At 45.4% G+C, this 55042-nt stretch overlaps 3 protein-coding genes across 4 annotated transcripts in view; 2 read left to right on the forward strand and 1 right to left on the reverse strand.

Annotated features, from left to right (window-relative positions):
- Positions 1-8914: 8914 nt before the first annotated feature.
- On the forward strand, positions 8915-14553 carry Gdf3 (growth differentiation factor 3). The gene is made up of 2 exons (XM_038317845.1): positions 8915-9176; positions 13724-14553. Exons 1-2 carry the CDS (start codon positions 8915-8917, stop codon positions 14551-14553), a joined length of 1092 nt encoding a protein of 363 aa, XP_038173773.1.
- Positions 14554-20997: 6444 nt separating this feature from the next.
- Positions 20998-40371, forward strand: Apobec1 (apolipoprotein B mRNA editing enzyme catalytic subunit 1). 2 transcript variants are annotated; one of them, XM_038319979.1, is made up of 6 exons: positions 20998-21074; positions 25897-26068; positions 29210-29237; positions 35077-35474; positions 36246-36364; positions 40156-40371. In XM_038319979.1, the coding sequence occupies exons 2-6, from the start codon at positions 26053-26055 to the stop codon at positions 40279-40281; spliced, it is 687 nt and encodes a 228-aa protein (XP_038175907.1). In that variant the 5' UTR covers positions 20998-21074; positions 25897-26052; the 3' UTR covers positions 40282-40371. The 2 variants fall into 2 exon arrangements, with proteins under 2 accessions (XP_038175907.1, XP_038175908.1); XM_038319980.1 differs by lacking the exon at positions 20998-21074 and adding an exon at positions 22221-22281.
- Positions 40372-53233: 12862 nt separating this feature from the next.
- Positions 53234-55042, reverse strand: part of Aicda (activation induced cytidine deaminase) — a 24939-nt gene continuing 23130 nt past the window's right edge. The window contains exons 8-10 of the mRNA XM_042054519.1: positions 54510-54780; positions 53831-53946; positions 53234-53287 (exon numbers count right to left, since the gene is read on the reverse strand). Coding sequence (XP_041910453.1) covers positions 53234-53287; positions 53831-53946; positions 54510-54780 — 441 coding nt within the window. The remainder of the gene's footprint in view (positions 53288-53830; positions 53947-54509; positions 54781-55042) is intronic.

Genomic DNA, 55042 nt, shown 5'->3' on the forward strand with positions numbered 1-55042 from the left:
AGAAAAAAAAGAAGAAACTACTTCTAGGAACTAGAAAGATGGCTCAGTAATTGCTGGTGCAGAGGACAGGGTTCAGTTCCCAGGACCCACTTTGCTTAGCTCACAACTGTCTGTAACTCCAGTTCCAGGGGAACCAATGCCCTATTCTGGCCTCCTTGAGTATCCACACACATGTGTGCATGTAGACACACATATACATGAATGAAAAAAGAAAAAAAAAGGGCTGGAGAGATGGCTCAATGGTTAAGAGCACTGACTGCTCTTCCAGAGGACCCGGGTTCAATTCCCAGCACCCACATGGCTGCTCACAACTGTCTGAAGATCTAGTTCCAGGGGATCTGACACTTTCACATCAATGCACATAAAATCAAGTTAAAATAAACCATTAAAAAAAGAAAGAAAAGACACTTTTAGCTAGGCAAAGATTAAAGTACCTGCATTTCAGGGGCAGAGGCCAGCTGGATCACAGTGAGTCTGAGGCCAGCCAGAGTGCATAGTAAGTAAGACTTGTCTGGGGGGGGGGGGAGAGGGAGAGCTGGGAGTTAGTGGACAGCATCTTTAATCCCAGCACTCAGGAGGCAGAGGCAGGTGGACCTGGACCTCTGGAGGCCAGCCTGGTCTACAGAGCAAGTTCCAAGGACAGCCAAGGCTACACGAAGAAACCTTGTCTCAAACAAAACAACACAAACAGTGGTGGCTTGAGCAGATGTTTCTGCAGTTTAAGGCACAGGCTGCTATTCTGGAGGACTAAAGTTGGACTCCCAGCATCTACATGGTAGCTCACAACTTTCTGTAACTCCAGCTCCAAGCGGGTAGAAGTTCCCTCTTTCAGCATGTTGAGCACTGCACACCATGTAGTACACAGATATACTTGCAGACAAAACACCCATACACATAAAATAGTAATAAAATAAATGCCAGGCATGGTGGCAATGTCTTTAATCCCAGCATTGGGAGGCAGAAATGGGCAGATCTCTTGAGTCTGAGGCCAGCCAGAGCTACACAGAGTCCAAAAATACCAAAAAACAACTCAATAAGAGAGAGGGGGAGGGATGGAGAGGGAGGTATAGAGAGAGAAGGAAGGATACAGTTACTAGAGCAGGATTGGCTCCTGTATAGTAACAGTGTTTCTGGAGGCTTCCTAAGCCCCAAGAGATGAGTCCACCAAAGACCACTGGCCGCTGTGAAGCACACCATCAGTGATCTCAGCAACTCAGGAAGCCAAGGCAGGTGGATTGCTAAATTGAAGATCACGTTGATCTACACAGGGCTTTCCAGGCCTGTCTAGGCTCTGGAGCCAGAGGCGGTTCCAAAAAAGCCAAAACAAAAAACAAAAACAGAAAAAGCAAGCCTGAAAACATCACAATACACAATCCAGATCAATGGAGGATCAGCTAGGTAAATTATTGAACAGAACAGGAAATTGAGGTGAGGTAATTAAGTGCAGCAGCTGAGAAGGGAAAACTCGGCCTTAGAGCAAGCGCCTGCCTCACCTAAGCAAATGCCAACACCTGGGGTTTGATTCCCAGCACAAAGGGGAAAAAAATAAAACTACTGCAGTTTGAGGAGTAGTGGCACTTGCCTTTAATCTCGGCACTGGAGAGGCATCTGAGTTCGAGACCAGCCTGGTCTACAGAGCTAGTTCCAGGACAGGCTCCAAAGCTACAGAGAGAGAGAGAGAGAGAGAGAGAGATAGAGAGAGAGAGAGAGAGAGAGAGAGAGAGAGAGAGAGAGAGAGAGAGAGAGAGGAGGGGGGAGGGAGGGAGGGAAGGGGAGAAAGAGAGGGAGGGAGGGAGAGAGGGAGGGAGGGAGGAAAGAGAGAGGGAGAGGGAGGGAGGGAGAGAGGGAACTTTGTTGTTGACAAGGTGTCACAATGTAGACCAGGACAGCCTGAGACTCCTGTGTAAATCAGGCAGCCCCTGAGCCCACAGAGAGCTTCCTTCCTCTGGCTCCAGCACTGGGATTAAAGATGACATACTTATTATTATTGTTTTAATTAATTGATTAGCTTATGCACATTGGTGTTTTGCCTGAATGTATGTCTGTGTGAGGGTGTTGGATCCCCTGGAACTGGAGTTACAGACAGTTGTGAGCTGTCATGTGGGTGCTGGGAATTGAACCTGGATCCTCTGGGAGAGCAGTCAGTGCTCTTCACCATGGCGCTATCTCTCCAGTGCCTGATGTTTTTTTTTTTTTTTTTTTTTTTTTTTTTGAGACAAGGTTTCTCTGTAGCTTTGGTTCCTGTCCTGGAACTAGCTCTTGTAGACCAGGATGGCCTCGAACTCACAGAGATCTGCCTGCCTCTGCCTCCCAAGTGCTGGGATTAAAGGCGTGCGCCACCACCGCCCAGCATATTTTTCAAGTTAGTTCATAGAGCTGGAGAGAGAGGTTAGTGGGTAAAAGCATTTGCCACCACACCTCACCTAACACCTGAGATCAATCACTGGGTCACCCATGGTTGAGGATGGACACACAAACACAGACACATACACTCATGCGTGTTCTTGCACATGTACATATACACATGTACATATACGCATCATACAAAATGTAATTAATTTAGCTTACATGTTCTCTCTGTGTGAAAGAGTGGGGTTTTTTGTTTTTATTTTTCAATTTTTTCCATGATATTTATTTATTTTGGTTTTTCAAGACAGGGTTTCTCTGTAGCTTTGGAGCCTGTCCTGGAACTAGCTCTTGTAGACCAGGATGGCCTCGAACTCACAGAGATCCGCCTGCCTCTACCTCCTGAGTGCTGGGATTAAAGGCGTGCACCACCACTGCCCAGCCATGATATTTATTGAGCTCTACATTTTTCTCTGCTCCCCTCCCTGCCTCTCCCCTCCCCCCTTTAATCCTCCCCCAATGTTGTATGTGAGTGGCGGGCTGCTTCCTGCCACCCAGCTAGCTTTACCTGAAATAATTATACAGAAACTGTATTCTTTTAAACACTGCTTGGCCCATTAGCTCTAGCCTCTTACTGGCTAATTCTCACATCTTGATTAACCCATTTCTAATAATCAGTGTAGCACTACAAGGTGGTGGCTTCCTGGGAAAGATTCAGCATGTTGACCTGGTGGCTGGCTTCATGGCGACTGACCCAGAGAGGAGAGGCATGGCGATTGCCTCACTTCCCCTCTTCCCAGCATTCTGTTCTGTCTACTCCACCCACCTCTGTTCTGACCTATCAGGCCAAGCAGTTTATTAATTAACCAATGAAACAACAGATAGATAGAAACACTCCTACATCACCCCAAGGTCCCCATGCTCCCAATTTACTCAGGAGATCTTGTTTTTTTATACTTTCTACTTCCCATGTAGATTAGATCTATCTAAGTCTCTCCTAGTGTATGAATTGTTGTCAAAGTTCTCTGGGATTGTGGTTGTAGGCTGGCTTTCTTTGCTTTATGTTTAAAAACCACCTATGGGTGAGTTCAGGTGATAACTGACTTTCTGTGTCTAGGTTACCTCACTCAAAATAATGTTTTCTAGCTCCATCCATTTTCCTGCAAAATTCAAGATGTTGTTATTTTTTTTCTGCTGTGTGGTACTCCACTGTGTAAATGTACCACATTTTTTTCATCTATTCTTCAATTGAGGGGCATTTAGGTTGTTTCCAGGTTCTGGTTATGACAAACAATGCTACTATGAACATAGTTGAGCACATATCCTTGTGGCATGATTGAGCATCCTTTGGATATATACCCAATAGTGGTATTATTGGGTCTTGAGGAAGGTTGTTTCCTAATTTTCTGAGAAATCACCGCACTGACATCCAAAAGGGCTGTACCAGTTTACACTCCCACCAGCAATGCAGGAGTGTTCCCTTTTCCCCACAACCTCTCCAGCATAAGTTGTCATCAGTGTTTCTGATCTTGGCCATTCTTTCAGGTGTAAGATGGAATCTCAGAGTTGTTTTGATTTGCATTTCTCTGATGGTTCAGGATGTTGAACATTTCCTTAAGTGCCTTTCAGCCATTTTAGATTCCTCTGTTGAGAGTTCTCTGTTTAGGTCTGTGCTCCATTTTTTAAAATTGGATTATATGATCTTTTGGTGACCAATTTCTTGAGTTCTTTGTATAATTTGGAGATCAGACCTCTGTCTGATGTGGGGTTAGTGAAGATCTTTCCCATTCTGTAGGCTGTCGTTTTGTCTTGTTGACCATGTCCTTTGCTTTACAGAAGCTTTTCAGTTTCAGGAGGTCCCATTTATTAATTGTTTCTCTCAGTGTCTGTGCTGCTGGGGTTCTATTTAGGAAGTGGTTCCCTGTGCCAATGCGTTCAAGTGTACTTCCCACTTTCTCTTCTATAAGGTTCAGTGTGGCTGGCTATGTTGAGGTCTTTGATCCATTTGGACTTGAGTTTTGTGCATGGTGATAGATATGGGTCTATTTTCATTTTTCTACATGTTGATATCCAGTTATGCCAGCACCACTTGTTAAATATGCTTTCTTTTTTCCATTTAATATTTTTTGCTTCTTTATCAAATATTAGGTGTTCGAAGATGTGTGGATTGATATCTGGGTCTTCTATTCAGTTCCATTGGTCCTCCTGTCTGTTCTTGTGCCAATACCAGGCTGTTTTCAGTACTGTAGCTCTGTAGTAGAGTTTGAAGTCAGGGACTGTGATGCTTCCAGAAGTTCTTTTATTGTACAGGATTGTTTTGGCTATCCTGGGTTTTTTGCTTTTCCAAATGAAGTTGAGTACCGTTCTTTCGAGGTCTTTGAAGAATTTTGCTGGAATTTTGATGGGCAATGAGTTAGATTTTCAACAGGGTCTGAAGTCTTTCTAGTCATTTGTTGAGGGGTGGGGGGATCAAAGACAGAAATCCCCTGGGGTGACAGAGTGCTCTGATAATCCCAGGACCTGGAAGGCAGACAGAAAGCATCACCACAAGTCAGGAGCTAGCCTGGGCTACACCAAAAGTTCCAGGAAGGTGCCGGGAGATGGCTCAGTGTAGCACACCACGCCCATCTGTGCTCTATGCGCTACCATACAGTCCATGAACCAGGCAAGGGGCTGGAGATTGAAACACACAAAGACTCAAAGACAGAGATACAGGTCATCCTTGATGCCAGAATGCCCCCTTTATTGTGTCCAGGGGCAGCTTATATAGGGATAGCCACGCCCCATCCAAACCCAGCAGAAACCACTCCCCTGCCATCAGGAACTCCTGAGGGTCTCGTGCTCAGAGCAGCTGCAAGCATTACAAGTTGTTTACTGGAAATTCACAATCTGGGGGGTTCACAGCTCCCAACAGCTCAGGTTAAGAGCACTTGTTGCACAAGACCCCATTTGGTTCCCAGCACCCATATGGCAGCTCACAACCATATATAACTCCAGTTCTAGAGGATCCGATGCCTTCCTCTGACCTCCTTTGGTGAAAGGTACACAAACACACAAGCAGGCAAAATCACTTCCGTACATAAAATAAATCAAATAAGTTCCAGGTCAGCCAAAGCTACATAGTGAGAGCCTGTCTCAAACATACAAACAAAACAAAACAAAAAACAACAAAAAACCTCCAAACCAAACTAAAATAAAACAACTCCCCCCAACCCGGGACTTGCTAAGTGTGCAGAGGACAATCTTGAACTCGGGGTCACCTGCTTGTTTGCCTCCCGAATGTCTGGATAACAGGTGTGGGGGCAGCCGTACTCAGTCCTCCCACATCTGGGTCCACACTTCCCTTTCACCTTGTCAAGAATTCTGTGCTGCTCCGCACACAGCTCCTCTAGGCAAATGCTGGTTGTCTCTCTGAAATGCATGTGTGAGTTCGCTGCTCCCCTACCCCACCGCCACCCCTCCCACCACCCCGATGATTGACAGCGTCTGAGTCCTCACCAGCAGACTGGACTCAGCCCCTCAAAACATTCCCATGTCAAATGTACTGGTTTTTTTTTTTTTTAAAAGATTTATTTATTTATTATGTACACAGTGTTCAGCCTCCATGTATGCCTGCAGGCCAGAAGAGGGCGCCAGATCTCATTATAGATGGTTGTGAGCCACCATGTGGGTTGCTGGGAATTGAACTCAGGACCTCTGGAAGATCAGTCAGTGCTCTTAACCTCTGAGCCATCTCTCCAGCCCTGTACTGGTTTTCTTTTCAGTTGAGACAGTATTCAGTGAGAGGAAATACTTGATGGCGCACAGCTGAGTGAGGGAACTAGCATTTACCCGAAGACAGTAAGTCCTGATCAAGAGGGATGAAGTTATCTGATAATTTAGAAGGGAATGCAAGCTTTTTTACTGGGTAGATTGAGACTGGGCTGCCAAGAATTTCGTCTGAGCAGCTGGGATTACAGGTGTGTGTATCGCTATGCCTGGTTAAAAACATTTTTTAAAAGACTTATTTATACAATATCATGCCTGTAGGCCAGAAGAGGGCACCAGATCTCATTATAGGTGGTTGTGAGCTGCCACATGGTTGCTGGGAATTGAACTCAGGACCTCCGGAAGGGCAGTCAGTGCTCTTAACCATTGAGCTATCTCTCCAGCCCCCTAAAAACATTATTTAGTCAGGTGGTGGTGGTGCACACCCTGCCCCAAAAAACATTTTTCTTTTTTGGTCTTTCGAGACAGGGTTTCTCTGTAACTTTGGAGCCTGTCCTGGAACTAGCTCTTTTTTTTTTTTTAATATTTATTTATTTATCATGTATACAATATTCTGTCTGTGTGTATGCCTGAAGGCCAGAAGAGGGCACCAGACCTCATTACAGATGGTTGTGAGCCACCATGTGGTTGCTGGGAATTGAACTCAGAACCTTTGGAAGAGCAGGCAATGCTCTTAACCGCTGAGCCATCTCTCTAGCCTCTGGAACTAGCTCTTGTAGACCAGGCTGGTGGTCTCAAACTCACAGAGATCTGCCTGCGTCTGCCTCCCCAGTGCTGGGATTAAAGGCATATGCCATCACTGCCTAGCTAACATTTTTCTTTTCTTTTCTTTTTTCCTTTTCTTTTCTTTGTTTTTTAAAGGTTTTAATTTTTCAAAGATTTATTTATTTATTTATCTATTTATTTATTTATTTATTTATTTATTTATTATGTAGTCAGTGTTCTATCTGCATGCTTTCCTGCAGCCAGAAGAGGGCGCCAGATCTCATTGTAGATGAATGGGAATTACTAACATTTTCTTTTTTTTTCGAGACAGAGTTTCTCTGTAGCTTTGGAGCCTGTCTTGGAACTAGCTCTTGTAGACCAGGCTGGCCTCGAACTCACAGAGATCTGCCTGCCTCTGCCTCCCGAGTGCTGGGATTAAAGGTGTGCACTACCACTGCCTGGCCTAACATTTTTCTTAATGAGGAACTTTTTTTTGCAGTGTTGGGATTGAAAAGCAGGATCTCGAGTGTTAACTATTGAGCAACACTCCCAGCTAGTGTTGTATAATTAGACTATGTGCTATAAAATTAGAAAACTTTACTTTTAAGATCTATTTTTATTGTTTTAAATTAAGTACATGAGTGCAGACGCTTTGGCCAGAGGTGTCGGGACCCCTGGAACTGGAGTCACAGACAGTGGTGAGCCACCAGATATGGGTTCTAGGAATCAAACTTGGGTCCTCTGGAAGGATAGTAAGTGCTCCGAAGCCCGGAGCCACCTCTCCAGCCCAAACTCTGAGAATTGAAATGAACTGAGCCCAGCAGCACATTTATAGCTTAGCCACAGCTCTTCTGTGAGGTGGAGGCAGGAGGATTGCCTGAAGCCAGGATTTTATGACTCCCCTGAAAAAGATAATAAGGACCCCCCCCACACACACACACACACACATGCCCATCTCTCTGAGACAGGTCTCATGTAGCTCAGGATGGCCTCTAACTTCCTATATAGCTGAAGCCGGTCTTGTATTTTGACTTGTCTATCTCCACTTCCTGAGTATTGAGATTATAGGTCTGTAATTCCCCCTACAAGATCTCGTCTCTTTTTTAGGAAGGGAGGGAGGGAGGAAGGAAGGAAGGAAGGAAGGAAGGAAGGAAGGAAGGAAGGAAGGAAAGAAGGAATTATAGGGCTAGGGATGCAGTTTAATGGGCAGTTTAATACTGCTTGACCCTGTATTCCTTCCCCCCCACCCCCCAACAAACAGGGTTTGTGTAACAACTCTGACTGTCCTGGAACCCTCTTTGTAGTTTAGGCTGGCCTCGAACTCACAGAGATCTGTCTGCTTCTGCCTCCCCAGTGTTGGGATTAAAGGTGAGCGCCACCGCTACCTGACTGGTCCTGGATCCCATACCATGCATTTTATCAACTAAATTCTGGTGGCAGGAGCCTGTAACCCCAGCACTGGAAGTAATATGTAGGCTAGATCAGAAGCTCAAAATTGGGCCAGCAAGATGACTCAGTGGGTCAAGGTGCCTGCCACCAAGCCTGATAACCTGAGCTCGATTCCAGGGACCCCCATGCCCGAGAGTAACCCTTTGAGCCCACACCTATACTGCGGCGTACATACCCCACTCACGTGCGCAATAAACAAACAGGCAAACAAACAGATGTAATGTTAAAAGAGAAAAAAAATGGAAGGTCAGCCTAGGATACATGAGATCCCATGTCAAATATATACTAAATATATATATTTAGTAAAAACAAAACAATATAATAAGTTATTCTCTACCATGCTCCCTTGCGCGTCACAGACAAATTAATGTCTGTATGTTGAGTGAGTGTGTCTCCCTTCCCACCCACCCTGTTCATTGCTGACAGACCCCACTGGTACGATTTTACACCCCCCCACAGGAGGGTAGAGCGAGAGAGGGAGGGGGGGAATAGTAGCCACACGGTTGGTCTTTTCACATCCAATTGCCTCCTAGGAGGTGGGAAGAGAGCAATTCACACTTAATTACCTCCCAAGCTGACAAGCGCAGGGGAGGCTGGACCACAGAGCCGCGCTCCCCAGGGGTTGCACCGCACCACCCAGTCGGCCATGCAGCCTTCCCTGAGGCTTTCGACTCTCGGCTTCCTCCTGTTGTGTCTGGCACCGGGCCAGACATCCAAGTTTCAAGAACATGACTTTTTGCAGTTTCTGGACTTGGAGAAAACGTCTTCACCTCGCAGGTTCCAACCTGTGCCTCGCTTCTTAAGGAAGATCTTCCAGGCTCGAGAAGCCGGCGGGGCCTCGCAGGACTTATGCTACGTGAAGGAGCTGGGTGTCCCTGGGAACCTGCTTCGGCTTCTCCCAGACCAGGGTAAGGGACCCTAGTGTTTGTCAGGGAAAAATCTCAAGTGGGTGCTGTGGAGATAGAAAGAGGGGACAGAATGGGTACCTCGGCTGATAGGAGTCTGAGCTAGGATCTTCATATTCGGTCTCAGTTTTAAGATCAACCCAGGGGAAGGTGCGTGTTCTTGTCACCCGGGGCTTCTCCACGCTGCTCTAACCGCCGCTGAGCCCTTAGCAGAGTTTAACTCACTGTTGAGAGAGAGAGTGGTCTCAGATCAGTGAGGTCTGCAATCTGAGAGCTACTAGATCACACCTTGGGTGGGTCTGAATGCAAGGTAGGCCGACCCCCCACTTCTCCGTTCTCCCTCTCTCACCTCTCTCTAAAAATGTTTGTGCACGCCTCGCAGAGAGTCTGGCGGGGGTCAGATCCCGTGGAGCTGAAGTTTCAGGAGGTTGGGAGCCACCTGATAACGTGGTTGCTCTGAACCGAGTTCTGGTCCTCTAACCACTTAGCCATCTTTCTAGCCCTCTGTGTTACTTTCGTTGGATGCAAATGGTATTAATTAATTAATTACTTAATTAATTTTGAGGCAAGGTCTTTTTGTGTAGCTCTGATTGTCCTGGAACTTGCTATATAGACCTTAGCAAAATCCACCTGCCTCTGCTTCCCAAATACTGAGTGTTGGGATTAAAAGCCAGCAAGTCCCTTGATTTTTTAATTATTTATTTATTTGTTTATTTCTGGTTTCTTAAGGACAGGGTTTTTCAGCCCGGTGGTGGTGGCAAAAGCCTTAAATCCAGCACTCAGGAAACAGAGGCAGGCACATCTCTGAGTTTGAGGCCAGTCTTGTCTACTGGAGAGAGGTCTAGGTTAGTCAACACTATACAGAGAAACCCTGGGGGGGGGGTTCTCTGTGTAGCCATGGCCGTTCTGGAACTCTGTAGAGCAACGTGGCCTTAAACTCAGGAGATCTGCCTGCCTCTGCCTCCCCAGTGCTGGCATTAAAGGCATTCAATTTGATTTTTTAAAATTTTTTTTTTTTTAAGGGGGCTGGAGAGATGGCTCAGTGGTTAAGAGCATTGCCTGCTCTTCCAGAGGTCCTGAGTTCAATTCCCAGCAACCACATGGAGGCTCACAACCATCTGTAATGAGGTCTGCTGCCCTCTTCTGGCTAACTGTATACATAATAAATAAATAAATAAATATTAAAAAAATTTTTTTTTTTAAAAAACATAGACCAATGGTATTAATTTGAGCCACAATCACACTCTGTATGAAAGTCAGAGTGAGTACCATTTCCCAGTTTCTCAAACTGACCCCCTGAGGAATTACACTAGCCACCTGTTTTGAAAGTAGATTCTTCCCGGCCCAGGCTGTCCGCCCCCCCCCCCCTTCACTCCCCTACTTGATTCTTATTCAAAATAAGAGGTGGCTGGCTGAACCAGCACATTCCAGAGCCTCCACCTTGGCATTTACAAGCACAGCTTGCTTCCTTCCTAGTTACTGGTTTTTCTTTTCTTTCTTTTTTTTTTTGGGACACTACTTCGATTGGCAACAAACTATGCAGTCCAGGCTGTCCACAAACTTCAGCAATCCTCCTGCTTCAGCTTCCCAAGTGCTGAGATTATAGGAGTGACCCACCACTGAAGACCAAGGGTATAGTTAGTTACATGGCAGAGGAAGGGAAGACTTGGCTATGCGTTTGTCTCTGAAGCATTTAATGTATACCTACCGTGAGCTGAGCTGGCCTGGGAATGGCTTTGAGAATGTAGGTATCAAAAGTTACCCGGTTTAAGAGTTTTTAGAGCTGGGCAGTGGTGGTGATGCATACCTTTAATCCCAGTACTGTGGGAAGCAGAGGTGGGAGAAGCTCTGTGAGTTCGAGGCTGGCCTGGTCTACAGAGCTAGTTCAAGGACAACCAGAGCTACAAAGAGAAACCCTGTCTTAAAATTAGTTAAAAAGAAGTAAATCTCAAGGTTGGTCTGAAAGAGGGAACTGACAGGCTTCCCATCGATGAGGTTTGTCACGATGGAAGGGGAGCAAGGGAGGGAGCTGGAAGAGGAGGGAGAGCTTTCATTAGATGAAAACAAAACAATATATGGAAATTCTAAACCAGAGGGAGGGGAGGATTCCCGCTGTAGCCTCGAGAGGTCTGAGAGGCTCTGAGCATTGTTGAGACATTTCATTAAGTGGCTCAGCAGTAAAGAGCACTCACTGCTCTCTCAATTGTCTGTGTGACTTCAGTCCCAGGTGATCCAATGCCCTGGTCTGGCCTCTTGGGCACTGACGTATGTGGTGCACAGGCTTACATGAAGGCAGAACACTCTTTCTTATCCATAAGTTAGTCTTAAGTTAACAGTGAGGACGAGGGGGCTGGAAAGGTGGCCCACCCAGCACCCGCATCAGGCAGCTCACTATTGCCTGCGTTAACCCCAGAGTCAGGGACTCTGACACTTCTTGACCGCTGCAGGCACTTGCTCAAATTCAGTGCATGTACACATTTAAAAATAAAAAGTGAGAGCCGGGCGGTAGTTGTACACCCCTTTATTTTCAGCCCTGGGGAGGCAGAGGCAGGTGGATCTCTGTGGGTTCGAGGCTAGTGTGGTCTACAGGACAGTCAGAGCTGTTAGACGGAGAAACCCTGTCTCAAAGCAAACAAACAAACAAACAAAAACCCCATGAGAATGAGGCTAGTTGTGGTGGTATTTCCCTTCAGTCTTTGCACTCTCTGCAGGCAGGGGTGACTGGATCTTTTTTGAGTTCCAGGCTGGTCAGGAAAACATAAGACTTTGTCAAAAAATAAGAAATAAATAAAAATAAAGCAGAAGAAGAAAAGGAAAGAGAGAAAAGAAAGAAAAAAATATGGTGGCGCAGGTCTTTAATCTCAGCCTTCAGGAGGCAGTGGCAGTCTAGTCTCTGAGTTGAGGCAGAGGAGACACTTCCGAGAGCAGCCTTCATTTCCAGGCCAAATTCTTGGGTGGTCTGTGACTGTGGAATCTCTCTCTCTCTCTCTCTCTCTCTCTCTCTCTCTCTCTCTCTCTCTCTCCCTCCCTCCCTCCCCGCCCCATGCCTGGCTTCTTTCACCCAGACCTGTGTTTGTGGGATTTGGCCATGCTGTTGGAATTGGTAGTTTTTCCGTTCTGACTGCTGTGTAGTATTTCATACGATTACTGTGTGGCAGACACTTTACCTGCCCATGCTATGTGAGGGTTTGGATGAGTAAGTTACTGAGTTCACTGGAAGGGAGGGTGAGCTGGGAGCCACGGAGTGTGCCTGCATTCCTCTTAGCTTTCTATCAAACTAATCCAACAATAAAATGTACTTACATTATTTTCACACACATACACACACACACACACTCTCACACTCACACACACTCCACCACCACCACCACCACCCCTTTAGGATTCCACTTTGTATATCACGCTGGCCTGATTCTCTCTATGTAGCATAAGACAGCTTACAACATGAGGCAATCCTCCTGCCTCAGCGTCTTTTTTTTTCCCCCTTGATACTGGGTTTCTTTGTGTAGCAGCTCTCTTGAAATTAACTCTGCTGACCAGACTGGTCTCAAATTCACAGAAGTCTTCCTGCCTCTGCCTCCCCAGTGCTGGGATTAAATACGTGTGCTCCCATGGCCCAGCCTCTTCTCAGCCTCTTAACAACTGGGATATAGGGGTGAGCCGTCACACTTACTTCATTTCTATTTCTTTAATAGTGACCATGTATAGTTTCTATATTTCAAATACTTGCCTATTTATATATTGTTACTAGTTTTCCATTGAATTATATTTTTCATAATGATCTATTAGGCCTCTTAATCATTGGTAAGAGGATTCTGTGTGTGTGTGTGTGTGTGTGTGTATGTGTGTGTGTGTGTGTGTACTATGCATGGTGGTAAATGCCTTCAGTCCTGGCACACTGGAGACCGAGACAGGAGGATCATGAAGTCTAGACCAGCCTGGGAGACTACACTTGGGAGACTGTATTAAAGCAAAACAGAAACAAAAAGTGTGTGTGTGGTGGGGGGTGCTGGGCATATATAGCTCAGTTGGCACAGTGCTTGGCTTGCCTAGTATCCATGAAGTTCTAGGTTTGAGCCCCTGCACAGCATAAACCAGGTGTGTAAGAGTTTATCTGCAATCTTGGAACACTGAAAGTGGAGGCAGAAGGATCAGAAGTTCGAAGTCATCCTTGGCTATATAATGTTGGAGCTGGGGAGATAACTTAGCCGGGAAGAGATGACCTTATTTCTGAGCACAAGGACCTAGTTCAGCAGTCCGGTACTACGTGCCCACCTGTAATGCAGCATTCTGGGACAAGGCAAATCCCTGGGGCTCACTGGCAAGCCCGGCTAGCCAGATTGGTGAACTCTAGGTCAATGGGATCTTATCTAACAAGGTAGCCAGCTCCTGAGGAATGACACTGGACTTAAATGAAGATTGAGGAACCATCTTCCCAAGGGAGGGTTTGAATAGAACTCAGATCTATGCGCATGCTGACACTTATCTCAGAGGTGGGTCTGAAGTACAAAGGGTTATTGTGATTCTCATGTGTTCCTTTTTGCTTCTAGGTTTTTTCCTTAACACACAGGAACCCTCCCGAGATGTCTCTTGCCTACAGAAGTTCCTCTACTTTAACTTGTCTGCTATCAAAGAAAAGGGGAAGTTGACCATGGCCCGGTTGACTCTAGACTTGGGACCCAGGTCCTACTATAGCCTGGGCCCAGAAGTGGTGGTGGTGCTGTCTGTGGTTGAGGAGCGTGGTGTGTGGGGGCGACCCCACCCTAAACCAGGCAGGATGCTTGCCCTGCAGTCTGTCCCAGGCCCTCAAGGTCCACTGCACTTCAACCTGAAGGATGTGGTCAAGGATCGGAACGGCAACCGACTGAAGAGTTTGGGCTTATACTTAGAGATTCTGGCCAAAGAGGACAGCTACTCTGGGGAACATTTCCAGGTTGAGAACACCTGTCGCCGGCTGAGGGGTTCTCTTCATGCCTCCCTGCTGGTGGTGACCCTCAACCCTGACCATTGCCGCCCTTCTTCCAGAAAAAGGAGGGCAGCCATCCCTGTCCCCAAGGAGTCTTGTAAGAATCTCTGCCATCGTCACCAGCTGTTCGTCAGCTTCCAGGACTTGGGTTGGCACAACTGGGTCATTGCCCCCAAGGGGTTCATGGCAAATTACTGTCATGGAGATTGTCCCTTCTCAATGGCCATATATTTGAATAGTTCCAACTACGCTTTCATGCAGGCACTGATGCACACGGTTGACCCCAAGGTCCCCAAGGCCATCTGTATCCCCACCAAGCTGTCCCCCATTTCCATGCTCTATCAAGATAACGAAGAGAACGTCATTCTCCGACATTATGAAGACATGGTAGTTGACGAATGTGGGTGTGGGTAGAGGAAGAGGAAGGAATGGTCTTAGGGTAATTTCTTTAATAAAACTTCCATTCTGGCCTATAACCTTTTGAATATGACACGTCCATCATCACGTTTAATATCCCCATAAATACACATATTCGTGTACTTACCGAGAAGCCCTGGTAATCTTAGCTACTGTGTGCTCTAACGTGCTCATACACATAACATGCTAGACTTTTGTTCCAGGTCTTACAGTGTATCCTTTGCTGGCTTTGAACGCAGCAATCCTCCTGCCTCTACCTCTGGGATTACAGCTGTGTACCTTCAGGACCAAATATATTTTTTTTTAAGTCAAGGTCTCAATATTTTCTTCCTGCTTACCCTGAACTTACTATGTAGACTGGGTTGGCCTCAAGCTAACAGAAAGCTACCAGGATGTGTGGATCAGGCTGTCCTGTAGCTTACTATATAGACTAGGCTGTCCTGTAACTCAACAGAGATTCCTTAGTGCCTCTGCTTCCTTAGTGCTGTGATTAAAGGCGTGCTCCATACCACATTTAAATATGTAAACATTTAAGATTATAATCTAGAAAACTCACATGATTTTTAAAAATATTTTTTCATTTTTATTTATGAGTGTGAGCTTGTGTGAACCTAAGTGCACATGTAGGAGTTCCTGGTGGCCAGAAGAGGGTGTCAGATTCCTGGAAGTTATGGGTGATCAGGTGTGGCCATGTGGATTCTGGGGTCTGAAAGTGGATCCTCCAAGCAGTGAGTGCTCTTAACTGCTGAGCCTTTTCTTTAGCCCAAGATTTCTCATGTTATCTTAGATCTGAGATTACTTGCTCTCCTCATGGGTGGAGTCTTGGACTTCTGCTGTATTTTGTTTTCTTGAGACAGAGAATCACGGAGTTCAGGCATTCCTCAAGACCCTTCGTAGTCGAGGATGGTCTTGAACTTCTGACCCTCCAGATGCCACCTCTCCCATGCTGGATTGCCACCACACCCAGAGGTCCTTGCTTTGGTCTTGAGAGGTCTCATTCTGTAGTCTAAACTGGCCTCCAAGCTTCTGGACTGCCAGGTTTATAGACCTGACCCTCCATGCCTGGCTTTAGAATTTCTTTCCCTATCTTTTTTGAGACAAGAGTCTCATTTATCCAAAGTTAACTTAAAACTACCTGAGGTACCCCTAGTAAGGACGACCTTGAACTTCTAACAACCCTGTCTAAGCAGGTTGCAGCTAAGGGCATGTGCCACCATCCCCTGGCTTGTGTTTGTGTGGCTCTGGGGACCATGCCAGGCATGACTCTACCAACTGAGTAGAGTTTCAGTCCTCTTTTGGGGTTTTGGGGTTTGAGACAGTATTGCATATAATCTACTGACCTCGAACCCTTGATATCTTAGGCACTGGAGAGCTAGTATTACATATTCAGATCACCCTTGACTTTGATTTGTGTTGTTTGGGTTTTGTTTTGTTTTGAGACAGGATCTCTATAGGACTGTGCTGGTCTCCAACTCACAAGGGCTCCACCCCACCTCTGCCTCCCTGGTGCTGAAATTAAAGGCCACCACACCCTGCTGTCACCCCCCCCCCTCCGCCCCCAGGGAGAGGGTTTCCCTTTGTAGCTCTGGCTGTGCTGGAACCTTGTAGACCAGGCTAGCCTCGAACTCACTTGAGATCCTCCTGTCTCTACCTCCTGAGTGCTGCCCACTCTCTTGATACAGGGTCTTACTGTGTTGTGCTGGCTTGAATGGAACTCAGATGTGTAAACTAGACTGGCCTCAAACTTAGGGTGATCCTCCTACCTCTGCCTTCAGTGTGTGAGTGCAGGGGTAACAGACTTGCGCCACCAGGGAGAGCTCACTTATTTATTTGTTTGCAGTTGTGCCGGGATTCCAACAGACATGTGCCACCAGGGTTCACTTATTATTGCATTGTGTCCTAAGAACTGGGCAAATTTTTTTTAGTTGATCAAAATTACATATATATGTAGTGAGGAGCGAGCAGGAGCTGCGGGCAGGCCTGCTTTTCATCCTGCCCAGCTCCCGCATAACTAGCTTATGCCCTGAAATAACAACACACAAACTGTATTCATTTAAACACTGCCTGGCCCATTAGTTCCAGCCTCTTATTAGCTAATTCTCACATCTCTTGCTTTAACCCATATCTAATAATCTATGTAACACCACGAGTGGTGTCTTACTGGGAAAGATTCAGCATGTCTGACCTGGTGGCCTGCTTCATGGCGACTGTCCCACTGGGGAGAGACATGGCGATTGCTTGAGGCATCTGCCTCACTTCCTTCTTCCCAGCATTCTATTCTGTCTACTCCACCCACCTATGTTCTAACCTATTAGGCCAAGCAGTTTCTTTATTAATTAACCAATGAAATCAACTCAAACAGAAGACCCTCCCACATCATATATACACACAAACACATACACAAATACCACAAACACATACATACACAAACATGAACACACACAAATACCACAAACACACCACAAATATGTACATATGCACAAACAATACAAAAATACCACAAGTACACACACCCACACCATAAACTCGCGCACACTCAAACACCACAAACACACACGCAAAACTAAAACTAAAAGAAAAGATTGAGCAAGCCAATCAGCCCCGATCATTCCTCTGTGGTCTCTTCTTCAGCTTCTGCATGCAGGTTCCTCCCTCGAGTTCCTGCTCTGTCTTTGCTCAGTGAGGAATTGTCCCCTGGAACTGTAAGATGAAATAAACTCTACCCCAAGTCGTCATGGCTGGAGTGTTGGCCACAGCAACAGTAAAGTAAATGAGGACACCTTTCAATAAAAGCTGTTAAAAAGCAGGCTGGAGAGATGGCTCAGTAGTTATGAGTGACTGCGGCTAAATCCTGAGGACCAGAGTTCAGATCCCATCACCCACATAACAAGCTTGAGATCCTATACCCTCTTCAGGCCTCCACACAAGAGATGTGTGTGTGTGTGTGTGTGCGCGCGCGCGCGCATCCACCTACTTCCCTACCCCCCACTCACAGTCTTTTTTTTGTTTTGTTTTGGTTTTGGTTTTTCGAGACAGGGTTTCTCTATAGCTTTGGAGCCTGTCCTGGAACTAGCTCTTGTAGACCAGGCTGGCCTCGAACTCACAGAGATCCACCTGCCTCTTCCTCCTGAGTGCTGGAATTAAAGGCGTGTGCCACTACCGCCCAACTTTGTTTACTTATTTATTTATTATTATTTTTTGATACAGGGTCTCACATAGCCCAGGTTGACTTTACCCTCACCACGAAGCCCAAGGGTGACCTTGGCCCCTGCCTCCGTACCCCATTGCTTGCACCACCACGCCTGCCTGAGCTTTACTTCCTGGCCATTTTAGTTTCTACTTAAAACAGTGTCGAGCACTTCCTCTATTAGGAAGCACACATGGATGCTTCACTTCCGCGCAGAGAAACTGGAGTGTGTATCTTTTAAAAAAAATTATTTATTTATTATGTATACAATATTCTGTCTGTGTGTATGCCTGAAGGCCAGAAGAGGGCACCAGACCCCATTACAGATGGTTGTGAGCCACCAAGTGGTTGCTGGGAATTGAACTCAGGACCTTTGGAAGAGCAGGCAATGCTCTTAACCTGTGAGCCATCTCTCCAGCCCTGGAGTGTGTGTCCCTAAAAGTAGGACCCTGGTGAGTCAGCTATCAACAACTGTCTCTGTCAAGTCTGTGTTCTGTTGATTTCATCATTATTTTGTTTTGTTTTGTGGGTGGGGAGGAGACAGAAGTGATGTGAAATATTACACGTGACCAGATTCTCTCCTTGACTCCATTGGCTAGGCTTCCCCACCATCACTCCACGTAGCTGGTTTCCTGAGCTATAGTAACTCCCATGGGATCTCAGCGATGCTGAATTTCCCCACTTTGACATTCAGAGCACTGGGCAGGAATTTGGCTGCATTATCTGGCAGAATTGTGATCTCGTGTCTGACTTGGCAAGCGTTCTGCTGGGTTTGGCCAGATTGCCCCACCCTCCCTATCTGACCAGCCAGGATGTCTCAACAACTCCACTTTCCTTTCCGTCCTAGATGCCAGGGGATGTTGTAACAGGCCCAGACCTTAGCACAACTGATCTCATGGTGGAAGTGCCATTCAGGCTGTAAAACTCAGCACATAGACAGCACCACCTGCCAAAGCTAAAGCAAAAATCCATCAAAGTCTACAGTTCTGGGAACATCTCTAATGTACTGACCTTGCTTTTTGGCTTCTGCGGTTCTGTTCTGGATAATTGTTCTTGTTAACTGCAGTGTGTCAACCCTGAAGATAGTTTTGTGCTTACCCTGAGTAAGGCTCAGGCCTACACTAGATCCTGAACACCCAGTATTATCCACAGCTGGATAATAGAGACTTCTATTGGTTTAAATCCTTGTCTGAGCAGTCTTCTCTGGTGGATACCCCACGACAGGGTCTTTTCACCCACATTTGCTTCAGGGTGAATCCTGTTTGGGACCTGGCTTGTAACTCAATGATGTGGAGCCTGCATGAAGCCCTGGGTTCAATCCCTGTACCCAAGTCTTGTTTCTGTAATATTTCCATGCTCTTTCTCCTCCATCACCCTGGTCCTTGGCACTTCAAGCTGCCGTGCTCCTTTTCTCTTGTATTTAAGACTGAGCGTTGCTGGAGAGATGGCTCAGCGGTTAAGAGCACTGGCTCCTGTTCCAGAGGTCCTGAGTTCAAGTCCCAACACCCACATGGTGGTTCACAAACATCTGTACTGAGATCTGGTGCCCTCTGCTGGTGGGCAGGCACACATGCTGCAGGTAGAGCACTGCACACAATCAGAGCTTTATTCTGTGTGTGCACGGGTGTGTAAGTCGAGGATAAGCTTTAAGAGTCAGTCTCCTAACAGGTGGGTCTTAGGGACAGCACTCAGGTCACCAGGCAAGGTCGCAAGTGCCTTTCCCTGCTGAGCCATAGTGATGGCCCTCGCTTTGTTTTTGAGGCAGGATTTCATTTACCCCAGACTGGCTTTGGAGTTGCTATTGATATAAAGCTAAGGATGATCTTGAATTTAGAATCCTTTTCTTTCCCTCCACCTCCCAAGCACTGAGACTCTAGGTGGTCGACAGTATTTCCAGTTTATCTGGTGCTGTAGACAGTACCCAGAGGGCTTCATGTGTCCTAGGCAGACACTCTACCAACTGAGCGACATCCTTAACCCCAGATATAATTCTTTGTGAACAAAGATTTGCCATCCCTAGCTTTTACCTTTGCCCCATTCCAGTACAATTTCTCATTTTGAGAAAGAACCCAGAGAAGTCACATAGCCCTGGATGTCTTGGAGCTCACTCTTGTAGACCAAGCTGGCCCCTGACCCACAGAGATCCACCTGCCTCTGTGAGATGGGCATAGTTTAAAAATGTCTTTTAGATATGTGAAAATAGCTTGGTCAGGAACCCCACTATGCCCAACGCTGCACCTGATGACCCAGTGATGTCACTTAGTCACGATAACCAGACACACGACTTGCACTCCATCCATGACGCCCACTGGCCAGTGGATAAGCAGTGACCAAGAGCAATGCAGTGTTCTGCACATCTACTGGAGACACTGGAGAGACGCCACTTTGGTCTTCCCTGCAGCTAGAGAGTCTCCCCAGGGTCCTGAGCCGCAAATCAGATGCTTCTGTCAGAGACTAGACCTGACTAGATGAGATACATCACACAGGTGAGCGGCCTTGGGGAGACAGACTTAGGAGTTTAGTGTGGGCCTTGTCTGATGACACTCGGCATAATAAAACAGCTTTTGTTTAACCAACTCCCTCTCTCCCTCTCTCTCTTCCTCCCCCCTCTCTCTCCCTCCCTCTCTCTCTCTCTCCCTCCCTCTCTCCCTCTCTCTGTTTTTTTCGAGACAAGGTTTTTCTGTGTAACAGTCCTAGCTGTCCTGGAACTCACTCTTGTAGACCAGGCTGGTCTTGAACTCACAAAGATTCACCCGCCTCTGTTTTCTGAGTGCTGGGATTAAGGAATGTGCTACCACAGCCTAGCTTGTACCCACCTTCTTGTTCCTGACTCTCTGCCTCCCTAGGGCTGAGATTAAAGACGTACACCACCACGCCTGATTTACACGTTTCTTAAAGTTTTTCAAAATCAAAAAGTATTAATAACTTTCGGCTCCTTAAGGGTTAATTGTCCAAAGATTCCCAGAGAAATAACAGTCATTTAGTAATCGTGAGCTGTGTAAGGGTGACTACTGGAACTCTTGCAGGTCCAGGGTCCAAGTGAGAAACAGAAGGAGAGAGTAGACTCGATACAGGCATGGGTGGGGGGCGGTGGGAATTCTTATAGCGGACGATGAGAGGCAGGTAAAGAGCTCCACCTTGTGGAAGGCCAGAGAGCAAAGGCAGGACACAGAAGACCCTGAGGACTTTCAGGGATTTATGTATTGGTGCTTGGTGGTATTGGGGTTTTTTTTTTTGCTTGTTTGTTTTGTTTTGTTTTGTTTTTCTTTTCTGCCCTCTGCTGGCTAAAACAAGGATGATCAAGCTGGACACGGATACCAGGGAGGCTGCGGTAAGAGGCACGGGTGTCCTGGAACTTGCAGTCAACAGCTCCCCAGAGAGGAGGGTGAGCTGGTGGGATCTGAGGTTTTAGGCATCAGCTGCGTAGGAAAGATGAGTTCGACTCCCTGGTCGTTTTCTGAGTGTTGTCCTTTGGAAACAGGTGAATCTGTGTGTCTTCTGTTTAAGCTGTTTGTTTCTGCAAGGCTGTGACTGTGTAAGCCCCAACATACACATGCTCCTGGTGCCGCCAATGTTACCAGGCACATTCCTGCGGTGGGGAGCATCCGACCCTGGAGTGCAGGCCCTGTCTAAGCTGGCATACGCTTGCACACAGATTGTTGGACCATATTGTCCTAGACTGAAACAACCCATTTCCAGAGTTTGAAATTCTGGGTTTTTGTTTGTTTTGAGATCATGTCATGTACCTCTGACGTGGGACACAGTGTGCTAGGGGTCAAAGCCAGGGCTTTGGCCTTGCCACGTAAGTGTTCTACCTACTAAGCTCCATTCCCTGTCCCTTGAAGTTATAGAAGCAGAGGTGGGGGCTGAAAGATTTGCTCACTGGCTAGAGAACCTCTTATAGAGAAAGAACCTGGGCTCTGTTCCCAGCAACCACACAGTAACTTCGGTTTCACGTGACCTTATGCCCTCTTCTGACCTCCTTGGGCACCAGGAAAAACATAGTGCATATATGTATGCAAGCAAAACACTCATACACATAAGATAAAATAACCTAATATATATTAGGTTATTATATATTATAATATCATATATGATGTATCATATAAATATATCTAGATATATTATGTTATGGATATACCTATATATAAAACATAAAGATATATTATATTGCATTAAGATTATATATATAATGCCAAAAAGGGTGGAAAGGGAGCTGATCCAAGTTTGCAGGAAGCATGGGTGAAGCTCCAAGGAGCACTGGAGAAATATGAAGCCAGGGGAAGTTCGTATTTTCCAGAAGTTTAAAGGATGAGTAATGAAGTAGGAATCCTGAGAGATGTCAGTTTGCTGCTGTTGAAGTATTACATCATCTTCTTTGCCTTATTATACTTATCAATAAAATGTCCAATAAAACACACTTTGTTTAAGAACCAACCAACCAATCTGCTTTAGCCTGGGAACCAGAGCAGATCTCAGCTATGACCAAGATAGTGAACACGCCTGGATTTCTAATGGAGATGTCTCTCAAGGAAAAGGTATTCAAAACTGATTCTATGGTGCCAAAAAGAGTTTTGCTTTCTGGGTTCAGCTGGCCGTAACAGCTGAAGGACCTAAAGGCAGGTAGGCCGGCCAGGAGTGTTGTCTACTATGTCCAGCCAAAGGCTGTTGCTTAGACCCTGGCTAACATACGTCGGGGAGATAGCTCCATTGATAGTATGTTTGCCTAACATGCAGGAAGACCTGGGTTCCAGCTCCAAGACCACACGATCCAGGTGTGAGGCACACAGCTGTAATGCCAGCACTCCAGAGGTGGCGGACTGAAGGATCAGAAGTTCTAGGGCACCATGGCTAGAGAGTGAATGGGAGACTAACCTAGGGTAGATGAAATTCTATCTTTAAAAAAAGTCACTGCGTTGTAGCTTCCTCTCTAGGGCTTTATCCTAAGGACGTGATTATTTAGAGATGGAGGCATAAAGATCATACTTGGGATATTATTTACAATGCCTAAGCATTAGTTAAAAAAATATCCCTCAGGTTTAGGGAGTCACACCAGTTATTCCACCACTGAAGATTGAAACAGGAGGATTGGCCGGAATTTGATGTTTCCTGTGTTTCCTGAGCTTCAGGTCAAAAGACAATGAACACAGTGAGTTTTTGGCACATCCACCGTGGAAGATGGTCTGTGTAGAGACTAAATAAAAGGGGGCTTTACGTCATCACCAAGAAAGCACTGTGGATGGCCCTCGTGAAGTTACTGAAAAGACAGGGGTCCCTTTTTACAGCAGTCTCATAGATAAAAAAAAAAAAAAAAAAAAAAAAAACCCAAAAAATACAAACAGTAAACTTGAGGATAATTTTATTAGTTTTAAGAGAAAATCTATACCCTAGGCAAGCTAGAGACCTCAGCAGCTGCCAGGCAGAGAGATGTGGATAAGATGTTCTGAATTAATTTTTCATTTGTTTATTTATTTATTTTTGGTTTTTCGAGATAGGGTTTCTCTGTGTAACTCTCTTTTGTAGACCAGGCTGGCCTCGAATTTACTGAGATCCTCCTTCCTCTGCCTCCGAAGTCCTGGGATTAAAGGTGTGCGCCACCACCTGGCAAAGGATGTGTGCCAGTTACCTTGTTTTTGGTTTTTTCTTTTGTTTTTGTTGCTGAGGACCAAACCCAGGGCCTTGCACTTTCTAGACAAGTGCTCGACCACTGAGCTAAATCCCCAACCCCGATTTTTTTTGTTTATTTCTTTTAAAAAAATACATATGTTGCCAGGCAGTGGTGGTGAATGCCTTTAATATCAGTACTTGGGAGGCAGAAGCAGGCAAATCCCTGAGTTCAAGACTAGTCTGGTCTACAGAATGAGTTCCAGGATAGCCAGGGCTACACAGAGAAACCTTATCTTGACCCCACCCTGCCCCTTGCATATGTGCCTGGTGCTCATGGAGGTCAGGAAAGGGTATTGCATCCCCCTGGAAATAAAGTTACACATGATTGTTGCTGGCCTGGTAGGTACTGGAAGTTGAACCCAGGTCCTCTGGAAGGGTAACGGAGTGCTCTTAGGCGCTGGACCATCTCTCTAACTTAGAAAGCAGGCAGTTGGAAGCCTGTGAGCAGCTGCATGGCAGGGAGAACACTTAGAAAGAAGGAGAATGTTACCAGAGAGTCAGGGCTCCTTGTTGTAAGCCCTTAGTCTCACTAATACACTAATTTCCAAGGGATTTAGTAGCTGGCTCTGGTGGCGCACACCTTTAATCCCAGTACTTGGAGGCAGAGGCAGGAGGATCTCTGTGAGTTTGAGCCTAGCCTGATTTACATAGTGAGTTCCAGGACAACCAGAGCTACATAGAGACTCGGTTCCCAAAAAAACTAAATGAATAAATAAATAAATAAATAAATAAATAAATAAATAGGATTCAGAAAGACCTTGATGGCCTTTCTATTTTTTCAAGACAGGGTTTCTCTGTGTAACAGTCCTACCTGTCCCAGAACTCACTCTGTAGACCAGGCTGGCCTGGAACTCACAGAGATCTGCCCGCCTCTGCCTCCCAAGTGCTGGGATTAAAGGCATGCACGACTACTGCCTGGCCTTGAAGACCATTTTTTAAATTTTTTTAAAGTAATTTATTTATTTTTATTTTATGTACATTGGTGTTGTACCTGTATGTTTGTCTGTGTGAGGGTGTCAAATCTTGAAGTTACAGACAGTTGTGAGCTGCCATGTGGGAGCTGGGAATTGAACCCAGGTCCTCTGGAAGAACAGCCAGTGCTCTTATCCGCTGAGCCATCTCTCCAGTCCCCAGATTTCATTCATTCTTTTGACCAGGAGGAAGTAACTTCTTTAATAGCCCCTTGATAAGCTCCAATTTCCTATGATATTTTACAACCTAGGAGGGACATTTGTGATACTTTCCTTGCTAGTTTCACCAGGAGAGTGGGAGCTGAGGCTCAAAACTGTAAGCAAGGATGTATGTATGGAGGTTCATCCTCAATGGCCTCCAAGTCACGAAAGTGGGCAGACCTAGGGTCCCATTGCCTGGTTTGTAAGGCTGACCAGTGGGGCTGTTTTACTCTCTGATCTTCAGACAAGCTTTATTTATTAAAATACAAATGAAATGTCACTACAAAGTCTGGGACAGGAGGAAAACACAAGCTAGAGTCATCTGGGAAGAGGGACCCTCAACTGAGGAAATACCCCCATCAGATTGGCCTGTAGGGATATCTGTGGGCATTTGTTTTTTTTAAATTGATGGTTGATGTGAGAGGATCCAGTTCATTGTGGGCAGTACCACTTTTGGGGAGGAGGCCCAGGGGTGTATAAGCTGGCTGAACAAGCAAGGGCGAGCAAGCCAGTAAGCAGCACTCCTCCATGGCCTCTGCATCAGCTCCTGTCTCCATGTTCCTGCTTGAGAGCCTGCCCTGGCTTTCCTCAGCGATGGTGTGTGACTCGGAAGTGTAAGCCAAGTAGACCCTTTCCTCCCTGAGTCGTGTTGCTTCTTGGTGTTTTTCATAGCAAGAGAAACCAAACTAAGATAAGTAAGACCCAGTGGGAGACATAGGTCTTGAGAGGACGATCTTAATTCTGAGGGATGGCGCTGAGTCTCAGAAAAATCGGTAACCCGAACTTGACCCTGACAACAGAGGTGATTGCTGTAGAAATGTACAGCACATTAACTTTTTTTTTTTAAATTAGGGCTAAAAATTTCAAGAGTGGACTTAGTTATCCAATTAACCTTCCCTTCAAGAGCCCCAGACCAGCACACTAGTTATCTGACTCAGAGACCAAGGTCCAGCAGCTTTTGCACCTTTAGGTGCCCCTCCCTCTCCGACAGAGATACGGAGCGAAGGGCAAATGAGAGGAAGTAATAGGTGAAAACCACAATGTTCTTGCCAGGTCACGCTAAAGCCTTTCGAGTTCTAGAAACAGTTTCATTTTCTCTGACCTCTGCGCTGCCTTCTCTCCCAATCTTACCTGAACTTGAAGAAGAAAGCTTTGTAAATTTAGACGTCACCAGGAAATATCTGAGATTTATTAAACATTTGAAATTTCAAACTATCAGTTTCTATTCTGCAGAAGTGACGATTCCTGTGCCTTTGGGGTTCCTCCCTGTGGAGGATGAAAATCCAGATGCCACTTCCTTCTTCATTTACATAGGACAGATATCAAGTAGCTGCTTACACTCAGGAACTAGTCATCCTCTGTCTACGCGGGTGACTGTGGCACACCAGAGGAAACGAAACTCAGGCACACGCTTGGCAGAAGTCATCCTCACCACATACGCTCGGGAGGAAGGAGTCCAGACAGTGCAAGATGAGCTCCCAGACAGGTAAAGGGGTGCCAGGTCCTGGCAAAGTGGGCAGCAGATTTTTTTTCCTCTTTACTTTGCTTCTTTCTATATAGACTTTTGTCATGTTGCCCCAGACTGACCCCCAACTCCTGGCCTCCAGTGATTCCCCTGCTTCCCTCAGCCTCTTGAGTATATGGGGATGCAAGTGTCTGCTGCCATGCTTATCTTGGGCCCACGGTCTTGAGGAGTGCATCAACTGTACATGGGTGTGACCTGCTTATGCTTGGGGCCCTAGGTGCTTTCCAACCTTCCTATTATGATTAGTACATTAATATTGTTCTTAAGATGAATTACTATTCTGATGAGGTGTTTATACCTCCTAATGATTTTGACAAGTAACACTAAATCAATATTGGTTTCATGGTAATAAAAAATTTAAGTTAGTTGAGTCTGGTGATATAGGCTTATAATTTCAGCTACTTGGGAAGCTGAGGCAGGAGAATTACTAGCTGAAGGTCTTTGTGCACTACAGGGCATGTTCAAGGCCATGCTGGGTAATTTAGCAAGAACCTGCTTTTCAAAAAACGGTGGGAGAGCTGGAGGGAGGGCTCAGCAGTTAAGAATATTCGCTGTTCAGCTGTGCGGTAGTGGCGCACACTTTTAATCCCAGCACTTGGGAGGCAGAGGCAGGTGGATCTCTGTGAGTTCAAGGCTCAGCCTGGTCTATAAGAGTTAGTTCCAAGACAGGCTCCAAAGCTACAGAGAAACCCTGTCTCAAAAAAAAAAAAAATAATACTTGCTGTTCTTGTTTGATTCCCAGTGCCCACATGAAGCTGCTCACAACTGCCTGGAACTTCAGCTCTAAGGGTTCCAATCCAATGCCCTCCTTTGGCCTCCACAGGCAACTGCACACACACACACACGCACACACACACATACACATGCACGCACGCACACACACAATTAAAAACTTTGTTTTTGTTAAAAAGAGTAATGGTGTAGCTTAGTGGTAGAGAGCTTGCCTAGAATATATGAGGCCCTGGGTTTGATCCCTCAGTCCTGCCCACACTTCAACCTGGAAAAAGTAAAAATAAAGCTAATTAAGAAAAAACAGAAGTAGTAGCAGCACATGGTCTGTGTGCCAGCTGGCTAACTAGACAACGGTGAAATAATGTCAGCCAGGTGTGGTTATTCCCACCTGTGATCTCAGGAGTCTAGAGACTGAAACAGGCGGATTACAGGAAATTTGAAGCTATCCTGGGCAACATAATACACTTCAGACCAGCCTAGGCTACAATATGAGATACCCCCTCAAAACAAACAAACAAACAAACAAAGAAACAAACGGTCTGGGGATGTAGCTCAGTTGGTATAGGTTTGACTAACATGCAGAAAAACCTGGATTCCACTCCCAGGACCATACACAGCAGACACAGTGGCTCACGCCTGTAATCCGAGCATTTGCGAGATGGTATATGAAAAATTGCAGGTGGGAAACATGCCCAGCTTGGGAAGGAAGTGACCTCAGAAGAGTTGAAATTGGAGCCCATGCCTGAAATTGTTTTTAATATTGTCTTTGGTAGGGTTCAAATCTTTGGAGATTTAAAAAAAAATTATTGTTGAGACGTGGTCTCCTGTAGCCTGGGCTGGCCTTGAACACACTGAGTAGCTAAGGATGACCTTGAGGATTTCTGAATAGTGTTTTGGATACATTTGCCTACTATTTAATTGGTTTGGGGCTGGACACAGAAAAGAGTAGAAAAAACGAGGCTATGTGATCTATATATTATAAACTGACTCTCACAAACAAACAAACAACACAAGCCAGGATAACGGTGACCCAGGGCAACAGTAGAGCCAGGGCAATGGCAAGCCAGGGCGACCATGAGCCAGGGCAATGGTGGAGCTGTCTGGGAAGGAATAAACCCTTCCTTCTGTAGGCTTCAGCCAGGGAGACAGTGGTTCTGATAATTGCGACTCACATAAAAAAACTGTAAGAAAAAGATCAAATTTGTCAGAAGCAAAAGCACTGTACTGTAGACAGGTTTTTATTTTGGGCCACCAGCTCACAAAAAATGACACAGAGTCTTATTATTAATTAAGAAAGCTCAGCCGTAGCTTAGGTTTGTTTCTAACTAGCTCTTATAACTTAAATTGACCTGTATTCTAAATCTATGTTCTTCTATGAGACTCAGTTGCCTTTACTCTGTATGGCCCATCCTTGTTCGATCCCTTTCTGTTCCCAGAAGTCCCTCTTAACCCCTTTCTACCTAGTTAGTGGTCATTCAGCTCTTTATTAAACCAACCACAGTGACACATCTTCACACAGTGCAAAGGAATATTCCACAACACCGTACTCAACAGTTTCCATATGGTGGAAGCAAAGTTCTTCCAAGGACAGTTGTCTGTGGAAGATGTTACCATGATGGTGTTGTGTAAATCCACTTTTGACCTTAAAATCTTCATCTCTGGAAAAACAGAGAATAGACAGGAAGTAGCTCAGTATACAATTCACCAACAAGAAATGGCCAAAAAAAGAAGAACAGCAAAGAGTCCACTAACCAGCAACACTATAGGGACACCCCATCTCAACTGTTTAAATAACCCACTGACAAGCAACACTGTAGGGACATGCCATCTCAACTGTGGTAAGAACTGAGATGCAGCTCTCATAGATGTAGGGTCTGTCTGTGTTTATCAGAAAACCAAGTCTGAAAATAGACTCTAATCTTGAATAAAGTATGTTCAGCTTGCACACTACCCCAAAGCAAACTCAAACAAAGATAGAGGGGAAAATAGAATATGCTTGTAGAAGACTTTCGTAAAGTTCATCAATCTGCATTGCTAACCAACATATTCTCAGTAGAGCAACAGAGTCTGGAGGAAGAGATGCATAATCTATATCCTATAACTTCCAAATTGAACCTCTTGGGCCCTTGAGAAGTGACTTTCCCATTAGATTGCTTTTTTTTGAGGTCAGATCAAAGTGTAGCCTAGGCAGACCTTGAACTCCCCATCCTCATGACACAGTGTCTAGTATGTGGGGAAGGGGGGTATATGCCATACCGGCTTCGCTTCTCCAGTATGGTTTGTAGATTTGGGAGACTAGAACGCGTTTCCAAAGCAGCTCCATGTGGATTGGGTGTTATCTGACAAATCCATCTGTCTCTTGGTTCACAGGTCCTGCAGTTGTTGACCCCACTCTGAGGTAAGCCGTGCATAGTGCCTCCCAACTCAATCACACAGAGATGAACATTTAAGAATTACACAACTATAGTTTATTTTTTTAATGTGCAAATTTGCTTCTTTATTAGATAGTAAAAAAAGGACCTCAGCACTTGTGAAGGGGACAGACAATACTTATACTTACTGTAAAAAGAAAACAAGAGGATTTTTTAATATATATATATATATATATGAGTTTATTTGTTTATTTTCTTTTACATACTTTAATATTAATTAGTTAATTTGTTTTTTTCGAGATAAGGTTTCTCTGAGTAGCCTTGGCTGTCCTGGAACTCACTCTATAGACCAGGTTGACCTCAAACTCACAGAGACCCGCCTGCCCCTGCCTCCTGAGTGCATGCGCCGCCACTGTCCAGCTCATTCCATATCATTTTTCAAATAATGTTTTCTATATTAACATTATTCCGGATATCTATCTGGCTTTCACAGGCCATGCTCAGGGGTGCTGAGTGGGAAGTCGCATGCTCTCATCAGAAGGATTTTTAGTGGTGTCTCTGAGCAAGGGCAGAGGATGCAGCTCCCTCCTTCCCCCTTCCATCCCCCTCCCCTGTCTCCCCACCTTTAGTGAATGAGATAAGTCATCTTGTCATCATGACTCTGTCATGTGGAAAATCATGTTTCCTGGTGACACACAGAAGTAAATATGAGCATGTTTTAATTATTTCTTTTCCTTATTTATTTAATCTGCCTTTGTGTGTTTTAAGAATCTGTTTTTCAGTTGGGCGGTGATGGCCCTCACCTTTAATCCCATCATTCGGGAGGCAGAGGCAGGCGGATCTCTGTGAGTTCGAGGCCAGCCTGGTCTACAAGAGCTAGTTCCAGGACAGGCTCCAAAGCTATATAGAGAAACCCTGTCTCGAAAGAAAGAAAGAAAAAAAAAGAATCTGTAACCGTCTAACCAGCTACATCATTACCATTAAGTTTATTTCATTTTGCAACTTAGAAACCACCAACATCATGGCCCACTTAATAAAACAAACAAACAAACAGGAAATTCCTTGCGTGAAAGGGGTTGTGAGTGGTAAAAGTTTAAAAAGCCAGGCCAGGAACATCTTCCTTGCTTTAGGCTTCCCCTTGTCACGTGCACATAAGACTCTCACTGTAGCGTGAATGAATGTCCAAGTGTTGATGTTTTAAAAACCAGACACTGTGTGCCTGGTGCCTAGGATCTGTCCATACTCTCAGACAACTGCCTGCCGCTGCCTCCTGAGTGCTGGGCTTAAAGGCGTGTGCCACCCTGTCTAGCTCATTCCATATAACTTTTCAAATAACGTTTTCTATATTAGCATTATTCTGGATATCTGACTGTCATGGGATACTCTGCCCACTCTCTGCCATGGTCTTCTTCAAAGACTTATGCAAAATCCCGACAGAGTTATTATCTGTCTGCCCATCCATTATCCATCCATCCATCCATCCATCCATCCAATCTACCATCTATCTATCTTCATTAAGCTGCCCTGGAAGCCAGAGTGAAATCTAAAGGCTTAACTCCATGGTGAATCATTACTTCTTCAGAATGTTTTTCCAGAAGGCCACTATCCACCACGTGGGTGTGTGTTGGCTTATCCTGGTCCCCACAGGCTCCAGATTCCTGGATGTGTCCTTCTCAAGGGAACTCGAGTCTCGGTGCCAGGTCTGCCATGGCCTGTATTCAGAGAGGTCAGGGGTAAGGACTGATATTTCTGTTTTCCCACCTGTGGTTTTGAGCAGTTTCTGCTGCTTCTTATTGAAGGCTCTTTCAGAAAAAGAATCGATCAGTTTGTTGGTCTCTGAAAAACTGGATATTTATTAATTTATCTTGGTTTTTCAAAACAGGGTTTCTCTGTAACAGTCCTAGCTGTCCTGGAACTAGCTCAGTAGACCAGGCTGGCCTCAAACTCACAGAGATCCACCTGCCTCTGTGTCCCGAGCGCTGGGATTAAAGGTGTGTGCCACTACTACCCGGAAAAACTGGATTTTTATAGATCACTTAGAAATGAGTTCAGCAGACTTTATCTATTTTAGCTTTATTTATTTTATGTGCATGAATGTTCTGATCACCATGCCCATGCCACCATATGAATGCCAGCTTCTGATGAGGCCAGAACAGGGTGCCTGATCCTCTAGAGTTATAGATGGTAACATGAGCCTCCATGTGGGACCTGAAGACCCAGGTCCTCTGAAAGTGCTTTTAACTGCCGAGCCTTCTCTCCAGCTCCCGGACTTCTGTTGCTGTTGTTAATTGTTCTGGTTCTGCTGACACATCCTTGGGGATCTGAGGTTCTGCTCTCACGCAGAGTCCTGACTTCAACTGGTCCAGATGGCAGTGCAGGGAGGGAAACTGCAGGTTTTGCTTGTTTTGCATTTCCACACTTTTTCAGCTTAATCTCTAATGGTTGCTGTGATTGGGTATAACTCCTATATCTTTTTGCTTCTGTTTAAATCACTGTTACTGGAACAGGCCCCCAGACCTTAGCACAGCTGACACCGTGATGGAAGTAACATTCAAGCACTGGAACCCAGTGAGTAGGCAACACCCGTGAAAAAGGGAGCCAAGATCAAATCCATCGAAGTCCACAGCTCTGGGAAAGACGCTAATGCATTCACCTTGCTTTTTGGCTTCTGTTTTTGGCTTCTGCTTTTTTTCCCTTCCGCCTAACTGATCTTGCTGACTGAGGCGTGTCAACACAGGACGTGGGTTTTACACTTGAAAGCTCACCTGGAGAAAGGCTCAGGACCATGCTTGGATCCCAAATGCATCAGTGTAGTGGCTAGGAAATACTTCCTAAAGGCTTGGACCTGGTCTTCTCTGGTGGATCCCCCCACAACATTACTGGAAATTCTGGGGAGTCTGTCCAGAGCCACCGCATGTTCCTTGGGAAATCTGGGTCTCATTTTGGGATTGGATCCTTAGTCATATTAATAAAATGGGTTTAGAAAGAAGTACAAGAAGCCGGGTGGTGGTGGTGCACGCCTTTAATCCCAGCACTCGGGAGGCAGAGGCAGGCCTGGTCTACAAGAGCTAGTCCCAGGACAGGCTCTAAAGCTACACAGAGAAACCCTGTCTTGAAAAACAATACAATACAAAATAAAACAAAACAAAAAACCCAAAAACCAAAAACAAAAACCAAACCAAAACAAAACAAAACAAAAAAAGAAAGAAGTACAGGAACAGTTATGTGAGAGATTAAAAGAAAAACCACAGGGCAACCAAGATGTTTATCCCAGCAGCTGCCCAGAAGTGAAGACAGGGGAAAGAAAGAGAAAGGTTATCTATTTAAGTCAGCCTGGAGATCAGCCACATGGTGGGCAAGCAGCCACATGTCATAGAGGGGAGCTGTAGAGAAAGAGCCACGCCTGCCATGCTAGGGAAAGCGTGCTTAGGCTCCGACCAGCGTCCCGAAGAAAAAGGCAGAAGAGAAGCAAAACAAAATCTTCCAGAGTCGGGATTAAATACGTGTACAATAATTTCATTAGTTTATAATAATTTCAATATTAACGAAATGCAGTGATAGAAATGCAGTGAAAGAAAGCCTTCAAAATCAAGGTAGGAGTATGGAGGGTAAACTCCTGCCCTGGTCCCCCTGCTTGCTTGGAAATGGTTCCCTACTTACTGACTTGTTAGGAAGCCACCTTTAAGGCTGTGCATTTCGGGGAGGATAGTCATTTCTCTGTTCCCATTTTAGAACTCCCAGGAGCCCTTTGGATTCCTTGGCAAACATGGTAGTTCTGAAAATCCCCAAAGCTTTGTCACTCACAAACCCCGTTTCCACGGGGTGTCCTTGTTAAGTTTTAGACAGTACCTGAGAGCAGCCTCGGCCATACATGGTAAGTGGCCTATGTTGGCCACACTCTCAGCCTTCCCCAGCCAGCTCCCAGGCCAATCAGTTAGGAAAATCTACCCAGCAGTGTGTGAAGTCTGGGAAGCAAACCCTCCTCCTCCTGCATCTCAGGCAACATCTCTGGGGCTGGAGGGGTCCAGTCTGCACCACGAATCAAACGCCCAGGATGCTCGCTGTTGTGGAGCAAAGAAACACTCAGAAAGGCAGGCTGACCCAACAGAACTTGTTGACATCTCTGCAGCAACTGCACAGGGGGGCAGGAATTCCAGAAGGAAAGCTACAAAATCTCATTAAAGGGGTATTTACTCCTCCTATCCCTTTGACATGGTTTAAGGTACTCCTGCCTTACCAAGGAGGTGGTCCTGCAGCCAGGTGACCAACTAACTGGATTAATTCTTTCCTCCTCTAGCTCCTCATCCTCCACCTGCTCCTTCTCTTGTTTTCTCCTCCCCCTTTTTTCTGAAGCCCTAGATACATAGGTCTTTTGAGTTTATAGAGATCCTTCTGCATCCTTTTTGTTTGTTTTAGGGTTGTGTTTTTGTTTTTCAAGACAGGTTTGGTTTCTCTGTCTAACAGTTCTATCCTAGAATTTACTCTGTCAACCAGCCTGGCTTTGAACTCACAGAGATCCGCCCGCCTCTGCTTCCTGAGTGCTAGAATTAAAGGCGTGCGCCACCACCACTCAGTCAGAGTTACAGCTTTCAGACAAGGCGTGCCAAACCAGAGGAACATCATTTGCCTCCCCCCAAGCCCCTTTCTTTTCCCTCCCTTCCTCCAACTTCTCTTTTCCTTACATTTACCGTTATCTGTGTGAGTGGGAGAGGGGCAGGGGAGTAGACACATGCCGTGGTGTGCCCTCCCTTTTCCTAAATTACATTTTTGTATTTTATATGTGCGGGGAGTGGGCGTTGTGCACGCCTTGCCACACATGTGGAGCCACTTCTCTTCCCGCCTTCTACCACACGGATCCTGGAGAGTCAACTCAGATCATCAGGCCCGGTACCTTTACCCACTCAGCCATCTCCCCAGCTCCTGGTTTTGTTTCTGTGCTGTGTAGCCCAGGCTGCTCTTGAACTTGTCAGCCTTCTGTGTCTGCCTCCTTAGTGCTGAGATTATATGTGCCACCACACCTGGGGATTAGAAAGATAAACTTTTAAGAGAGAAGGACGGAGCGATATCTCAGTTGGTGGAGTACTTGCCTACATACACGAAGCCCTGAGTTCCCACACACCGGTAGTTCCAGTTCTTCGGGTAAATGCAGGAATATCAAATGTTCAAGGTCCTGCTGGGAAGATGGTTCATTGGATATAATGCTTGCTCTACAAACCCAAGTATGCTATTTTGGGTTGCCAGCATCCTAACAGTCAGGCCTGTTGGCGTGTTTATGTAACCTCAGCACCACAGAGGCAGAGTCAAGTGGATCCAGGAGGCTTTCTGACCAAGAGCTCTAGGTTCATTGGAAGAATCTGTTGGGGGAAATAAGGTGGAGGATGCTAGAGGAAGATGTTCAGCACTGACCTCTGGCCTCTGCACGTGTACATATGAGCGAGTGCATGTGGACATATGCACGTGAACATATATGTACAGCACATAATACATAAAGTATAAATAGAACAGAAATCAAGGTCAGCTCTGGCTCTATATCAAATTCCTGGCCAGCCTAGGATATGTAAGATCTGGTTTAAAAACAACAAAACGTGAGGCTGGAGAGATGGCTCAGAGGTTAAGAGCACTGACTGCTCTTCCGGAGGTTCTTGAGTTCAATTCCCAGCAACCACATGGTGGCTCACAACCATCTGTAATGAGATCTGGCGCCCCCTTCTGATCTGGAGGCATACATGGAGGCTGAACACTGTGTACATAATAAATAAAAAAAAAACAAACCAAACCAAAGAAACAAACAAGCAAACAAGCAAACCACGAGGGGAAAGGTTTCTTAGACCCTTAGACTGCATGGGAGTCTTTTCTGTGTTTCAGGAGAAGAATCGAACCCCAGGACTTTGAAGCCTTCTTCGACCCCAGGGAGCTTCGGAAGGAGACCTGTCTGCTCTACGAGATCAGCTGGGGCGGAAGGCACAACACCTGGAGACACACGAGCCGGAATACCGACAAACACGTCGAAATCAATTTCATAAAAAAACTCACCTCAGAAAGATCCTTCCGTCCATCCGCCCGGTGCTCCATCACCTGGTTCCTGTCCTGGAGCCCCTGTTGGGAATGCTCCAAGGCTATTACAGAGTTTTTGAGTCAACACCCCAACGTGACTCTGTTTATTTACGTAGCACGTCTTTATCACCACATGGATCCGGGGAACCGGCAAGGACTCAGGAACCTCGTCTGCAGAGGTGTGACTGTCCAGATCATGACCGAGCAAGGTAAGAACAGAATGGTCCTGAGGTTGTGGTGTTGGCGATGATGGGATGGAATTCCAGAGGGGAAAGTTGAACATAAAGTGAGGAGGGACCAGTTCTGACCTTCACAGCAAGGGATTGATGAACAAAAGCCCTTCTTTCCTAGCTATCTCTGCCTCCAGCTCACCTAAAATGAACTTCCTTTTAGGGGGTGTGACCCCTTCTAGGAACAAATAGGCAAAGCCTTTACGTAGAGTTTATGCTTGTGGTTGTTGCTACTGGGAATTGAAGCCAAAGTCTTGTACATGCTAAGCATATATGGGGGGCAGGTAGGCTCTCTCTACACTACTGAGCTACATCCCTGCTCTCCTTAGTTTTTATTCGAGACAGGGTCCTTAAGTTGCTACTCTGGACTCGCCACAGGCTAACCTTGAAATTCCAGTTTTCCTGCTTCAGCCTTCTGAATAGCTTGAATTGCAGGCATGAGACACTGTGCCCAAGTATGTGTGTGTGTGTGTGTGTGTGTGTGTGTGTGTGTGTGTGTGTGTGTGTGTATGTATGTATGTATGTATGTGTTTGTTTGTTTTCCGAGACAGAGTTTCTCTGTGTAACAGCCCTAGCTATCCTGGAACTTGTTCCGTAGACTGGGCTAGCTTTGAACTCACAGAGATCCATGTGCCTCTGCCTCTTGAGTGTTGGGATTAAAGGTGTGCGCCACCACTGCCCGGACTCCAAATAATTTTAAATAATTTACCATTGCATTTGCTAAATGAACCAAATTTTGTGTTTCTTTAGAGTATTGTTACTGCTGGAAGAATTTTGTCAACTACCCACCTTCAAATGAAGTTTACTGGCCAAGGTTCCCAAATGTGTGGATGAAGCTGTATATACTGGAACTTCTCTGCATTATTCTAGTAAGTGATTCTGGCTTTCTGCTTTTTTCTGTTTTGAGATAGGGTCTTATATAGTCTAAGCTGCTCTTGAATTTATTATGTAGTGAAGGATGACCTTGAATTCCTGATCCTTCTGTCCCCACCTTCTGAGTACTGGGATTATATAGTCTTGTATACCACATCTGGCTCCCTAGTAAGTTCCTCCTCCTCTTCCTCTTTTAATGCGTCTCTCTGTCTTTATGAATGGACGCTACAAGAGTTCAGGTGCCTGCAGAGGGCGCCCTGGAGCTGGAGATAGAGGTGGTTGTGCGCCCCCTGGTGTGGGTGCTGGGAACAGAACTCTATGAATGGATGCTACAAGAGTTCAGGTGCCCGCAGAGGGTCCTCTGAAGTTGGAGACAGTGGTGGTTGCTGCTGGGATCAGCCTCAGCAGAGAAGTGGGTCTCAAATCTGGGATGTCTGGAAGGCGAAATGAGTACACAAGCACAGGATTCTGATGCAAGCTGACAGGCTACCAGCTGCAGGGCAGCTTCTTCTTCTTCTTCTTCTTCTTCTTCTTCTTCTTCTTCTTCTTCTTCTTCTTCTTCTTCTTCTTCGTCTTCGTCTTCGTCTTCGTCTTCGTCTTCGTCTTCGTCTTCGTCTTCGTCTTCGTCTTCGTCTTCGTCTTCGTCTTCGTCTTCGTCTTCGTCGTCGTAGTCGTCGTGTCTCCAGTCTCCGTCTCCGTCTCCTCCTCCTCCTCCTCCTCCTCCTCCTCCTCCTCCTCCTCCTCCTCCTCCTCCTCCTCCTCCTCCTCCTCCTCCTCCTCCTCCTCCTCCTCCTCCTCCTTCTCCTCCTTTTCCTGAGCTTCTTCCTCTGCCCTGAGCTGCAAACCTCAGTCTTTTATTACACAAGGAAAATGATTCTTTTTTTCTTGCCACAGGTTAATCATTACCTGGGCAAAGCAGTTCACAAGAAGTATAAAGATTCTTTAAAATCAGAATATCACCATTCATTATAACATTTTCCCAGTTGCCAAGCCCCATGCCAGCCACGATATTCTTTCTTATTTTATTTTATTTTTATTTATTATGTATACAATATTCTTTCTGCATGTATGCCTGCAGGCCAGAAGAGGGCACCAGACCTCATTACAGATGGTTGTGAGCCACCATGTGGTTGCCGGGAATTGAACTCAGGACCTTTGGAAGAGCAGGCAATGCTCTTAACCGCTGAACCATTTCTCCAGCCACCCACTATATTCTTAATTCTTAGTTGAGTTAATCATAAAACAATTTTTGAGGCTTTCACCTCAGAGGGAAACTACTTGCAGTTACAGAAGCATAGTTCAGTGGGTTTCCCTTCTTGTTGTACCTTTCCCATTGCTGTTCCTCACAATTCCAACTTTTGATTTATAAGACCATAGGCAGTCAGCCCCAAAGCCCTAGGTTCTTCAGAAATTTTATTCATCACAGCCAAGTTCTGTTTTGGTTCAGTATAATTCTTTTGCCAAGTTTTATAACCAGGTAAAAAATAATTTCTGCATTTTTCCTAAAATTCCCCAATACTTTTATCAGTCAGGTTTCCCCCCACAACCTGCTTTACAGCTTCAGTGCCTGCCCACTCTCTCAGATAAGGAAGACTCATATTATCCTACAGCACATCCATATTCTCAGAAGCCACTGGTGTGGAAGGAGAAAAAGAAAGTGAAGAACAAGTACACTAGTAGAATTGCTAGAACCAGAATTATCTGTAACATTGTCAAATGCCTATGCAGACGCCATAGAAGCGGTCCTGGGGCACATAGGTGTTTTCTCCTTGGTCCTCAAGTAACACGCTCGCTCAGTTAGCTGCCACTGGGTAGCCTGGAGGGATTTGCTTCCTGTATCTCAGGAACCACATGTGGAAGGGGGCTATGCTTGGCCGTCTCCGGCAGGTTGCAAGCCCCCTGATGTGGGTGCTGGGAACTGAACTCTGGGTCCTCTATGAGCACAGTCTGTGCTTGTTCCTTCACTGTTGCTGTGATAATCCTCATGATTGTAGTAAGGAGGGTGCTAGCTTGTTCCCAGCCAGTCAGCCCCGAAATGATCTCACAGAAACTGCATTAATTAAATCACTTCTTGGCCCATTAGCTCTAGCTTCTTATTGGCTAACTCTTACATATTAATTTAACCCATTTCTAGTAATCTGTGTATCACCACGGAGCTGTGACTTACCAGCTTAAGTTCCCAGCGTCTGTCTCAGGTGGACTAAATGGTTTCTCTCTGACTCTGCCTTCTTCCTCCCAGCATTCAGTTTAGTTTTCTCCACCTAGCTCTGTTCCCTGCACAGGCCCAAGTCAGTTTCTTTATTAACCAATGGTGATCACAGCATACAGAGGAAAATCCCACATCACATGACCAAGCTGATGATAGAAGCAAGGGTTTCCTTGGGCTTATAGCTCCCAGGGGGAGAGTCTACATAACATCAGGGAGGCATGGGAGCAGGCACAGAAAGTTGAGAAGTTAGACCTCAGCCCCATGAAGGAGGGGAGAGAGAGAGAGAGAGAGAGAGAGAGAGAGAGAGAGAGAGAGAGAGAGAGCGCTGGGACTAAGGGGACAACTATAAACTCTCAAACCTGCCCCCAGTGATATATTTCCTCTAGCAAGTCTTCATGTCCTAAAAGTTCATCAATTCCCAAACCATGCCACCACCAGACATCAAGTGATAAAATACTCAGGCCTGTGTGGATGTTTCATCCAAACCACCACAGTACCCTAACTGCTGGGGTATCTCTCCAGAGCCTCTTATAAGTGTTTTTCCCTTCCTTCCTTCCTTCCTTCCTTCCTTCCTTCCTTCCTTCCTTCCTTCCTTCTTCCCTCCCTCCCTCCCTCCCTCCCTCCCTCCCTCCCTCCCTCTCTCCCTCCCTACCTCCTTCCCTTCCTCTTCTTTCTTTCTTTCTTTCTTTCTTTCTTTCTTTCTTTTTTTCTTCTTTCCCTCCTTCCCTCCCCCCCCCCTCCCTTCCCCCCCCCCCTCCCCCCCCCCCCCCCCTCTCTCTTTCTCTCTCTCTCTCCACCCCCTGTCTTCCCCCTCCCTCCCTCCCTCCCTTCTTTCCTTTCTTTTTTGGTTCATTTTTTTGTTTTTGAGACAGGGTCTCACTATATAACCTTGGCTGGCTTGGAACTTGTAAAGACAGACCTGTTTGTTTCTCCTCCTCTTAGTGCTGAGACTAAGGAGTTTGCCAATCCCCCCACCTTTCTCGGAAGTCTACAGAAGTTTACAGAAAGACGTGGCCTCCTTTGTGCTTCTCTTCTGAGGATTTCCCCATACACCCTGGTTGCATTTTTTTAATCATTTATACTGCGTTTTAGTTATTTAACTTATTAACTTATCTTAAAATGAGATGACAAGATAATCTGAATGCAGGCATGGTGATACATGCTTGAAACCCCAACACTCAGCAGGCTGAGTCAAGAGGATCCTGAGTTCAAGGCCAGCCTGGGCTATAAATCTAGACTGTATCTCTAAAATCTGCACCACCACAGCCAAACAGCCTCCTTTAGTGGGAAGCAGGTAGGGGGAGGGAAGGGGCCAGTCAGTGTCAGGTGTATCTGGAACGTGTGGTGACTCCATTTTGTCACACTCATTGCTGTCGCCGTCACACTTACTGGGGCTCAATGTTCCAAGGGGTCTTGTTTCATAGTGGTTGAGGTCAGACACACTATTGAAGAAAAGGTGCCTCATTTGGACTCTTGGTCCAAATGATGGCTCAACTGAATCCCAATAGACATTTTTAAATGTTCATAGTAATAATAGTGTTAATTGCTACCGAGGATAAAATATAATCTTTGTTTCAGGGACTTCCGCCCTGTTTGAGGATTCTGAGAAGAAACCAATGCCAGGCTACCCTTTTTACACTTGTTTTTCAAGGATGCCATTTCCAAAGGATCCCACCCCCCATCTTTTGGGCTACAGGGATGTGACCTGGGAGTTGGAGATGAATAAAATGATGCTTGTATGTGTACTGTTTGGACAGCAAGCGCTGATGACCCAATAAAAGTGACTGCCATGAAGAATCTAGAAACCGAGCTGAGGCTGTCACTCCTGGGTAGTGTACTAGCTATACGCCTGAGGCCCTGGTTTCAATGCCCAGAACTTTCAGGAAAACAGAGAGAATCTAGAAATTGAGCCAGGTATGGCTGTACATTCCTGTAATCCCAAAACTTGGGAGGCAAAGGCACCAGATCTCTTGAGTTCAAGGCCAGCCTTGTCTACATAGCAAGACTGAGGCCAGCCTAGGACTACACATTGAGACCTCAGCTAACAAAAAAAACCTAAAACCTTCAAGATCAAAATCTAGAAAATGAAGACTCAGGTAAGGTAAGGTGGGCATTCCTGGACTCCTAGTAATTGTGTGATAGAGGCAGGAGAATGACGAGTTCAATGTCAGCTTGAGCTACACAGTAGGTTTGAAACCAGCCTCAACAGCTATGAAATTCAGTATGCTGTCTTTGGGTTATGCTAGCAACCAGCAACTCACCAGCGTGTATAATAGGGTCGCTCAGATCAGCTCACCAGTGTGTGTAATAGGGTCACTCAGACCAGCTCACCAGCGTGTATAATAGGGTCGCTCAGACCAGCTCACCAGCTTGTGTATTAGGGTCACTCAGACCAGCTCACCAGCGTGTGTAATAGGGTCGCTCAGACCAGCTCACCAGTTTGTGTAATAGGGTCGCTCAGACCATCTCACCAGCGTGTGTAATAGGGTTGCTCAGACCAGCCCACCAGCGTGTGTAATAGGGTCACTCAGACCAGCTCACCAGCGTGTGTAATAGGGTCGCTCAGACCAGCTCACCAGCGTGTGTAATAGGGTCACTCAGACCAGCTCACCAGCTTGTGTAATAGGGTCGCTCAGACCAGCTCACCAGTTTGTGTAATAGAGTTGCTCAGACCATCTCACCAGCGTGTGTAATAGGGTCGCTCAGACCAGCTCAGTCATTTGCCTGCCTTCCTCTACAAAGACTGTCATAGCATACAGCAGTCCCTGGGTGTAGTGAGAGGTTGCTTGTTTGTTCCCGGCTGCTCAGCCCCAAAACAATCATAAAGAAACTGTACTAATTAAATCACTGCTTGGCCTATTAGCTCTAGCTTCTTATTGACTAACTCTTACATATTAATTTAACCCATTTCTAATAAGCTGTGTATCGCCATGTGGCTGTGGCTTACTGGCTAAATTTCCCATGTCTGTCTCCTGTGGGGCTACATGGCTTTTCTCTGACTCTTGAAGTAGATTGGTGCTGCCAGGAGTAGATATGTCTCACTGTCATGACAAATCCTAAGTTCTTAAACATTTTAAACCACATATTCTGTTAGTCTTTGAGATATTTGAAGAATAACTATCCATCTGAAATATATCTCTGTACATCTGGAAAACCAAACTAACCTAACTATAAGCTTGACTATTATAGATGACTATCTATTAAACTATATTTCTTAATTATACATTATATTTTAAGTGAGCTGCACAAATACAATACCTTAATCAAGTTTAGAAATACATATACACAGTATAATAAAATTGACCTTAAATTTGTATCAATAGACCAAGATTCATACCAGTGCAAATCTATATAGTATATCCCTCTTTAAATGTAAACAAACATTTATAAACAATATTTTGGAATATGGGTGTAATTGTCTTCAAACTGCTTCCTGCTATTCATTGGGCAAAGTAATTTTTTGAGGGGTGTTCAAGGCAACCTTTCAGGGGGTCTTGGTCCATCAGACAACATTAGTCTGGAAGGATTTCACAGGTTCTCATCCTCTGTGAAAACAAAAGAACCTCTTTTCCAAAGCAACATATCCTTAGACTCAAATTCTGAAGTCAAGATACCTTTAAAGTATATATGTTGGTTTAGTTTTGCACCTTGTACAATGAAATGTCTGTCTGTACTTAACTCATTCACAGTCAAAAATTCAAAGGAAACACAATAATATACATAATCCAGACTCTCTGTGAATTTTCCATCTTTATGTGGCTTATTTTTCTTTACTCTTTTTAATCTATGACTGTCTGTACTCTGTCTACTTCTTTTCCAACTCTCCATACTCTTTTTCACTGAAAGAGGCTGGGCTTTAAAAGTCTATCTATGCCCCCACATTTTAAAAATCATATTTATTTATTATTATTATTACTTGTGTGGAAGGGATTGTGTGTGCATACCATGGCATGTTTCTGAAGGTCAGAGAACAACTTTTAGAGTTTTCTCTCTCCTTCTACTATCCACTCTGGGGAATGAATGAAGATTGTCAGTTTAAAAAAGTAGTTTATTGCTATTATTTTTATCCCCAATTCATCTCGACAGCCCTATATCTATACATTAAAAAAAACTTCAGTGAAAGATACCATTTACCAATTATTATTGTATTTGTTTGGCTCCCAGCACTCAATGGAGTTTGTCTGTTAGAAAAACAAGGAAAGGTGTTTGTTGTTTTGGGATCAAGGCTTCCCATCTCATTACAGCCAAACTCAGCATTTTTTTTTTTTGCTTCGATTTGTTTCTGTTTTGAGACAGGGTCTCAAAAAGCTTCCAATTCACTATGTAGTTATGGATGACCTTGAACTCCTGAGCCTCAACATTTTTATCCATCCACCTGTCCATCTTGGATCCAGAACTCAGCCGTGGTCTCCTCTCTCTCCAGTCTACTCTGTCTTAGAACTCGTTCCCTTCTCTCCTGGCTGCTTCTTGTCACGGAAACCCTTCAGGCTTTGAGCACATTTTCTTGACTCCAGTCATGCACTTCTATCTTGAAAGACATTTTAACTGTGTATCATCACTTGTTCTAATGAAAAGGTTTGTATTAGGCGTGGCAGCATGCCCTCTGATCTCTGTACTAAAGAGGCTGAGGAGGGGCCCATTAGTCGGAGACCAGACATTGGGCTACCTGTTGAGACTCTGTCACAAACAACCGATCAAACAAAAGAGGGAACAGGGAGATTGCTTAGTGAGTAAAGGCCATTACCCAACAAACCCAGGCAGAAAGCCAGGCAAAGTGGCATGAATCCAGGATTAATGGAACCAAGGACCATGGACTGAAATCTCTAAATCCATGAACTGAAATAAATCTTCCTTCTTAATAAATAAAAATCAACCTTGGGTCAGGAAAAGGACCTAGCAGCTTTGTGACAGAAAATAATCATAGAGAGTCAGAGGAAGTCTGGAAGATAGAGAGATGAACAGGAAATAGTAGGGAGGGGCTTTGAGTGGGGCAGTCAGTTTTGGTTTGGAAGAGCAGAAGGATGCTTTTTTTCAGAGATATCAGCGAAGAGGGAAGGTCAGCTAGTTGCTCCTCAACCTTTCTGATCTAGCAGATTTGCACCCCAACCTCTTGACTACCTAGTCTTATTGATAAATAGAAGGATGAGTTTTAGTTAAAGCTGTATTTGATGGCAGGGGCAGGAGGCAGATCCAGTGGTATGTAAGAGTCACACTGGGCCACTGAGGAAGAAGTGGGCCAGTAACCATGGAGCCACAATTATAGATTCAGGTGTGGCTTCTGTGCTGTAGATAAAACAGCACGAAAGCAGAGAGGCCCCAAAGTCCACTCCTGTCGAGAATTAGCTCAATACAGGAAATAACCAGGCCAGCTTAAAGATAACAATTATATTTTTAATTGTTATAAGGGGAAACTCACACCACAAGAATGGGAAGTCCGACTTCCTCTGTCCAGTGGGAATCGCCCAGAGAGAGAGCACACCTGGTCCCTCCCAGCTTTTCTTCCTGGGCTCCAGGTAGCCACGCCTTAACTGGGTGTGATTGGTTAGCAGAGCTTCCCCATCACACTCCCAGTGACAAACCTACTCCAACAAGGCCACACCTCCTAATCCTTGGTGACCAATCATTTAAATATATAATCCTATGGGGGCCATTCTTATTTGAACCACCACAGGAATGTAGATCAATAGTATAACACTTATCTAGCCTGTGTGAGGCTCTGGGTTTAATCCCCAGCACTGCAAAAAAAGAAAGAGAAAAGAGAAGGGAAGAAAGAAAAGGCAAGAGAGAGAGAGAAGAAACAAAGTATCCTTCCCTCTGCCTTCTAATGTTGTGTTATTCCCATGTGCCCTTTTCTTCCCTGTCACATGTCTTAAAATAATCATATCCACTCATTATCATTCTTTATCTATTTATTTATAGCACCCAAGTTTGACTATGTTATTCTTAAAAATTTGACATCTATTATGTGCCTTTAACCTATACTTTTTTAGTTTTTGTTGCATTTTAAAAACAGAATTAATTAATTTATTTTTTTAAATATTTATTTATTATATATACAATATTCTGTCTGTGTGTATGCCTGCAGGCCAGAAGAGGGCACCAGACCCCATTACAGATGGTTGTGAGCCACCATGTGGTTGCTGGGAATTGAACTCAGGACCTTTGGAAGAGCAGGCAATGCTCTTAACCTCTGAGCCATCTCTTCAGCCCCCAGAATTAATTTATTTTACTTTTCTGGTATAAGCAGGGCTGCCTGTGTTATGGCCCCAGCTGGAGCATGGATGTTCTAAACAAAACACTCTGGTGTGAGTCTTCACCAGCTGGTCAGTGAATTCATGATAGGGAGACTTGGTAGACAGTCTCTTTCCAGATGGCCTTGGGGAAGTTGCCCAGGGTGCAGGTGAATCATTACTGGCTAGCCAGCAGCTTTTGGGGCATAGAGCAAAGATGATTCCAGTATCTCTGGGGCCAGGGATGAGGGGTACCAGCACAGAGCTGCAGGGTCTGTCACCTTGCACAGGATCGTGTGTTCGCCAGTCTTGTTACCCAGGTAGCCTTTCTGCACAGGGACAATGGAAAGCTTGGGAAAACTAATGGACTCTTGGATGGCAGTGACTACCTCCATAGAGCACTTAATGTTGGGTCCACGGGGGTCACGCAAAGATGGGGACAGACCACCAAAGTATAGTAAACCAAAAGCAAACTTTATTCCAGGAAAAAAAATAAAAAAATAAATCTCTGTGGGGCACAAAAAGTCTATCAGCTAGCTGAGACCACAGCCAGTGATGGACTACTTGTAAGGTTGTGGCAAGGGACAGCTTCCGAACCCCACCTTTTTATAGTAAGGATTAGGCAATAGCAAAGGAATTTTTAATCTTGAGGTAAAACTTAGACACAGATTGCCCCTCTTTGCAACAGTTAGTACCAGGGTTTTTCAGTTAAACTCGTGTTTGTATTTAGCCCATTGTTTCTCCCTAGCCTTGCTGATGGTGTTTACTGAAGCCTGTGTTACCCTGAACTGCCAGTTTGCACAGCAGGGTAGGGTACGAGGCAATATAAAATCAAAAAGTCACATACATCCCATCGATTAAAAGTTAACTCAGCTCACATCAATTGCTGGTCATGAGTGTCGGGGGGGAGGGGGTATCTAAAAGCTGATCCTCAGTTTTGCCGAGTGTCCCTCAGTTTGTAGAGGGCTGCTTCAGCCTTGCAAACGTGTAAAACAAAGTAACCCACTGTTAATAGTTAATCCTTAAGCTGCTGAGACAGCTGCTGACAGCCTGCTCTCATTCTCCTAGGCTTACAGCTTTATATTTCTTTCTTTCCTACCTCCTTATTTTTGGAATCTACATTTCTATATTCTTATTCTTGGGCTCTTCACCACATGCAGTCAGGAGTAACCATGGTAATGCTTTTAACAACCGTTATCACACCAGAGACTCAGCTGCTCAGATAACCACTCTGTCCCGGCTCTTGAGGCTGCCTGGGTACAGTTCAGTCTACAGTATCACTGTAGAATATAATAAATTGTTCACGCACATTCTGGAAGCTAGCAGAAAGAAGCCATAAACAGGTCAAGTTCCAGTTCTGTTTCCTGTTGCTGGGGGCCCTCAGGCAAGTTAGTCAGCTGTTTGTTTCTATTTCCTCCTCCATAAAATGAAAATGCTGAAGTTCCGGTTGTGAAACAGGGGCTGTGAAAATGAAACCTAAGCCACAACGTCACAGGCCTAGGCCGAGTGATTTTTCTTCCTGTAAATGTTCGCAGAGGGCCAGGACACTTGCAGGAAACTCGGTGTGAACAGGCAGACTCCTCAGTAGCGCAATCAGGTCTTGAGTCTTGATTCTATACTGCGTTGCATGGGGGGAAATAAAAACAAAACCAACAACGACAGCAAAACCCAGCAGGATGTCTTTACGATATTCATCATGGGCCACGTACGGAGTGTCTCACACTCAGAGATCTACACCTCTGCCTCCTGAGTGCTGGGACTAAAGGTGTGCACCACTACTGCCTGGCAAACTCATTCATTCTTACCAGCTGCCTCCAGGATTACTTTGGAAAGGAGAAAAACTTCAACACAAAACGTTCAGATGATTCGACCAAGGCCACCGAGCTGCTGAACTTGAAGTCCCTCTTCCTCAGGAAAGAGGAAGCAGCCTTTTGTGAACAAAAGAGCATTTCTGGCACCTTTCTTTATATATAGCAGACTTAGTTCCCTCCAGATTTAATAATTCAAAAATAACCTTTGGAGGAAGTCGGCTTCGGCCCTGACACTGCCCAGGGATATGACGCGATTTGACCTTTCATTAAATGGGCGCGGATGCACTGAATCTTTCTCCTCCATCCCGAAATGCATATGCCCACTGTAAAGTATAAAGTGGTGTCTCTGGGAGCCTGGGTGGCCCCAAGTCCTTGTTCAATTACGAAAGAGTAACTACGGCAGGAGTTGGTGACAGAGGAACCAAAAAGTGTGACTCACTTCCGGAATACCTCCCTTCTTAACCCCCGACTTCAGGGCAAGCAAATCCCCAGATGTGTGCACCGGTGTGTAGACTTGGTTGGTGGAGTCTGACCCGCCCACAGAAGGTACACCATGTTTACACACTATAGTTAGAAGGGTGCTAATCTGGTCTTTAGTAATGAAGGGAACACGAGCCTCAGCGGTCACACTGAGTACCCCGAGAACTGGCATCTGAGTAAAAGGACTGAGACAGCGTCTCAAATTGAAGTCCATACACTGTCAGGGCTGGAGACGGGGCTCAGTCCACAGATCATTTGCCTAGCTTTTGGGAGGTCCGACGTTCGATTTTCAGAACCTCAGAAGCCAGGAGTGCTGCCGTGGGCTATCCACCCAGAACTGGGTAGGTGGAGGCAGAAGAATCAGGTATCCAAGGCCATCTTAGCTCCACAGTGAGTGTGAGGCCAGCCTGAGCTACAAGATAGACACTGTCTCAACAAGAGCTACTCTACATCTCAGATGCTGTGTCTCCTGGACGAACTGATTTTATTTTTGTTATTTTTGTTGTTGTTGTTGCTTTCTCCTCCTCTTTGTTTGTTTCGTTTGAAACCAGGTCTTTCTATATAGCCCAATCTGACCTCAATCTCATGATCCTCCTGCCTCTTCTCCCAAGTACAGACACAGTCTACCACATCTGACTTACCCCCCACCCCTCCACACACACATTTTGGCTTTGGTGTCAGGGATTGAATCCAGGACCTCCCCGACAGCGAGTAGGTACTCTACCACTAAGCTACACCCCCAGTTCCAGGTCCTCCCCCACAGCGAGAAGGTACCCTACCACTGAGGTACACCCTCAGTTCCAGGAGTAACTGCTTTACCACAGAGCCGCCCATGTCTAGTGAGTACTGTATGAGCATAGCAGGCACCGCGCCAGACTCCTGGTATCGTGACTAAATGAATGGAACAGCTGAGCCACCGTCGGACACAGGCTGGATCCGAAGCCCTTTCCCTTTGCTGCCTAAGTCATCGCTATCTTTATTTCACGGCAGATCCTATGAGTCCTGTCTTGTGTGAAAACATTCCAGTGGTAGTAAAGAGGCCATTGAAATCTTGGGAAAGGACACCTAGGGTTTCGACTACAAGGAAAGGCAACCACAGGTCCCGGTTTGCTCTTTATACAGACTGATCTTGCAGGACATTTGTGGAACCTTCTGGAACGTCTGTGCATCCTTGTCTTCTACATCTTTGGCTTAATTTCTTATTTAGTCCTCATGTCTGATAAAGAAGCATGACACCTCGGTGAGATTTAAATTGGAAAGTAAAAGAAACCAAATTGCATGGACCATGACAGTTTTAAAGCCCCAGGGGCCGATTCTATTTGATTAGCACTCAAAAGTGGTTGTTTGTGCCGTGCAGATTTCACGGTCTGAAGACTAGAACATCTTGAGGTGCATACAGCTTACCAGGCTCTGTGCCTGTCTCCCAGATCGGCCATGACTCCAGGCAAGTTCCCTCCCAAGGTGGCTCTCTCTTGAGCCAACTCTGCCACTCCCTGGTTGTCAGGTCTCCCAGAGAAGTGGCAGTTCTTAGAGGGGGACTGGCCCAGGGATCCTTCACGATCTTGTTTTAGGCCCCTCCTTTAATTTAATCTTATAAACCACCCTCTCATTAAATGCTCATTAGGTTTCCTAGGTAAAGTTACCTTCTGCGGATAGAATCCCATTTTTATGAACTTAATAGGCAATGCATTCTTAACTCTTCCTGAATTCTGAGACATGCCAGGAATTAGTAACTTGAAGGGAAGGGTATGTTAGTGCGTCTATTAAAGTTTCAGGAGCCAAGAATAAAGTAGAGGCTATGTTCAACTTGCAGACCCATGTGGAATGGAACCCAGAACAATGCATATCCAAACATGGGTGCAATTCCTAGGGCAGCCTTTTCATCAGAGACAGCCAACAGGCCAGAGGATGGCTGGTGCCATCCCAGTATCTGTTCTTTGTTCATCTTTATTGGGACTGGATGCAGCTCGTGGACCAGAAGAGACAGGAAGGTGTTTGAATAGAGAGAGGAGGATCCATAGTGTCTTGGGATAGAGCCCAGGCTGGCTGGGAAGTTATGAGCCTTCTATCTAAGTCTAAGTGCTGGGGTTAGAGGAGTGTGCCACCACACCTGGAAACAATAATCGTGAAGTTCATGCACAAACAAAATATGAAATTATTGCACATCATGAAAATTTAGTCCTCTAAGGAAATAAAACTAACACATCTTAAACCTCAGAATGATAGGAACTTGTTGTATATGGTTGCTAAAACACAGGTGGAGACTGGGTGTGGTGGTGCCGGCCTTACTTCTCACTAAGTAAATAATAAAGGTTTAACATTGTGTTTTAATTTCTTATTTTTTGTTGTAGAGACAGGCCCAGATTGATCTCAATTTTACTAAGTAGCTAAAGAGGACCTTGAAATATATATATATATATACATATATATATATGTATATATATATATTTAAATTAATATGATTTATATGCATCCTGTGCACTGCAATCCTGTCGGGGTTAGAGGACAACTCACAGGAATCTGCTCTCTCCTTTCACTTTGACATGGGTTCCAAGAATTGAACTGAACTCATCAGACTTATGTGACAAATGCATTAAATGTCTGAGGCATTTTAAAGGGCTGACTTTGAACTTCTGACCCTCCTGTTCCTGTGCTCTCAATGCTGGAATTGTAGGCTTGTATCCCCATACCCTGAACCCGGGACTTGGTGCACACTGGGCAAGCACTCTCCCTACCAAATAGTTACACTCTCAGTCCCGAGTTATTATCTTCACTGGACTGAATATTTATTTATGTTTCAAAAGACGAGAAATATCAGTTTCTGTGAAAAGAAGTTCTCTGAGTCTCACAGGGCCTTGGCTATCTTGGAACTAACTCTGTAGACCAGGCTGGCTTAGAACTCACAGAGATCCTCGTGCCTCTACCTCTTGAGTGCTGGGATTAAAAACGTATGCCACCATCGCTTGGTTTAAGACTGCTTTATAAAAAAATTATTATATTTTTAAATTTGTGTGTGTGTGTTTGTGTGTGTGTGTGTGTGTGTTTGTGTGTAGGAATCATTCCTCAGGCTCTATCCACCTTCTTTTCTTTCTATTTTTTCTTTAAACAGGGTCTCATTGTGTAAACCAGACTGGCTTCAAACTAACAGAGGTTTTCCTGCCTCTGTCTCCCAAGTTCTGGGGTTAAAGACTGAAGAGTCCAAAATAAGAATATAAAAATTTAGATTCCAAAAATAAATAAATATAAAGTTGTAAGCCTACAAGAATGAGAGCAGCCTGTCAGCAGCTTTCTCAGTAGCTTAAGGATTAACTATAAACAGTGGGTTACTCCGCTTTACAGCCCAGGCTGAAGCGGCCCTCTGCAAACTTAGGATGTCTCTGTAAACTGAGGATCACCTTTTAGATACCCTCCCTGGCCACTCAGGACCTGAGTTAACTTTCAAATAATGGGATGTACGAGACTTTTGACTTTTTGGTTGTACATTTCCCCATACACTTCCCTGCTATGCAAAACTGGCTATGTCAGGGAGGTGCAGAGCCTTGGTAAACACCATCAGGGAATGCCAAAGAAAACAATGGACTAAATACAAACACTAGCTTAACTGAAAAAAAAAATCTGTTAATGGAAATTGCAAAGAAGGGCAATCTGTGTCTAAGATTCACCTCAAGATTGTAAAAATTCCTTTGTTATTGCCTAATGCTTGTTGCTTCTTCATATAAAAAAGGTGGGGTTCGAAAGCTGTCGTTTGCCACAGACTTACAAGCCCATCTCTGGCTGCGGTCTCAGCCAGCTGATAAGCTTTTTGTGCCCCATGGAGATTTATTTATTTAATTTTTTCCCCTGGAATAAAGTTTGCTCTGGTTGCAGGGCAGTGGTGATACACACCTTTAATCCCAGCACTCGGGAGGCAGAGGGAGGTGGATCTCTGTGTGTTTGAGGCCAGCCTGGTCTACAAGAGCTAGTTCCAGGATAGGCTCCAAAGCTACAGAGAAACCCTGTCTCGAAAAACCAAAAAAAAAAAAAAAAAAATTGCTCTGGTTTACTAGACTTCGACTGTCTGTCCCCATCTTTGCCCCCCCCCCCCCCCCCCCGTGGACCCAACAAGGCGTGCACCACCACTGCCCTGCAATCTGCATGACTTTAATTTTATAAATCATTTTCAACATTATTTTATTCAGTAGTTCATCTTCAAAACTTCCAAATTTTATTCATTTATCCAGTTCATCTGAAATGAGCCAGAATAAATTTGTTGTCGGGAAAAACGTTTCTAAAAATCAAGAGACTAGCTGCTGAGCGATGGAGCCACAGGTTTAGATGGTTGCAGTTTTCTGTGCTGCTGTAGAAATTTCTAACGTTTCACATGTATGAGACTTCAGGAACCCACTTCAATATTTCAGTAGAGGAAATGATGGCAGGAATGTCACTGGATGCTCTACAACATAAAATAAAGCACGAATAGATACAGGAAGTCGTGATATTTATTTTCAACTCTTCCACAGCAGTTCACATACAATAAATACAGTTGTGTGCACAGGACTTCCTGTGGGTCTTTTAATTGCATAATAAGGGGAATTGGGTAATAACTGCACAGGGATGTTTATTCTGAATTCTTTTCTCACCATCGAAGGTAGTTGTTAGGGAGACTAGGCACACATAAGGACAAATAGAGAGTCTATGTTGGTTCCTTATATTTTGTTGGGTAAAACATAATTTCCTTTTGAGGTCTTGCACTTTTCCTTATTAAGTACTATTTATCACCCCCCCCCACACACACACACACACACTGTTTTAAACAGGGTCTCACTGTGCAGCGCAGGCTGGCCTCAAACTCGCCATCTTGTCCCCCTTATACAGTTCACAGTTTGGGGGAGCAGCATCACACACATACAAAAACTGGAAAACCCTAACTGTTGGCAATCCACCAACGAGAACAGATCACCTCTCGATACTCAAGCCGCTCCCAGGTGTCCGTTACTAGAAGTCTGTGGTGTTTCTAAAGCACAGGCTCCTTTAAGAGTCGTGAGGGAAGGAGACGGAGTGATGCAGCCATTTCTGCCGCCTCCCAGCTCTGCATGCTTCTCGGAGCTTCCACAGCCGCACCGTGTTGGATTAGAGCATCCGGAGGTTCACCTCCTCCGTGGTCGGTCGCAGCCACTGTGAGGAGGACGCGGGAAGAATCTGCCCGTTCTACTGGGAAACAAGCGGCTCTGATGACTGTGGATCTGGATTTGCTGCTCCTTTCTTTATTGCAAGGCACCAGCTACTTAAAAAAATAAGGGTGCTTAATTCATCCCTTTCAGAGAATGAAGGCTGTTTAAGAGATGCGCTCTGAAAATTGACTTAAACTCTTGAACTCTTCTTTTAGATCAGATTGCAAAGAAGCTGATGACATTTAAAAAAAAAAAAAAAAGTCCGTGTTCCCAGAGCATTCGCTCCTTGCGGCATCAATTCATTTCCAGATTTCTCCATAGTCCTCATCTGCCTTTTAAGATCCTTTATTACAACCACTCAGAGCTGACCACACACAGCTCAAAGCCCACCCAAGCCCTCTCACATACAAATATTTAAAAGCACGACAGACAATGAAAACGTACAGCGCATGCCTGAATATTAATGCTTTGGAGAGAACGGTGTATGGTTGGTCCTGCTCTCTCACCAGGACAGACCACAAACTATGACCTCAGGGAAAAGGCTTCCTTGAAAGTGAGCCCCAAAGGAAGAGAGTAGAAAAATCTGTCACTGATACCGCTGATAATTCAAAGGAATAAAAACAGAGGGTGTGTGTAACAAATCGTGTGACCGTCTCCATATGCTCTTCTAAGCATATGCCTTCTGTTTCCATCCTGTTTAAAGCTCAAGACAGAAACGTCACTTAACCATGGTCCAAAGTCCTGAAGTTCTGTTGTTCTCCAGCAGATGGCGATGTTGCTCTCAAAGCTGCCAGTTGTATCATTCCCTCTGGAGGACCTATGCTATTTTGCATAGCAAGCATTTTTTAAAAGTCATATAATTTCCCCCCTACACTCTATGAAAATGAGCACTTAAGAAGAAAAATGGGCACTTGAAGGATTGTTTTCCCTTCCACTCTCTTCAGCAGAGAAATTTCATCACACGAAACATTCCAGGAGGTTGCTATCAAAGTCCCAAAATACGAAATGCATCTCGCAAGTCATCAACTTCATACAAGGGCTGCAGAGAAAGAGAGATACAGCCTGAGTGAATGGCTTCAAAATTGAGCTGGGGGGGGGGGGTGAAGGAAAGCGTCTAAACAAAGTGGCTGGCTTGAGAAGAAAGTAAATTGGGACCAGGACCTTTTTAGGAGGGAGAATTCTGGTCTGGAAGGAACCCCATTTGAGGGGGGTGGGGTAATAACAGGAAGAGTTTCGAAGACTCGGTGGAGAGAAGAGGAGAGAAAGGAGTCTTAGTGGGGCTCTGCCCTGGGGAAAGACGGAAAAGGAAGGAAACTGGACTGTAGGAACCCTGAAACATTCACCATATAAAAAATGAGTGATTCAGAAAATATCTAAGAGGCTCTAGTCAGGGGAGAGGGAAACAGAAAGAGGGAGGGGGAGAGAGAGAGGGAGGGAGAGAGAGGGAGGGGGAGAGAGAGGGAGGGGGAGAGACAAAGAGTGAGAAAGGGAAGGAGGGAGAGGGAGGGAGGGAAGGAAGGAGGGAGGAAGGGAGGGAGGGAGGGAGGGAGGGAGGGAGGGATAGGGAGAGAGAGATCCTTACCAAAAGGATGCGCCGGAGCTGTCTGGTTAGACGGACAGAATTTTCATGCAGCCCTTCCCAGGCTTTGAAAGTTCTCTCACGATTTTCTACAAATGTATTCCAGCAGTAGAAATAGTCTTAAAAGAAAAAAAAGGCAAGATGGAAGTGTGCATGTGTGTGGGGGGCTACTGTGTGTGCGTGAAGGTCAGAAGTCGGAAGGTTAGAAGGTCGGAGGACAGTTCTTGAGACTTGCTTTTCTTCTTCCATCATGTGGGGTTCCAGGGTTCAAACTTAAGTCATCAAGGCAAAGACCCCTCTGAGCCATCTATCTATCTGACCCTCATTATTATTATTATTATTATTATTATTATTATTATTATTTGTCTGGTAAGGGAGGAACGCAGGGCTTTGCAAGAGTTCTGTCACTGAGCACACCCTCAGGGCCCCAACTTCTGTCCCACAAATTCTGATCATTCTGAGACAGGTGCATACTCAGAATTCCAGTACTCAGAACGCAGGCGCCAGAAAGCTGCAAGTTGAAGGCTGGCCTGGGATAGTGAGACCTAGTCTCAAAAAACAAATACTTTTGACATCGAAGAGGAATTGAGAGCCGGTAGGGAGTCGCCCCTTCCCCGTCCCCCTCTGCCCCCAGTCTCCCCGCAGACTAGCCTTACTCTAAACTGCTGGGCATAACTCTCACCTTTGAAGGTCATGATCCCGATTTGGACACCTGCGCGGTGCAGTTTCCGCAGCCCCTCAGGCTCGGCCTTGCGGTCCTCGCAGAAGTAGAGGCGTGCGGTGAAAATCCTCAGGGTGAGGTTGGGGTTCCATCTCAGAAACTCAGCCACGTGCCGGGCACAGTCGTAGCAGGGGCTCCAGGAGGTGAACCAGGTGACGCGGTAACACCGGCCGGGGTCCAGGTCCCAGTCCGAGATGTAGCGTAGGAACAACAATTCCACGTGGCAGCCAGACTGGGGAGAGAGCAGCGAGTGCTAGTGGCATGCCCTCCCACCCAGGGCCAGGGGCTGGGGGAAGGGGTGTTACAACTGGCTGGCCTGGAACTAACATATAGAGCAAGCTGGTCTCAAACTCATAGAGATCCACCTGCCTCAGCCTCCGGAGTGTTGCTCTGGAATCAAAGGCGTGCGCCACCACACGCACCATACTGTTAATTTTCTTGTTAAGAGAGCTCTTGTTGGAGTCAAATCTCTCTTCTTCCAGTCACAACGATGA

Source organism: Arvicola amphibius, chromosome 2 (genome assembly GCF_903992535.2).
Source record: "Arvicola amphibius chromosome 2, mArvAmp1.2, whole genome shotgun sequence".
Taxonomy (NCBI): Eukaryota; Metazoa; Chordata; class Mammalia; order Rodentia; family Cricetidae; genus Arvicola; species Arvicola amphibius.

Bases quoted from the DNA above. Each gene is read 5' to 3' on its own strand.
- Gdf3 (XM_038317845.1), top strand. From the start codon at position 8,915: ATGCAGCCTTCCCTGAGGCTTTCGACTCTCGGCTTCCTCCTGTTGTGT. The intron at 9,177-13,723 runs GTAAGGGACCCT...TTTTGCTTCTAG, and splicing joins TCGGCTTCTCCCAGACCAGG to GTTTTTTCCTTAACACACAG.
- Apobec1 (XM_038319979.1), top strand. The intron at 29,238-35,076 runs GTAAGCCGTGCA...TCTGTGTTTCAG, and splicing joins GTTGTTGACCCCACTCTGAG to GAGAAGAATCGAACCCCAGG. The intron at 35,475-36,245 runs GTAAGAACAGAA...GTGTTTCTTTAG, and splicing joins CCAGATCATGACCGAGCAAG to AGTATTGTTACTGCTGGAAG.